General features: G+C 42.1%; 1 protein-coding gene across 1 annotated transcript; it reads left to right on the forward strand.

Moving 5' to 3' along the window:
- The first annotated feature begins 13,703 nt into the window (after window positions 1-13,703).
- On the forward strand, window positions 13,704-55,462 carry Rgs5 (regulator of G protein signaling 5). The gene is made up of 5 exons (XM_006994294.4): window positions 13,704-13,861; window positions 34,748-34,858; window positions 40,829-40,890; window positions 50,139-50,305; window positions 51,887-55,462. Exons 1-5 carry the CDS (start codon window positions 13,818-13,820, stop codon window positions 52,046-52,048), a joined length of 546 nt encoding a protein of 181 aa, XP_006994356.1. The 5' UTR covers window positions 13,704-13,817; the 3' UTR covers window positions 52,049-55,462.
- Window positions 55,463-72,089: the final 16,627 nt, after the last annotated feature.

Here is a 72,089-nt window from a genome sequence, read left to right on the forward strand (position 1 = left end):
TGTAACTTTGAATAGTTAGTTTTAACACAAAATTTTAGGGGTCCATTTAGAGCACAACCTATATGTTTATGAAAGTATTTAAAAGATGATCCCAGGAACTGAGGATGTAGTTCAGTGATAGAGCACTTGCCTAGTACTGGGAAACCTCGTGTTCAACCCCCAGAACTGCAAATTAATAAATAAATAGTGATCAATAAAGCATTACATTAAATTTTTAATATGGATCAGGTGTAATGTAAATGGGAAAAAATGAAAAGATGTATCTTCAAACTTTTTATCTTATTTCCTCAGTCTCTAGACAAATGCTTTCATTTTGTCTGTTGCCTCTTTATTGAACTGAAAAGTCTGGAAGCAAATACCACAACTTGTTGAGAAGGAGAATTATAAATTGAGCGTGTAGATTAATTATAACTTACATGTACCTTAAAATTTGTATTGGTGTGAAAGAAACAGATGAAGCAGCATGTAAGGGGAAGGTATCGCCTCCGTTTGTTCCATGGACTCTTTACTGGCCTCAGGGTAAAACTCGGCAGGAACTAGGAAGGGCAGGGCAATCATCAACCTGTGGCTGGTGACAGGTTCTTGTCACAGTCACAGAACACTGCAGATCAGGTTGTAAAATGTACTAAATAAGGGTATTGTTAATGATAATTAAAGCAGAGGTTTAGTTTGGTTATGAAAATGAATTAAGGCCTGAGAGATACTCAGTGGTGAAGAGCATTGGCTGCTCTTACAGACAGCTCAGGTTCAGTTCCCAGCACCCATCAGACATCTCACAGCCACTTGTGACTCTGGTTCTAGAGTGTCAGACACTCTCCTCTGGCCTCCATGGGCATCTGTATGCATGTGGTAGATATAAACATACACACACACCTACACGCACACAAATGCATACATCTACACCTACACATACACCTATACATACACATACACATATACATACACATACATATGCATATATACATACACCTACACATACACCTATACATACACATACATCCACACATATACATACACCTACACATATACATATACCTACACATGTACATACACCTACACATATACACACACACATACACATACACCTACACATATACATACATACACCTATACATACACATACACATATACATATACCTACACATATACATACACATACACATACACCTACATATACATCTACACATAAATGTGTGCATACGCATACACCTACATATATACATAAACATATATATACACATACACGTATACACACTCAGGCACACAGATACACATGAAAGTAAAAAAATAAATCTTTTTTTCTAAAAGAAAATGAATTAAAAATGGATCAGAACAGTCTGTAGACAGGAGACTCTCATCAAATGAAGACTCGATTCCTCCCACTACTTCCCTCTCCACAGTTGGCACCTGTTCTCTGTGGTATTCATTTACACTGTGGCGTGCACACCCTGTGACCTCCTCTAAGACAGACACCCGTTTGGAGTGTCTTTCAGTCCTCCTTCTGTCTCATTGTCACCTTTCTTAACCACCCCTCCATCCATTGTCTATGAAGAAATTCAGATCTTTCAGAAAGTCAGACTGTCTCTCTCCTTTGCTATTTAAAAATTATGATCTATCTGACTGTCTGATTGATCTGTCTGTCTGTCTTTCTTTCTTTCTTGATGGGGATGTGCCTACAGGAGTTTACATGCATCTCATGCACACAGAAGCCTGTAGAAGCCCGGGGAGGGTGTTCGATTTCCCTGAACTGTAGCTACATGACTGTGAGCCAGCTGGAAACTAAATGTAGAGTCCTCCACAAGAGCAACATGTGCTCTTAGCCACTGCCCCAACTCTCCAAGTCCATCCTTAGTCATCTTAACTCTATACCTTTTCTACACGTTTACTACTTTTACGGGATTCTTAGAAGGCAAAAGTAGACAAAAATAGCTCACTTTAATTTTAAAATACTTCAAATCAATTTAACATGAGTAAGCTCTCATTTGTAAGTGTGATTAAGACACATGGAATTTCTCACTAAATCATTCCGTGTGCTGGACAGTGGAGTTGGCAGCTGTGAGTACAACACTTCCAGCAGATCTCTAGAGAGTTTCCATCTTCCAGAACTAAAACTTTCCACTTACTGAGTAGCAAGTCTTCAGTCCCCCTCTCCAGACCCTCACACCACCTTCCTACTGATACAGTAGTACTTGTCTAGGTCTGGGGATCAAGGGGTGTCCCATTTCTTCTCTAAAATTAATGTACATTGTATTGAATTTCATATTTGGGCTTCCAATCTATCTTCTAGTAAATCTGATTTTTGAACTTTGGAAAAACAGAAACCTAATTTTTAGCCCTAAGAGAGCACCTATCACTCTGTATTACATCCCTCCCTCCCTCCCTTCCTCCCTCCCTCCCTCTTTCACTGGCACACATTCTTACTACCTCAAGGTCCTTTTTTCATCAAAAAGCAAGTCAAACATTTGACAAAGAATCGCCTACACATGCCTCCTATTCAGTGTTAAACTCAGTGGTTGACAGTGGTCTCACATTGCTGCAAAACAAGCGAACACGGGGTAGTTGGTTTGCAATTGTTTATTCAGCTGTGAATGGAAGACCTTGGGAAGTCTGTTTCATTCAAGCAGTATTTATAAACATCTGTGAGCCTGAGAGTGTCCCAGTGTGCCCTGAAATAGAGGGATGAAAGTGACCATAGTAGAACTCCTTTCTGAGATGCATAATTGCATGCATACACTGGGGAGAGAGAGAGAGAGAGAGAGAGAGAGAGAGAGAGAGAGAGAGAGAGAGAGAGAGAGAGAGAGAGTTAATAGTTGTGACTTTTAAAAAGCCATTCTGATTATGACCCACAGAAAGAAAGCAACTGTACCTGTGAACAAACATTCCCAGAAAGAAACTGTACCTTCAAACTGAAGTCCTGTACAGGACTAATTAACTGACAGTGAAGTGGCTGGAATGTTGCAGGGGCAGAGACTAATTATAACTTATCACAGACTATCTTTAGGCTCCTAACTAGCCATTCTTTACCTACCTTTGTGGTAGACTTAATATCCTATGACTAACAGATAAAAATAACTTTTGGAATGTAAAACAAAACCCTGGATTCCACCACTCAAAGGGTTGAGAATGCTGACAAATAGCATTTAAGCCTATAACAGTGTTCTATCCATTTTTCTCTATGACCTGCCTACCCAATGCACCCACTCATGTATTCGAAAAGTGTCTTGATTTATGGCTTTTTGTTGTTGGTATTCTTCTGTTACTATATGAAAACTTCATGAAATTACAATCATATTTCTACATGGTATTTGGGAGAGATAAGTCTATGTTCCCAGGTCACTTATATTTGCCTCCAGAATTCACCGTCTCATCTCCCATTTGAGGTGAGAATTGTGTTTTGTGTCAACAGAACCTAGTGACCCTGTACACACATACAAGATGATAATTTAAACACATTTTTTTCAAGAAAAAAAAATGTTTTGCTTACTGTGATATATGCAATGCACTTGAGTATTTGTTTTCTTCATATAATTTAAAATATTAAATCAGAATACACTGACTTTATAAGCAAATAAAACTCCTGGAGAGTGTCAGGCCCAAAGTAAACTCCAGTTCCCCAAACTCCAAAAGGCAGTCTAAATATCCAGAAATGAGCTCAACCTGGACTATAGGAGGATTTCTGGTGGTTAGATGAAAGCCAGTATTCCTCAGGAACTTGTGAAGCTGGTTCCCCTCTACCAAAAGGAGTCAGTTCCCTTACCTCTGGCAGAAGGGACATAAGGCTACCTACGATGCCAAGCTTCTTCACTATCACAGTACCTGTTACACATTTCAAAATCCATGCTACCATTCTGGTCCTTCTCACCTCCTCCCCTACCATAAACTCCCTCCAGCTCACAGCCTTCCCTTCCCCAGCTACTCATTCTCCATATAACTCTGCTATTCTCACTGTTCTCTCTCTCTCTCTCTCTCTCTCTCTCTCTCTCTCTCTCTCTCTCTCTCTCTCTCTCTCTCTCTCTCCCTCCCTCCCTCCCTCCCTCCCTCCTTCCTTCCATCTCTCCCTCTTGCCTTCTCCCTCTCCTTCTCATTCTCCCTCACTCTCTGCTCTGCCCCTGCTTCTCATATTGTATTTTCTCTATTCTCTGTCTCCTCTCTCTCACAAACAGCCCTGGCCATGTTCACTCTAATTTCTCTCCCTGCTCTGGACTCTTCTGGATGCCTCTAGCTGTTCTCAATTAAAAAAAAAAAAAACTTCTCCGTAGCCATACCATAGAACAGTCATGTCATCAGTTTATACATAGAGGTTTAAATGAGGAAGAAATTATTTAATACAAATAATTTCATGGGAAAATGAGGTCATAAGAATAATGCTTAAAACCAGATTCATAGCTTTTCTTGAGGATTATGAAATGGCGCTCATTCTCAGTTTTTTTCTCAGGCCTTCTTTAGGCATCTGCATCTACATAGAGTTACACATTAATTTTAGACATCAACATTTACATATATTTACATATTACTTCATCTGCATCTTGACCCTCAAGAATGCAGAGCACAGCTAAGGTAAATTTTGATCTAAATACCCTGGAGTAACAAAAGGCAGGAGAAGGTTGGAGGGGGAGGAAAAACAGGCCCAGGGGAGCACAGACAGGAGAGGGACTGCAGAGGGTAAATCCAAGGAATTACCTAACCTACTCATCAAAGTAACAGAGAAGCACAGAATTAGAAGCATTTGGGGGAATACCTGGTGGATAGAATCATCCCTTCTCTTCCCACTTGCATCACACTGAGTCCCTGTTGAGATTTTGACATGTTGTTTTCCACACATTTCAAAATGCTTTTAGGCACATATGAATTCATAAATAGCACCCACATGTGATTTGATTCATGCAGACCGTCATTTTGTCTCCTCTACCTCTGAGCTCCAGAAAAATCTTCCCTGATGTGGTAACTGACCTGTCTGGAAGGCAGGAAGGAATATACTCTAAGGAGACACATGTGTTCCCTTCTTTGGCTACCAGATGGTTGAAATGGACTCCAATAAATTAAAATCTCCCCCAGTATCTCTCTGCTGCTGGCAGCGGAAATGGTTGAAGCCCTGGGGCCGTCCAGAGCAGGATCTTGTCTCCAGTAGACAGCTTATCAGATGGTCTTGCAGTGGACAACTTGACAGGAGAGACTTGGAGCTGAGACCGTCCCAGGCAGGGGAACCACACCTGGCCTGAGGGTCTAGTTAAGTCTATCTCCTGCTTCCTGTTTAAGCCCTACTCACATATCAGGAGCCGCCCCCCCTTGTGAGACGTTTATAAAAATGTGTTACTACTTATCCCCATCCCCATCCTCCTCCTCCTTTTATTCCATTTTTTCCATTCATCAAAATGAGGGATTTAGATACAAACAATTTAAGAAAAAAAAAAAAAAGAATTTGCTGATACTGAATGTTCCCTCTGGTAGACTTATGGTAAATGTTAATTCTAAGCTTTTCTTTCTTTCTTTTCTTTTTTTTTAAGACAGGATTTCTCTGCCTGTAGTCCTAGATGTCCTGAAACTCACTCTGTAGACCAGGCTGGCCTCGAACTCACAGAGATCTGCCTGCCTCTGCCTCCTGAGTGCTGGGATTCAAGGCAAGTGCCACCCCAGCCCGGTTTAAGCTTACTTCTTAATGATTGGGTTCAGAGTTTTTAAATGTTAATTTTGGAAATTGAGGCTGAGTTTTGATTACAGGGTTTAGGAGACAGAGTTAAAGCATAATTTTATTAAATGCTCATAAAATTTCTGCTTTTGCTGGGTAAACTAAACTCTATAATTAAAAGATCAATTTTGGGATTGATCTGTGTGTCAGGATAATTTTGGCTTGGTCCATTCATAATTTGTGTGTGTTTTGTCAGTGCTGACATGGACTAACTAATTGACTTTGAGATAATTGTTGTGAGTCTACACATTATGCTGTAAACAATGTAAAATTATACACTTTAATGTCTAAATATGTTGCTGGGGAATCATCATCCCACTTTTATGGATTCTTAGTCTTGCTGATTCGGGAAATTAGAAAGCAGACTCACAAGGAAGCTTGAGGAGCATATTTTACTTTGAGAGAATGGCAGACTGGGTAGCTTTAGGAATGGAGGTCTGCGGGGGGTGTCTTCAGAGGCTAAATCAAAATGCCCAGCGTCAAGACAGACAGGCTCGGTGTTTGGTGTCTGAAGAAGAGACGGAAAGGGGAGACGGGGGAAGTTTCCTTTCTGAATTGTGATGAGAAGAGCAGGTGAGCTTAACAGTGAAGATCTGCCGAGAGCTGCGCAGAGGGGGGAGACCACAGTGTACAAGGCTGCGACCCTTGGGACAGATTGGCGTGTGAGGACCAGGAACTCAGCGGCTCTTCTTTTCATCAGGAGAAACTGCGTTTACTCAGTGGTCTTTGGGCAAGCGCTGATACTTCTGTCCTCCTCTCTCCCGTGCGGTATTCTGGATCTTTACAAAGGGCAATGGCAGCACTTCACTCTGTGTGCGTGTTACCTGCGGAAATAACCGGAGAAGGGGTCCACAGGTCCCGTGAAGGACTAGGTCCATCCTCACTCACCTCCAAGCCTGCTATTGGCTGTCTCCCTTCCAGCTTAACCTTTGGGCGTAAGTGTACATGGCAAACATTGCAAAATACGTAAAAAAAAAAAAAAAGTTCACAAAGGGACAGTGTTAGAGTTTCTACTTTATTTATACGTGATATTCATATTTATAGATAGAACATCTTAGGATATATATATATATATATATATATATATATATATATATATATATGCTGTACAACTGTGGCTGATAAAACATGATGAAAATGGTATGATAAAATGATATTTTAATGATAAATGGTATGATGAAAATGATATTTTGTTCAGGTATTTTTCTGAAATACAATGACTACAAATGTGCATTTACAGGTACAAACATCTCATGTTGGAATTTTGAGTATCAAAAATTTATTTGGGAGTTTGCTTTCTCTTCCCAGCTTTGGAAAAAAGCCCTGATTCCCTCTTTGTGATTCAGAGTTGGTCCTCCCCTCTCTGTTTTCCCTCTTTGTTCATGGAGTTCTATTGCCTTGTTTGCTGGGAAACATGGCCTTCCGTCTGTTACTGCCTGTTCTGTTTTGAGTTTTTAGTCTTTGTCAAAGTCTTAATGCTTGTGAATTATAGACTGGACATGATCCTGTCACTGTTTTGAAGAACAGGCAGAAAAGGCACACTCCCCCGCTCCTGCCTTCTGCAGCCAAAGTGTTTCTTGAGAGCTGTAGGAACCTTAACTCAGGTCTAACCAAGATCCCTGGTTTTGATGCTGAAACGGATTTCGGTACTAGGTAGTAAGGCAGAGCTGGGAAGATATTTTTAACATAGACTTACTCTTGTTTAAGATTTTTGGGAAATGTCAGAGAAAAGGAATGTGGTCTTGCTCAAGAGCATGTGCATGCAGGCCTTTGGCCTGAGTCATTGTTATCTTAGCATAAAACATCTATATCATACCCAAGGTTATCTTAGCATAAGACATCTATATCATTCCCAAGGTTATCTTAGCATAAAACATCTATATCATTCCCAAGGTTCAGGAATCACGGCCGGAAGGGGGGGCAAAAATGTTGCACAAGCCAGAGGCAGTGGATGACTAGAAGAAATTGTGTTGTGGGACATGACAGGGCAGCTGCACAAATGAAATCACAGCAGTTAGGAAAGTGTACACAAGACTTGCAAAACCCAGACAAAGTCCTAGTAGGGAGTAAGGAGTTGGGCGTAAAGTCCTACCTCTCACTAAGGAACTAGAGGCAATTTATAGCCGCTGGGAAAGGGAGGGCAAGCTTTCTTTAAGGATGTGGCCCAGGCGCATTGACCACACTCCAGTGGAAGGCCATACCACCAAGCTTCCACGGGCAGTGCCAATTGAACTTGGTAGGTTTAAAATAAAAGAGGACACAGAGTTGGGTGGGCAGGGAGTAGGGGTGGGTTTTGGAGGAGTTTGGGGAAGGTGAATCTATAATCTAAATACTTCATACAAAATTCTCAAAGGCCTAATATAAATGAGGAAAAAATATATTTGTGAAAATAACTTTCTGTGGAAAGTCTTTTCAGTAAATGTTAATTGTGCTGGAACTCTCGCTTCCCACTGGCAAGGAGCTCTTGAACTCTGGGATGAAATGATTCTTCCCCTTTCATGTTCTTAATTTCCCTATCTCAAAATTCAAAAATGTAGCTATATTAACTTGTTTTCCAGTCATCCATGGATTGCTTCATTATGGTGGAAGTCATGAGGACGCTGAGAACCATGACTGTCAGTTGTTTGATTCCTAAACTATGTAACGGGGGGATACGAGTGATCGTTTGTAAAACAATCTGTGCTTTGTACAGTTTTTGTCTGTTGGAAGGCTGGAAAAATACAAGGCAGTCCACTTCTGTAAATGACTACCTGTTATCTTCTGACATTTGGAAACTTAAATATAATGTTGTTGAATCTTCCTGTCTTTGTTTGTTTGTTTGATTGGTGTCCTGGCTAGTTTTATGTCGATTTAACACAAGCTAGAGTCCTCGGAAAGGAGGAAGCCTTAGTTGAGAAAATGCCTCCATATGAATGTTTGTTTGTTTGTTTTGTTTTGTTTTTTGAGACAAGGTTTCTCTGTGTAGCTTTGGTGCCTGTCCTAGATCTCGCTCTGTAGACAGACCAGGCTGGCCTCAAACTCACAGAGATCCTCCTGGCTCTGCCTCTCGAGTGCTGGGATTAAAGGCGTGCACCACCACTGCTCAGCTACCTCCATATGATTGGGCTGGGACTGTAGGAAAGCCTGTAGGGAGCTTCCTTTCTTTTTTTTTTTAATTAAGAATTTTTTGTTCATTTTACATACCAACCACAGATCCCCCTCTCATCCCTCCTCCCACCCCCACCCCCAAACCAACCCTAATCCCCTCTTCCGAAAAAGTCTGGTACATTCAGTAGAGGCAGGTCCAAGCCCCTCCCTCCTGCATCAAGGCTGTGCGAGGTGTCCCACCATAGGTAGTGGGCTCCAAAAAGCCAGCTCATGCACCAGGGATGGATCCTGATCCTACTGCAAGGGGCCCTTAAGCAGACCAAGCTATATAACTGTCTCGCTTATGCAGAGGGCCTAGTCCAGTCCCATGCAGTCTCCACAGGTGTTGGTCTAAAGTTCATGAGTTCCCACTAGCTTGGTTTAGTTGTCTCTGTAGATTTCCCCATCATGGTCTACCCCAGAAATAAGATTGGTGAATACCCTGACTGTCACCATAGAGCCTTAATCCAGTAACTGATCGAAGCAGATGCAGAGATACCAACATTATTCTTTGTGTCTAACATTAATAATATTCTGTAATTCACTTGAAAGGCAAGATTTTTTATGTTTTGTTAAAATAATTTTTTTATATTTACATTTCAGACTTTTATCTTCTTGTGGAATTGTCTTAACAAAGTCAAGATTCGTTTAAGTATCGGTGTCGAAGTCTTTTAGATGACCAGTTTGTAAGCAACTATTTCAATACATTTAATTCCCTATGTGACCAGAAGTAGGTAGAGCTGTGTATTTGAACTTTACATGTGGAAAAAAAATGTAACAGTGGTCAAGGCATGTACGTCTATTACATGGAAAATGAGCACAAAGTTGCTTGCCACAGGGCTTCCTCACATCTGTGTTTGCCTCAAGGAAAGACAAGGACACCAGCTGCCGCCAGAGGCAGCCTGAGCAACAGTTGCAGAAGGCCAGAACATGGGCCTAGCTTCTCCTGCACCCTGGGCTAGGCTGAATAACTTGTGCCTGATGACCATGGATAAACCCAAGGCAATGCCATACATGCATGGCAGTACCCTGGATGAGAAAGAAGAAGTCATGGAGTTTGTGTCTCATGGGTAGCTAGCAAGGAACCTCCTCCTACCCACAAAGTTGTACTTAATGGATCATTTAGGAACAACAGATACAAATGAAGAAATCTTTTCATGCTGTACTGGGACTTGTTAAAATTTTTCTTTAGTTCCAGTAACAACTGATTCCAGAAACCAACCAGAACCTGCTTAAAACGGGTAATGCTGGATCTTCAGAGGGCCTGGCCACCCTCCCAAGAAAGGTTTCACTACATGTGTGGTGTAATGCTGACTTCTTAGAGTCTTCAAGACATTTAGAGTTAAAAGATATCAGGGAAAATTGCCATCTAGATGATATGAAAAGCTGGTATAATCCTGCTTGACTAAAGCATTTTGTTAATGTATGAATTTCACTTGTACATAATGGTTTTTATAACTAACATGGGTCCTGAACTGGTAAAAGATTGAACGTTTTGGTCATCGATGCTATAGCCTTATTCTACCAAACCAGAGACTCTAGATTTTCCTTTAGAAGTAGAAGTTAAGTTAATACATAATAGGCTTCTATCTAGTTATTCTGTATAATGAGACTAATTGTTACTGGCTTTTATCTATATAGAGATGCCTCTTGTACTGTGCAAGCCTTGTAAGGTTTGGTAGGCATTGGATCTTTCTAAGTCTATACCCAGTCACTTAATGTTAGAAACATGAGTAAAACTATTTTGTCTAACTTAAAAACCATTTTGTGTGACTTGGAATAATGTAATGTCTGTAAGGTAGGAGCTTGCCACTAGGCAGCTCTGATAAGAGATAGGCCTGAGAGGCAAGATCTAGTGTATTCGTGGATGGCCACAGGGCAGCTCAGATATGAGCCAAGACCAAGACAGGCTTTGATATGCTATAAGGAACTAACCCTGAGGTGGCATTGATAGGTTAGTGAACCAGCCCCAAGCTGTGGGACCCGATAGCACAAAGCTACTGTCCAGTGAGATACACAGAAATTAGAACTTTGGAAATGATCTCTAGGATGGCACTGCTCTTCTCCCAAGACATGGCTTCTCTAGCCTATGTGATGATATCCATTGGCAAAAGGGCTCTGTGTGTTTTAAATGAACTTTCTGTGTGTCTGTGACTTCAGTGACCATTGAACTTCCAACATCATTGCTGCGCTCACACACACCTGCCTGTCAGTGCTAGCTGCTGGCTGGACACTCTCAAGGACCTTCTGAACCTCCACCAATGCCATTCTCCGGGCCTGTCATGGCAGAAGGACTTCATGGCAGACGTGGGTTGAGCCTGAGAGCTTCTGAAACATCCTCACTGAGGCGTTCCCCAATGGAACCTCCAGCAGCATTTTCTCCTCAACCAGATGTTCTCTGCTTGCTTGCTGAGATGTCTGTTTAACTTTTATATTGGCATGATATTAGAAGGAATGCTTGTGTGAATAAACTGAGCATGTTTAAAAGTCAAATCGTGTGTGGACATCCTGATTGCCGAGTTCCTCAAAGCCTACAGGCCATGCTTTCTACACTTCATTTTTGAATTAGTCGTATTCATGTTGGTTATGTTTTTGTAAAACTTTATAGCTGTTAGAATTTTACGGAAGTTCTCTGAAGAGAGAACCCCAAAAACATTTTTGGGGTACTAAGACATTGTACACAGAACAAAGAGAAAGGACCCCAGTTACCCCTAATATAAGAGCGACTCCTTCTATACCTCTTAGAGCTTGCTTAAAATTGTGCCTGAAGGATTTACTGACATGAAGCCCTTGATATCTATCATTCCTCCCATCCAACATAGGCTCGAATCAGACCAACCAAGACAAATCTGACCCTGGTTACTGTCAGGTTCAAAGGAAACTCCATTTTCCCAAAGTCCAAAAAGCAGAAGGGACAAATGGCTATCTGTGGTGCCTATTAGCACAGGCTAGCCTCCAGGTTCTCTTGGTATCACAAATACCTGTTACACATTTCAAAGCCCATGCTAGCATCCTAGCCCTTCACACCTCCTCCCCTAATGTAAACTTCAAACTTCCCCAGTCACAGGTTTCTCTCCCCTCAGCTACCCATTCTCCTCATAATCCTATTATTTCTGGTATACTCTCTCTGTCTTCCCCTCTCAGTCTCTCCCTCTGCCTCTTTCTTCCTCTCTGTCTCTTCTCCCTCCCCTTCTCTCTGCTCTCCTTCTCTGTATGTTCCTCTCTCACTCTCTGCTCTGCTCTACTGCTTCTCTCATGGCCAGGGGAAATCTGCTGGCCATATCCAGGCTACTTTTTTCTCTCTCTGCTCTGGACTCCTCCAGATGCCTCTGGCAGTTCTCTGTCTTTCATATCTACAAAGAAAGCCTCCCCCTTAACCATACCATAGAACAGTCTTTTCGTCAGTTTATGCAGTGACCGGGGACAGTAGAAAACAAGCCATCAGGTGCTTAATCGTGTCTTCAGAGAACTCTGTGTAGAGACCAAGGGGGAAAATCGTCAGGACTGAAATGGAGTCACACTGGGCAGAGTAGTGGCTGCCTGTAATCCCACAGTTTGCGAGGTGGAAGCAGGAGGAATAGAAGTTTGAGGCCAGCTTAGGTCTTGTAGCCAGACCCTTCTCCAAACCAACAGGATGGAGCTGCTTGTTCCAGCCTTCTGAAAGAAACTAAACCCAAGAGTTATGCAGAAGTGGTTCTCAGCACAGGAACCTGACACCACCTGAGTGTATTCTGACCTTGATTCCTGCTTGCCTTCCCTTTGTGATTTTTATTTTCAGTCACAGTCATATTTCACCTCAAGACTGAGGTGTTAAAGCAAAGAATTGGGGAATATAACCAACCTATCCAGCAGGAACAGACATTCCAAAGAGATACTTGCCTTCCCCTGCTTGGCTATCAGACTGTTGAAATAAGTACTCTAAGCAATTAGACCCCCTCTGGCATTCTCCTGCAGGGAGAGGAAATGGTTGAAGCCCTGGGGGAAGGGGGGGAGGCATCCAGAACAGGAATTTGTCTTCTGGACAAAGATTTACAGCTTGTTCGATGACCTTGACCTCACAGCAGACTGACTTGCAAGAGGGACTCGGAGCTGGACATTGGTGGGCAGGGAACCACATTTTGCTCGACTGTTCAGTTTTGTGATCTCTTGCTTTCTGTTCATATCCTACCCTCATGTCAGGTAGATGGACTCTGGAGAGTCGCCGGATCTCTCTGTCAGTCTTTCCAGGGACACATGGAACAAATCTTCGTCTGCTGTTCACTATTAATTTGGCTCCCTTTAATTGACTCATTGAAGAAAGGAGGCTGAGTGTTACCTTGGGAGCGCAGTGCTCACCCCAGAGTCTGGTAACAATGTGCTTAGGCAGCTCACAACAACCTGGGCATGGCTGCCTCATTGCTCAAAACTGCTATACCAACGTCTATGCCATCAGAGCCTGGGCTGGTCCTTTTAGCACCAAATTCCTAACATCTATCTAAATGCCCAGCACATGGGATCCTCAGGTACACATTCTCTCCTCCACGAAAAGAAGCATAGTTTCTTCCACTGTGAAAGAAAGTTGGGTTCGATGTTGAATCGGACCCTTGACAGCCCGGAAGTGGCTCTGAGTACTCTGCTTTTAAAGAAAGCCCACATCTCTGTTCTGGCTGACCTGGGATCACAGACTTCAGGCACTAATGGCCTTATCACAGTTTAGGGTCCCATTTAGCCCTGACTAAACAAACAACAGACTGTGGTGACAGAAGCAGTCAGGAGCCTGCCCCAGCAGCCCCTGCAGCCAGGGAAGCCTCCCAGCCCTCGCCTCAGGCAAATTGCTTCTGTGCTCCAGCCCACAATTTCTCTAGAGCTCGGGATTGGTCCTCCGAGCCACAGAGCTGTGAGAGAGCCTGTATATATTCCTCAGAGGGAAAGGCTGCCCCAGACAGTGTTGAAGTTTCCAGAGACCTGTTCAGCTGTTGAGAAGAAGTTCGAGAAATTCGTCTGAGGACCTAAGCCGCTTGCCAAAATGTGTAAGGGGCTGGCAGCGCTGCCGCACTCATGCCTGGAAAGGTGAGAACGGAACTTCTTCAGTGTAAGAGATAAAGGTGTGGTGAGCCTTGACTCGGGAGGATGCTCGGAGGAACCGTGGGATGCGGTCCCAGGGATGAAACAGCTGTTTGTTGATAGACTTGGAGTTGTCTCATCTGTAGCAGTGCAGAGATTTGGAAAGATCTGAGCTGGAGATCCAACAGGAGAGATAATTCATGTGTCATTTAGTACACAGAGAGTCCTTTTCTCCCAGAAGATGCCTATTCTGTAGGGTGTGTGTGTGTGTGTGTGTGTGTGTGTGTGTGTGTGTGTGTGTGTGTGTGTGTGTGTGTGTGTTTAAAAGGTAGCTTCCAACATCGACGCATAAAATTATCTGGTTTGAATTCTGGATACCCTACTTATTACCTGTGTGACTTTGAGCAATTCTTTAACCTCTCACTTTTCACAGCAGTAAAGTGGAGGTAGGAAGCATGTTTGCCTCATAGGCTGGTTTGGGGGACCGAGTAAGTGTTCATGTGTGTGAAGTGCTCAGAAGAATGTCTGACACAATAGAACCGTGGAAAGAATGACCTTTATTCACATCTGGAGATCGAGGCTGCAGACTCTGCGGACAGTTTGCGGTGAGGTGGAGAGAGCTTCCCATTGTTCCCAGTTCCCTAACTTTGTTAGATAGAAGCAGATGGATTGCTGGGCAAAAGAGAAGCCCCTGGGATACAAGGTTTGTTTATTATGTAGCGTTCTCAGACACATGGTTGTCCCTGGACTGTGCTATAGTCTGCAAAGAATCCTACATCTAAAATAAACATCTCACTAGAAACAACATCTTAACCCAGCAGCCCATGTGATCTGGGTGGGTAGAAGGGTTCTGCTCTCTTAGGGAATGGATATGGTTAGATTTATTTTGACAGTCAAACATTAAAGGAAGTAAAAATGACTCTTGTACAATCTGCTTCTGTCCCTAAGGGCAGTGGCGATGTTTGTCTGAGATGGTCATATTGTTTAGTGGGCCATCAAGGACTTTTGCCTTTTTTAAAACTTCACATGGTCTTTGACGCTTTCCATCACAGTAATAAATTCAAAGTGCCACTCTTTTTTAAGAGAAGACGTTACAGCATATTCCCCGGAGTCAAAAGCACAGATGTTTTCAACTGTTGAGCATAAGCAGAACCAGTAGCAGCGGAGTATGTAGTCGCTGGCTAGTAACTCAGTAGTCCATTATTCATTGGACCAGGGGGAGAAAGGTGGATTCCAGGGCTCTGAACTATTGATTGTTTTGCTCCCTCTCACCTCCTCTATAGAAAGCTCCAGAAATAGGCAGTGTACAGAGAGCTGAGAGGCAGTCCAACTTCTTTGAAGAGCAGATGGTGCATCTTGCTTCTCTTCCGCTGTGAGAATGGCACACTGACTGACCGTGTATTGCATGGATGGATGCCTTTAGCCCACCTGGTATTTGCAGTTGAGTTATCTGATGTCATTACACTGGGGAACAGTTGACACCACTCCTGTGGCAGTCTGCAGGAGTTTGGGCATCTTGACATTGTTAGTCATCACGTCCTATGCTTTTCTGTAAATAACACAGTGTTTACAGAGATACAGTAATGGATTTTTGCAGTTATGCCTGTTACTGTCATGTATTAGATTCATTATCAACATTAGAATTTATTATATTTACATTTATTATTTATTCACTTTATTTATAGTTTGGGGTTGGTTAGTGTTGTTCTTGCTGGAAATGTATATGTTGGAAGCCCACTATGGTGGATAGGCTAGTGACGTAATTGAGCATTTTGCAAAATTCATAATGTTAAGAATACAGTAAGCTAATAATGTTTGGGGGGAGGTCACTGAGAAATTGCAGATTCTTACTGATGAAACAATTTCATGCATTTCAAGCCTGTACACATCTCGTAGACAGCTAGATGACAAGCCATACCCTGCTCACAGGACAGTGTCCCCATGTAGGAAGAGAAATGAGGACACACACTACTGAGTGCTGTAGTCCAGGATAGAAGAATAAATACAGAGTACTTTTCTCTGCTTTCCATGAGGATGGGGAAGAACAAACATTAGTAGTGACATGTTAGGTCGCAATGAGAGAAAGCACCTTGGTTCTAAATACTGAGATAATGAGTGTTTCCTGCAGGGGTGGGGGAGGGGTTGGAAAGAGGAAGGGGAAAAGAAACCCAGCGTTTCTGTAATCTGGGCAGAAAAGGCTTGGTAAGTGGGGAGGGTGATTTGTTTCCAAGGATGGCAAGCCTTTGGCTCTTGCCCTTAAGGAGCTTCACAGCTTGGGATGCTTCTTCCGTGGCCTCTGTCACAGCTCCTTTAGTGGCTGCCTTCCCTAGGTGAACAGAGTCCTTCTTCCCACTCTTTCTCATGTAGTCTGCGTTTGCTGAATCATGGGCTGTCAGATCCCAGAAACTTAGTCGGGAAGGGTCCTTGGAAGGACGTCTAATCTCATTCCCCTTCTCTAGTAAGAACTCAGAGTAGAGTGGATGGATGATTATGAAATGAAGTTTATTTTTGTTTCTCGGGCCAGTGTTAATGGCTTGTCTTGCTGGCTGGAGAGAAAAGGATCAAAACTCTAATTAATTCAGGCAGGATCAATCATTAGCCACAGGAAGCAGGATGTGAGTGGAAGCCAGCCAATAATGGGTTCCTGTCTCTCTTTTCTTTGAAAGTTTCAGTCAGTTCTCAGATAACATGGGCTCTGGACCGTATTTTAAAGACCGACTCCAGTTGCAGGGAGATAAAGACAGTGATGGCCTGACCCTCTGGCTGCTCTGACAGTGACTGGGGGCGGGCCCACTAGCAGCACCAAGGAGAAGGCAGCTGCAGTACAGGAAGGATGGTTTTGCAGTCTATCCCTGCCTCTGCATTAGCCCTGGAATCTAACCGGGACGTGGAAGGTCCAAACACCATAGTCGCCCTCTTGATTCCTTCCCGTGGGAGCTGGGAAAGCCCTGGCTCTCTCTGAGCCTCATTTTCTCATCTGAAAGTGAGTGTCTGTCTTGTTGGAAAGAAGTAGCACAAGGAAGAAACAAAACAAAATTCACAGGTTGACGGGCATCACAGGTAAACCCAGCTGAGTAATCCCCCCACCCCCACCCTCCCTCGCCTTTGTATTAGAGGAGGCAGCCCGGAAACCACTGTGTTTAGTCAGTTCTATGCCCAAGCCTTTGATAAGCATTATTTCATTCATAATTGTTCAACTTCCTGAAGTATTCTTCATTCTCCTTTTTTAAAAAAATACATAGTGTACTCTGTACAAAACATTAGAAAACACATTAAAAACCATGATTCTTATTCCAAAATCACCAGTAGAATTCTTTAGCACAGTAACCATCCAGTAAATGTGCAAAAATTTCATGACCATTTGACAGCTGGGTTGTTTGGACTGGGACCCAAAACTTGACACATTTGAGGTTAGGTCTCTTAGATCTCGTAAACAACCCTCCCATCCCCATTGCTTAACACAATGTTTGCAGGTACAACTTAGGAAGCTCTGTTATAGTCTAAAAAGTTTCTAGATGGGGAGTAGGCAGGGATCCTGAACTACATACTCTTGGCTCAGCGCAGTCCTGAGCCCCCTCTAGGAATCGCTTCCTTACAGGAAGACTTGATCACGCATGCTTCTCTACACTCCTTCTCACCCCACCACTTTGCTATTCTGAATCTAGACTTCACATACTACTATTTTTTCATTTTAATTTAATTATTTTCTGCACCTAAATCCAGTCATATATTTAAAAGCCGTAACAATTATATTTTGCTAAATGTGTACATGTCCATAGAGATATGTGTAACCTGGAATTTGAAAAAATTATGGGCATTTGTTGACAGTTTTATATGTGTGTATTATGTGTTTTGATCATAGTCACCCTGTTACCCTCTCTCATCTTCTTCCCGCTCTCACTGAACTCTGTGTTCTACCCAACAAGTCTTGTTCTACTTTCCTGTGGTTTGTTTGTTTAGTGTGTGTGTGTGTGTGTGTGTGTGTGTGTGTGTGTGTGTGTGTGTATGTGTGTATGCATGTGTGTGACTCATGAAGTTTAATTAATATTGATTGCATGAGCATGGCTGGGTTATTTACTGGAGGTTCACCTGTACCTGCACACACTTTCTTTTCTGGAACATCAGTAGGTTTAATCAGCCTAAAGGTTGAAAGCATGCATCATCAACTCAGATACTCCTCATGCCGCTTTGGGGTCTTTACCAGGCCATAGAGCTCCCAGAACATCCACAGGGTGTCCCTGGCAAGGCATTCTACTGCTGCTGTACCCAGGTAAGACAACTTAACTAGGCACCTTTTCCTTTCAAAAGGAAGCGCTTCAGTGTTTAAAGGATTGTGCCAAACAGCCTTGGAATCCTCCAGACAGTAAGTACTTGAGCAGGGACACTTCATGAGTAGCAAATGATACTGAGACAAGTGTCCTATCGTCCCCAATTGCCTCTCCAGACACTTCTCAAGCAGTACTGAGTTCATCTGGATGGGTTCTCACTTATATCCCTTAAACTCCATATTCTAGGAAGCCATTGTTCCTTTAGAGTTATTGGAGGGGATGAAGCACGAAGTAAACTGCTTGTGACAACATTGAGCACCCGCTCCCCAAGCGATGATGATGATGATGATGATGATGATGATGATGATGATGATTAGCAGTGGAGTGTGGACAGCTATTTTGGTCAAGCTGTGACTTTAGTTGATTTGTGTGTGTGGAGAACATCTGTTTCTTGATAAAGCACTCATCTACAGGAGTCAAGAAGTTTGGGAGAATCAAGATGTTCCATCTAAAAAGTGGCTTCCTGTATTTTGGCAGCTGGTTTTAAGTGGTAGCTTACAATGGACATTTGGGTCTGCGGAAGTCTGAGGCCTAACAACATGCCTTTTGGGGATTGTCTAGTCTGGTGATCTGACCCTTTCTGTGTTACAAATTTCTAGACTCTTACATCTGGTTCTGAACCCCCCACCCCATGCATAACACAAGTACACCAGCTGAGTGGGTAGATTAAGACACTCATCCTTCTATGGTATTTTTTTTTCACTTTCATAAAAGACGGATCTTTTGTTGCAATCAGGGGTTTACTCAGATTTACATTTAGTAGAAGTGAATGACTTTATTTGTGTGTGCATGTCTGTGTGTGGTGTGTGTGGTGTGGGGTCTGTGTGTGTGCAGGTGTGTACCACAGTGCTCATGTGAGGCTAGAGGATGACTTGAGAGAGTCTGTTCTCCCCTTCCATCACATGGGTCCCGAAGATGAAGTTCAGTCTTACAGTCATGCCGTCAAGTGCCTTTACCCACTGAATAATCCAGCCATCCCCAGGAAATAACTTCTTTGCCCAAGATGATTATACATTGGTAAGCTGATCTTGGACAAACAGGTGTTTCTTTATTTCATAATTTTCATTTTACACTTTTCATCACTTCTGGCACCACTTGTGTGGGCCACACCAAAAAATTCATATTCCGTGGGCAGTAATTAGGTGTCTTCGTCCAGAGTTTGTTGCTGTAACAGGATGTCTGAGACTGGGTGGCTTGTAAGAGAAGGACATTTATTTCGACTCATGGTTCTGTAGGCTGAGCTAAGAGCATAGGGCTAGTTTCTCTTACTGAATCACAGCCCAGTGGTAGAGCAAATGTCAAGTAAACGCCTATGGAAGAGATAACAGGAGACAGGGGTGGGGGTAGCCTCACTGTGTGTAACCAGCACTCAGAGTAACTAATCCAGCCCTGGAGAGCCGCATTAATCCCACTAATGACTTAGCCACCCACACAAGGCCTCATCATCTCCCAACACTGTTACTATGGGTGATAAATTGCACTTTACAGTTTGGAAAGGAGAAAACATATTTAATTCATAGCTGTGCCCTACAGTTGAATGCAATTTTGACACTATCTACCTGGAATTAAAATCAACTTCCACAGGATAAGGCCTCTATCCCACAAGAGTATCCCTGTTTCATCTACCCTGTGGACCCCAGAAACTCAAGTCATTAAGCTTGGCAGCAGTCACCTTTACCCAGTAATCTGGTCTTGCAAGCCAGAACTAAAGGGTTATTTTACCCCCACATTTACTGTTGAGCCCAGTTTTACTAACTAGGATAAAGGCAGTCTCTATCAGATCCTTGGAAATCAACCACACCCAACATTTATTGTTGTATAGTACTGCCCTCATGGGGGCAGGGTGGTGGTGGTGGTGGTGGTGAGGTGATCTAACAAAGGAGAAAAAGGATGTTGATGTAGCATTCACCCTGACCCTCTTCTCCACATCCACCATTAGAACAGGGACACACAGCAGGGATACTCAGTCCATTTGATGTTGAATGTGAGCACAGATTGAGAAGGTGCATGAGCTGCCTTACATGCCTTTATCTCATCCTTCCCTGCTTTAGTAAACCAATGTTTCAATTGCTAGTTCCACTTCTCTCATCCCTCTGCCCATTCTGGGTTGAGCATCATGAGTTGTAGAGTGTGGTCCTTGGCCTTCCAATCATGTGCGAAGTCTTCTACTCCATTTCTTCTGTTAACTCTGAGCATCATGTCTAAGTCCTGCTGAGAAAAGTCCAGGTCAGACTTAGTGTCCCCCCTTATCAAGACCTGTCTACAGCCTTCAAATCCACCAGCTTCAGTCTCACTGGCCAGCTCCATTCCAAGGTTCCCACCAGGAAATCTGCCACAGAGCCATAGACAGTCTCTACACTCACACATAGTTTTGACTCAGTAGTGTTCCAGCAGAGACAACCATATCGCTTTCCATAGCTCATGCTCAGTTAGCTTTGCTTAGAGATCAGGTTTAAGTATCTGTTTTACAATCCCAGGAAGGAGAGACATTTCCCTGTCAGATTCAGTCTCCATAAATGGTTAAAAAAAACCACAGTTGCCTCACAAAGAGTTCAATTTTGATTATCTAACCAACCCTTAATTGTCTGTGTTCTTCGTCAAGCTGATATGATCATCACCAGGGAGATTGGGCACCAGGGTGCAAGGGGCTCCCATATGAAGGAGTCCTGGAAACTTATATTCATGATTATTTTTACCCAATGATATTAAAAAACACAGCAAAACTTGGGTCCTCAGCAGGGGCTTGGGCTTAGGGACCTTTATCGGTCCTTATCTTGACTTTTGCTTCAAGTAATTGCAGTGAGGGTTTCACTGAGCTGCTGTCCTATAAATTTCTCTAAACTTGGGTAAACATAAAGGATTTATTTAGGACCCTCTCATGCTGGATGATGTGAAGGGCTTTCATCCACCCAATCCCTTAGGACCATAGTTATTAACTCTCTTAATGTCTCTTTCATCTGTTCAATTTCAATTTCTTTCATTAAAGTTCTTAACTCTCTCTCTCTCTCTCTCTCTCTCTCTCTCTCTCTCTCTCTCTCTCTCTCTCTCTCTCTCTGTGTGTGTGTGTGTGTGTGTATGGGAGTGTATGTGCATGTGCCCTTGAAGGCCCAAGGCATCAGATCTCACTGGATCTGAAAACACTCAGACTGGCTTTTAAACTATCCCTTATGTACAGGTAACCATACCTAAAAAGCAAAGGGAGATCATGGATTCATTTCCTATTGCCATTGTAACAGGTGCCACAAGTTTGGTGGCTTGAAGCAATACACATATATTCTCACACAGTTCTAGAGGTCAGAAGTCTGAAATGGATCCCAGGGGCTGCTTTCTTTCTGGAGGTTGTAAGGGAGATTGATTTCGTTGCCTTTTACAGCATTAGGAGGTAACCTGCATTCCTTGGCTTATGACCCTACCTTCATCATTTTCCAACATCTCCGCTGTCATTGCCACAGCACCTTAAGATCCTGATCCACTTGCCTTCTTTATACAATGACCAATTTACAATGTGTCCATCTAAACTTTATCACGTCTGCCCCATAAGATGTCCACAGGTCCTGCAAGCCAAGATGGGACCTCCTTGAAGAGTCACTCTTTAGTCTACATGCAGAAGATATGGGAATGAAACTTGTCATGACTCAGTTTCCCCTTGTGTCTGTTTCTATTTCTTCCTGGCTGTTGTCCATCATCTTCAGTGGAAATATCTCAGTCCCAGGCCATGTCTTCTCAAGGGTTTACACAGATGTTTTTCCCACCCAGGAGATGTTGCTCACACCTTTTGTTTTCTATGGGATGCTCATAGGCTCCCTCTGGCAATGCTCCTCCAAGGCCCTAGATCCCTTTTCCTGTCTGTACTTTGTATCAATCCTGACTCATATTTGTAATATACGTTAGATTTACATCTTTCTAGTGGTTTCAAGTCCCTAGTCTTGAGGAAAGCTCTCAGCCTGAAGGCTGATGTAATATTTGCCCATGTTGTCAACATCATGGCTTCTGGCTTGTGGCAGCTGAGTGACTGCCTGCCTGGTTCCTGGACCCTGTTGCCACATCAAGCCCAGATCTAAAATTTAGTAACAACTTCAGGGAGTTTTTATTCTCCAGTCTTCAATGTGTGAAAGTCATAGTGCAGATTGATTACTTTGAATTTGTAAGAAGTAGTTTTAGGAAAATGCAAGCTTTCATGTGAAAGTTTGGGAAGAACCTCTGAAGAGTCAGGACAAGGATAAGAAGTGATTGACATCTCTGGAGTCCGAAAAAAAAACAAGGAGAGAGAGAGAGAGAGAGAGAGAGAGAGATCTTTCTGGAGATTCTTGGAATGCTCCCCACCCAGAAAGAAGCCGTTCTCCCTCCCTTGAACTCCCAAACAAAAATTCTTTGCCTTCCATAGCGCATACCACTTCTTAGGGGTGGGAGGTGAGGCACGAGTGGTTCACACCTGTAAGCCATTACCTTGACCTCTCGTGCATGCTGACGTCACAGGTATGAACTGCCATGGCCAGGGATCATCACATCGTACCCTATATCCCCAGATTCACCTTTGGATCAATATTTGGCATCAAATTTTCATAACAATCATATGACACAGACATCAACATGTTACTATTTTACTAATGAGTAGATGCCAGCTCCAAATCAGAAGGTGAACCCCACAAACCTCAGCTCAGCCACAGGTATGCTAACTCCAAATCGAGGGCTTCTAGCACTCGTCAAGGCCGAATTCTAATAAGTCACCCCATCCTTGTCTCCACATAAAGGGGAAGCTACCAGAAGCCAGAAACGCTTATTAATATTATAAAGTATTCCCACGGTATCTATTACAAACCATGACAAACAGCTCTTGTTCCATTAAAGTCAGACAAGCAAATTATTATAGAAATGAATTTAGAAAACAATAGCTAATTCTTGAAAATGGAAATCAGAGAGATTATAAGCTTCTATTTCAACATTTCCCTTTCCAGGAAAAAAGAAAAGATCATTTGAAATCTCATTCCAACAACAGAAACCGTTCTCTGGTCCTCATTGCTGTGTCATTATTTTCTCAACAACCCACTTTTAGTCATTTGGCAAAGAGAAACACTGGGTAAGACCTCTGATTTCTCAGGGCAATAATGCATCATGAGAGAAGACACCGAGTTAGTGAAGTGATGGAACTCATATTGGTGTTCAGTAAGATCTTAATCTTGGTGTAGTCTCCTTTTCTTCTCTTTCCTTTTCCCCTTCTCTAATACCCTTTATTTATCCTTTCATCTTCTCTTTGGGAGATGCTAAAGGAGTTGAAAGTAGGAACCACATGAAGTAGCCAGGGTTCAGTCTGCAGAGCCTCTCTGTAATTGAACAGAAAAGAATGCTTGGCGGCTGTGGGTACCACCACTGTCCACAGAAGCTCTCGTGGGAACTTTGCTGACCCTTCCACCTTTGGAACTCATAATTTCCACAAATATCTGTCTTCTTCAACTGGAGGACCATTTCCCACTATTCATTATCTAGCTTCCAAACTGAATTACCAAAAGTCCAGGGTTCCTGCCAGCGCTATTTTGAATAAGATGGGGAATTGAAGGTCAAAGGGAAATGAGCTGTTTCTGGCCTGTCCGTCTCATCCCTACACTGCCTCTTCCTTACCCCCAATAACCTACCCTGAATGAGAAGTATGTCAGAGATAGGCCATAAAATCTTGGGAAATGTCCCAATTTCCGTGAGAATCCTTAAGTAGAGAGTGGACAGAGCTTGGGAAAAACAATGCTATTGTGAAAATACAAAATAAAGCAACATCACATGGGAAGAGATGTCGCAGCATGGCTGCATTATGCTGGGCAGCTATTGAGGCTATAGAAAATACAGCCTTGATGAGGACAATGCCAACTCATCCTCCATGCTTTCAGGCTTGCTCATGTTACCAGGTAGAGATTATCTGAAAGAAGCTTACCGTAATCAACTAGGTACATACCCATTGAGTGCTTCCCATCTTCTTCTTCAATGCATGTCTATCAACACACATAGACCGTGGTGGACAACCATTGTTCCAATAAAGTCAGACATGTAGATTAGTACAGAATGAATGCATAGATCCTGTGTACACTGTGCTTTGATAGGGGCAGCCGTAGTAATAATAACACACATGCTTATCAAATATTTACTCAGCACCAAAATGCTGCTGTAGACACCTCAGTGGGATGAGATTATCATCCTCACCGTGGATCTCCATCACCACTTTGTTACGCAAAGTGAGTTGTGATATTCAGTGACGTGGGAAGGGACCCTGCTGGATGGTGGAAGGTAGACAACACAGCCATGTGCTATGACTCTGCTTTCATTTTCCCGCTCCATCCCAACAGCTAAAGCAACTGGATAGGCTGAAGTGGTAACAGACTTTGGGGAAAGGAACGAAATCAGAAACTGGTGTGTGGTAGAGGAAAGATGGGGGCAGGGGATGCTTGCCAGCTATCCATGAGGTCCTTGGCATGCAAGAAATTGTGGGGGGTAGTGGGAGACAAGATTGGTAACAAGAGACATGGAAAGCCAGAAAGCGATGATGTTTTCGGTGTGGGATAGACCAAGCAGGGCATGGGCAGGGATGGCATGGGCAGGGGAGGATAAGGCTAGTGAGGCGGATGTCACAGCAGTTCAGTTCTTTAGAACTGGTAAAGTTAAAAGTGGAACGGGAAGGACACATTGAAAGAATTTTCTGGGAAAAAAAAAAAAAGGAGCAACACGTGTGACCAATCAGCTATTGAAATGAGGAAGACAGTCCCTAAGAATCGGGCAGGGGGTACAGGTTATGAGAACGAGGTGGTTGTACTTATAGATGAAATGGGGCATTGGGAAGGTGCAGAAGGTATGGTAAATGATGGTACCACGCACAGCCCGTGAAGATCTCGGGTCCTCGATTTTTTCATTCATGAGCCAAAGACATCAAATGTTACAACTGTAAAATCTTACTATAGTTAGGGGGTTAGCAGGAGTCTTGTCGCCTGTTTTCTTTCGTCCTCCCTGCCCTTCCCTCCTCTCGCTTTTGACTAGAGCAGAGAACTCAAATCTCACTCAGGATCACCCAGCAAAGTGACTAGCTTGGCAGGAGGGTTGAGTCAAAGGCATAACATATGATACATGTGCCAGGCACCGAGAGAAACGCCTCACACACTGTAACTTATTTCACCACTACAAAAGATGCTTAGAAGGTAGGCACCATTGTTCTGGCTGGAGATGAGAGAACAAGCCAACAGGGTTCCGAAAGTACCCAAAGCCACGTGTGTAGCAAAGTGAGCTGAGAAGTCTGAGGCTGCCATGCCTGCACTTAGTTACTATGCTATCCTGTTGTTTCCTTCAAGGAAAAGGAGCTTTTCTGTGGATGTGGGGGGGTGGAGGGGTGGGGAGGAGTTGAGCTTTCTGGACAGGCACTCAATGCTCCGCTTGGCTTCTTTCAAGGAACATCCCCCTCAACATGTAGACGGTTGCTTTCGGTCCTGTAATCTGAGATGGGATTCTCATCCGTTACAGGCAGACATGTCTTGTCTGCCAAGGGCAGGGCAGAGATTAAACAGGGTTTGGTGTATTATTTGTGAGTGTGAATGGACTGGAGGTCTGGAAAGTATCTTATGATGTCACTGGGATGGATCCAGGTGGTCACAGGACACGGTTATCCAAAGCAGCTGGCTGTTACTCTTGCCTTGATGGCTTTTCTTGGTAATGGAAACTTCTCCACATTTATTGTTCACTATTTCCATGGTTTCACCACAGTTATGGTTCATAAATCCCCCTGAACGCCTCCTGTTTGAATGTGAGCAATCCCTCTCCTTTGCAGGAGCATTTTTCTACTTATAAAAAGCTGTCATTTTAAATGGACACCTTTATTTTGAAGTTTCACGTTTGGAGCTCCAGGGTCTCTGGCAGTCAGTCCAGGGTCTGCTGGTTGGGTGTGGCTTTCATCTTAGGTTGAGCTGCAAGCTCTGTTGCTTTGGATTCAGAATCACTATGGACACCGTTCTATCCATCCTCCACCTCGGCAGCCCTCCTTTGCCCTGGTATGTGTGACAACGGGCAGAGATGTGCAGCTGCCGTAGGGTGGCACTGACCTAGTTCTAGAGCCTTAAATGGCAGGATTTTTGCCCCCTGTTAAGGGGAATCTCTCTCTCTCTCTCTCTCTCTCTCTCTCTCTCTCTCTCTCTCTCTCTCTCTCTCCTCTCTCCTCTCTCTAACTCTCTATTCTCTTCTTTATTTTTTCTTTCTTTCTGTGTCTCAAACATTGTCTTCTACACTATCGGGAAGAAGCTATCGTGTCTCCTCAATGATTTATGGAGAAGAGACACTGAAGGAGAATACAACCCTCCATCATCACCCATTTTTGCAGAAGCTCAGGATTACAAGTCCCCAAGTCAAAGGAGTATTAGGAGTTAGAACTAACACTGGGTGGCATGGATGTTAATAAGTAGAAACAGTGACCATGAAGATGGTGATGACCGTGGTAGCAATGGTAATAATAACAGTAGCTGGCATGTACAGCATCCTGTTTATGACCAGGCCAACCTTTTCTGTTATTATCTCTTGTACTCCTCACAGAAACTTCCTAAGCCATCTCCCAATTCATCCTCATTTTACAGATCAAGTGTTTGAGGCCCAGGGATACACAGCTTGTGTAAATTCACTCAGATAGTAAGTAGTTATTGGAAAATAAGATGATCTACTCAAGACCAATTCTAGGTTATTTTTGGTAGGTAATCAACTATATTAATGGTTGGTTATGGGTGGTTGTTTCTTAATAGCTTTGCTATCAGTTTATGAAAGTAAGACCACTGTACCCACAACGAAACCAAACTGAACACGTACTTTTTGAGCAGACACTTAAGCTGATGAAAGTGTTTGTATAATTTATTCCACGATATCAACAAATGTCAAGTGGTCTGTGTTCTGTTTGTGCCTTGTGTGAAAGATTCACTAACCCACAATAGGATCAGAGAGTTGAGATGTTGATGTCCACATGGTTGATATTAGACAATGAAAAACCTCAGAGTCAACAAACGGATCTGGGGCTAAGCAGGGATCAAGCCCCAGGTTCCATCTCTAGGAGTGAAGGCTTAGTTCCATCTTTGCACGCTTGGTTTAACATGGACGGGGAGTCCACAGGAGGCTTACTAGTCCAAATCTGAGCCTCCCTGTGACTGGAGAGAGGCCATTATTTGTGGCAAACACTCTGCTAACAGTGATCTTGATCAGGTCAGCAGGAACAGTTGTAGATGGTCCCATAAGAGCTGAACTTTCTACAAAGTTTGCTGACCACCACTGAGAAGTGAGTATCTGATCTACACCCATCTCACACTGTAGCAACCGAAAGAAGCTAAAAGTGCGACGAGTGAACAGGTCTCATCATTTCTCGCTCTTTTGTTTTTGCCTTTTCTTCCACAGGAGATTTCCAGTCAAGTAGTAGTGTGTGGCATGGGGCACGCGCACAGCAGAGATACTGTTTGTTAGTCTGTTAAGTAAACAAATGAGTAGAAGAAGAAATTGCATACGGCCCTGTTTTTTAATGGGCACTCTGATCTCATGAAGAAGTTAGCTTATTCAAATAAGTGTCCTGTGGACTACCTATGTGTGTGTATGTATGTATGTGTGTACGTGTGTGTTTGTGTGTGTACATTTACCAGAGAACAACTTTGACTGTCGTCCCTCAGAGGTTTAATTTATTTATTTTATTTTATATTATTGAGATGGGGCCTCTCACTGGCCTGTAATTCACAAAGTAGGCTAGGCCGGCTGGCCAATGAGTACCCAAGGACCTACTTGTCTCCCACTGTCTGGAACTGGGATTATAAGTGCATGCCACAGTTCCTGACATTTTTTTAAACCTAGTTTCTGGATTCCTCAGGCTTGCAAACTGAACACTCGATCTCCTGAGCCCCTCCCTAGTGTTTTGTTGCATTTGCCTGTGAGGGCATCTTCATGACAACAGTTTGGGTACAGCCGAGGTAAAAGCTTGCAGACAAAAATGGCTATAGTTGTTATTAAATCTGACAGGAAACGGTGGAACCTAACAAGAGCTTGAAGGATGTAAGAGATAAATGTGTTTTCTATAAATATGCCATATTTGACAGCTGGCATTGTCAATTCCATTTTTTTCAACCATCTTATAGTTCAGAATGTCGTATAATGTAGTTAATCACATGAGCCGTGGGAAACAGCTGTCATTTCTGAAGCCACATCTCAGTTCTTTAACAATAATGGCACTGTGTATTTCTCCCTGTCTTTCTTCACCTTTCTACCACGTACGCAACTGAGGGATATTTTATGAAAAACTCACTCTAGGATCATTTGCCTAAGGTACCAAATATAAATTATGTAAATCAGGTAAGAAGTTAGGTATATATTTTAATGTACCACACTGCATTAGCTGGCTAAAACAAAAGCAGTGGGTGGTTTCTTTTTAGCCAGATGAAAGTACTAGACAACAGAGTGATGAAGTTTTTCTACATCTAAATGGCTCAGCCTTGCCTTCTCCCAAGCCTTGAGAGTCGATCATGATTTTAATCAGTCAAGTTCAGAAGAACTTGGGGATGGGGGCCGAGGCGGGGCATTGAAGATGGTAGATAAACAGCATTGGTGTGTGTGTGTGTGTGTGTGTGTGTGTGTGTGTGTGTGTGTGTGTGTGTGTGTGTTCGCACGCGCCATGGATAATTATTGTTTTTTAGTAATCAAGAAGCACCTTCGTGGAAAGAAGCCTGCAGGGTTTTCTTAGCTGGATCCAGGGGTCTTTCTACGGCCATTGTAGCCCATGCCTCTTCCTGCCAGCAGGGGGCATCTGCAACACAGATTTGGGTTGCATTGAGTTTCACCATCCAATAATAGATTAAGTCTTTTGGAAATGCCGCTTTGAAAATGCTGCTCTACGCATCCCAAGCTTCCTACAGAGTGTCTTTCTTCATAGATGTACTTGGACTGTGTCTAGAGTCTAGGATTAAACCTGCTTGTGATTGCCAGGTGTGTTACAAGCACAGGTCCCTCAAAGGCCCTTCTGTCTCTTTAACATAGTAAGATGTACTCTTGCATTATTTTCAGATTCCTCTTCTCATTAAAATATACCCTATGTAAGTGGTGTGAATAACTGGATGTATGCCCCGCTTAAGCCCTGCTTGCCTGTTTTCTTCCCCCTTTCCATTTCCGTTTCTTTCTTGTTTTCATCCTTAGTGCTGGCGATCTGCTCAGGCCCTTGCCTGTGCTAAGCAAGCACTTACCATGCTTCCTCCTCAGCCTCTTACTTCTCTGCCTCCAGTTACTTTAAAGGTAGAAACTGAACTCAGTCGTCTAGTGGCTTTTCGTCTCTCCAGTCAACCAAATTAGTCCATTGAGATTTTAGAAGATCGTAGGGAGTTGGTGGGTGGGCAGCTGAAGATGGTAGCTAATAAACATTGGAGGATGTGTGTGCATTTCTATGGTCAGTTATTGCTTTTTTTTTTAGGAAACAAGAAAGCACATAGACTCTTTCCACATTGTGTCCCATCAATATTTTTTAAATGATGGGAAAAAAACATCTACAGTCTAGTTTGCATGGTAAACAATTGTGCCTTTAGGGTAGTTCCAAACATCATCAGGGCCAGAAACACCATCCCCATCCTTGAAATAGCTAGAATCCAAGCCTCTCTACAGGCTCTCAATCAAATTTTCTTGAATAGAGTTCTATTTCTGAAGAGGTTGCATGGCTTCTGTTTGTACTGAGTCCTGGTGCTGCCCTGGCACACACATGCATTGGAAGGTTAGAACTTGCGACCCGTGCACCTGCTAGGAGGAAGGACTAGGGTGGTCCATGGCCTGTGGAATCCCAATCCCCTGGCCAGCATGCCCACACGGGGGCAGATTTAGCTTTGCACAAGGTTGCTACTCTTCAGACCCTTGCAGCATGAAGCTACTGGTGTGACTCATCTCCAGAGCTATCTGCCTCCGAGCCTTTAATTAAACTCTCAGCCAGGCATTTCCAATTGATTTGATTTCAAAACTAGTTTTTTTTTTTTCTCTCCCTTGTAACACAAAAGGATAACAGGGGAGGAAGACCAGAAACGATACAAATCATTTCTTCTTAATCAGCATTAATGTAATTAGAGAAAAAGAGAAAAATGCCCAGTGTGCAGCCCAAGAAAGCTAGAGACTGTGGCTGACATGGTAAACAAATTAGAAAGTTTTCCTCTCCAGATAGAGATGCTTTTGAAATCCAATTAATGTCAGATACATTCAAGTCTATCTCTAAAGGGGAAACTAATTCGGCCAATTTGAGCTTATTTGTTTTTCCCGTTGATTCGCGCTATTCCCACACTTGTGTGAGGCTCTGACGGGAAGGTAATCCAGGGTGAGGCCGTCTTCTAGGAACTCTTGAGCAGTATAGCAACTCCGTGTTTCTTTTTCTTGTTGTTGTTGTTATGTTTGTTTTGTTTTGTTTTTAAGATGCCAAGTATTCAGAGTGGCTGGAACTTTATCATTTGCCAACTTTAAATGATCACTGCTTGATGAGCATAAATGCAATAGTATTCATCATTTTCTGCGTGGCTGCAAATGAAAAATTAGGTCAGTTGACTTGCCGCTAACTTTTCAATGTCCTCTCCTTAAGCCTATATACTAAGCCAGGAATAAAGTGCTTCCCAAACATTGCTTTCCAAAGCACTCTGTTCCCTCTCTCTTGCATTCCCGAGGCAAACAAGAGGAAAAGGATGCCTGGTGTTTTGGTATAGTTATCAGTTCTGAGAATGTGTGTGTGTGTGTGTGTGTGTGTGTGTGTGTGTGTGTGTGTGTGTGTCTGTGTGTGTGTGTCTGTGTCTGTGTGTGTGTGTGTGTAGTGAGTATTGTATATCTCAGGGTGACTATGCAGCCAAGGGTAACCCTAAACTTCTCATCCACCTGCCTTTGCCTCCTAAGTGGCGAGATTATAGGCCTTTGCCACCGTGTCCAGTTTATGTGGTTCTGAGGGTCAAACCCTGGGCTTCTCACATGGTAGGTTAACATTCAACCAACTGAGATTCATCCCCAACCTCACAAGGTGATTTTTTTTTTTAAATAGGTGATATTATAAACAGCACTTCGTTTCTAGATCATTTCATTCACGCAAAAAGCCAAACCCACCTAACAAATGATATAGATAAAATATTTCTGGAATTTGGGAAATGTGTTTGAAGAGCCTTTTCTCTAGCTTTAAATCTTTCCTGCATTCATGTCAAATACGCCACAAGCATGACAGTCCCTTGTCATCCTTCCATTGGGAAGAGGGGGACAAGATGGCGGCCTCATTGAATACAGCATTCTGATCTCTATGTCATATTTCAAGAGCAAGCAGTCCTTTCACACGGCCTTCTCTCTGCCCTGCGAGATCGGTCAAATGAACGTTAGCAGATTTATGAGAAACACAAAAGGTCTCACTCCTTTGGGTGACAACTGGCCATTCTCCAACTCTACTTCTGCTTCCTCTGAGAAGTCCCCTGGACTCACCCCAGTGGGAATTGGGTCTTCCTGTGCAGGGTCTGCTCCCTTCTGGAAAGCCCAGTGTAAGACCTTAATAGACTATAGGCACCAGGAAAGCAAAGACCAAGGCTTATGGGTGTTTGTATGTTTATTATGTGCTACCTGGTAGCAAACATAATCAACTTGTAAATTAGTAAGTCATACATGAATGAATGAATGAATGAATGAATGAATATTTTTAAAATGCCCAACTCCTTTGTTCTAACCACCCTCTAATGAATGACTATTATTCATGCATGGGAGATAATAAATCAGTATCTTTCAACCTTTTACAAAAGCAAATGGCTCAGATAATGCAGAAGGGAAAAAAAAAAGAAAAGATCAAAGGAATAGAAGTGGAGGAGGCGGGGAGGAAGAGAGAAAGCCTAAATTCTAAAGGGCCAACAAAACAATGAAAACCCCCAAACATGAGAGCTCATCACTAGGGGTTATGTAAATGTTGGTGGATGTGATGTTATGTCAAGATTGATGCTGGTAGCAGTTCTCCTTATGTGCATGAAGGAAGAGTGGGTGGCAGCCAAGAGGCAGATGATAATGTTCATAGTGTAGTGTGCCTGAGAGAAGATAAACCTGTTGTCTCGGACCACAAATGCGACATATTGACCAGCAGAGGGCAGTCACAAGTGCTGCATACGTTTCCCAATCAACTCCCAACAACGATTTTATTCCAGATAATATAATATAATATGCATAGTCTTACTTCCAGCGTTAGAATATTCAAGGAAGCTTTTGTGATTTAAAAATAACCCTATGCAATTTTTTGACCTTTCTATTTGGTGCTCGTAGGTAGGAAACATGGGTTAACCTGGTGGAAAGCAAAGATTCTGCAGTTAACGCTAACTTTACAGAAGTAGATTTGTATTCCAAATGCTGTGTGTGCTTAGTGACTCATGTTATAGCACATTTGATCATCACCAAAGTCTGAGAACTTACCGTTTCATCAGTCCCAATTTCCAAGCCAGAAAAACTTAACATCAGATAATTTAAGTGACTTGTGGAGCCTGGAATCCAGGGAGGTCTAGCTTACTCAGTGTGTTATATAACAGCCCCCTCCCATCAGAACATTTCCAATTTCTACATCAATGCTTTGTTCCGCTGAGCTCTACTTAATGCTACAGAGTGCTGGAGCTGGGTTTGCTCACAAAGAAGCTTCTAGAGAAAGAATTGAAGCAAAAAGAAATATAAATGAAAAGATACCACAGAGTTATCTATTTCTAAGTCAGCTTCAACATCATACTTTGAGCTAAAAGGAAATTCAATATAGTAATTGGATATTTGTGAGGTTTGTAAGTTACAAGGCCAGGTTTTCTTCACTTTGAGTTTAATATACATAGTTGTTAATCTTGGCCCTGAATTTTACCTCTGTGCCATCTCTATGCATGAATTAAGAAAGTGTGTTTGCACTGTCAAAATCGTGTCTGGTTCCAATGTGACCCCAGCACAGCTCTTCAAGGCTTTGCTTATGATGGGCACTGACTTGGAGACCAATGTTAACAGATTGGTAAGAAACAAAATCAAGATAATTTTAGTTCATGATGACAAATACTATTGAATATTTGCTAGGTTGCCAAGCAACTGTGCCAGGCACAAGGATTAAAAGGCATTTAAGATCCAACTCCTACCTTTAAAGCGTTCTTCTATACAGCTTGGAAAACAGGCACAAATCAATAATCATAATGTAGTATGATAACCCAATAAACCCTGTGTTAAAAGTGTTCATGTTAAAAGTGTGGCACATGGAATACCATAGTGACAAAGGGAGGGTGGTCTGGGGGTGTCCTGGGAATTCATATTTGAGATTAGGATTTTAGGGCTGGCAAGATGGCTCAGCTGGTAAATATACTTTCAACACAAGCCTGATAACCTGAGTTTCATCCCTAGAAAACACAACAAGCCTGATGCTGTGGATCACGTCTGTAATCTTGGCACTCCTATGATGAGATGGGAGGTGGAAACAGGAGAATTACCTGGAATCTCCCAGGACATTTTGATTGGAGTACTCAGAGTAGCAGATATGAATGACCTTGCCTAAACAAAGTGGCAGGCGAGAATTAACTCCCAAAATGTCTTCCAATCTCCACAAATGTGTCTTGGCAATGTGAACACACACACACACACACACACACACACACACACACACACACACACACACACACCATATAGATAATAGATAGATAGATAGATAGATAGATAGATAGATAGATAGATAGATAGATAGATAGATAGATGAGAGAGACAGAGACAGGGACAGAGACAGAGAGATGCATAAAATTTCCATGGTCTATTTAAAGTATAGATTCAGGAAGATGATTTTCTTCAAAGATTGGCTTGGAAACTAGGTGAAAATCATCACATTCTATCCTCTGATGGAAGACTATCCCGATTCTGGCCATTTCTGCCGAAGTTAAAGGACTCTTCTATCTGTAGTCCATCTACTGCAAATCTCTCTCCTCTACGAAGGCTGCTGCAAGGAGGACACCACAGCAGCTATGGTGAGAGAGTGAGAAGGAGCTTTAGAACAATGAAGCAAAAATAGCTTAGTTTTAGGATTGGAAACGGCTTACAAAAACATCTAGCTTTCCTCTATCATTTATAGAAAGGGGACAGAGATCCAGCAGTCAAAATAAAATCAAAATTGTTCAACTGTCATACATCTAGTTGACGGGCTAAGCCAGAACCTTTAGAAGCCCGCTAGACAGTCCAGTCAGTAATTACACTTGAGAATTCTGGACACAGACTACTCGGGCTTCCCTACACACCGACTGGGCTGTATTGAGATATTTAAACTTCCTGTCCTTCAATTTTCTCCTCTGTGAAATGGGAACATGTGGAAATGAGAAAATATGAATAGAACAATTAAGGTTGGGATGAGATACTGTGCATTAATTGGTGTCTTCTAAACACAATTTTTGGAGCTCTGGTGTCCTATTTTCTACCTTGATATTCTTCTTGTTGCAGTAGGAATCAAAAAATCAAATGAGGTTCCTTCCACTTTCCTTTCTCTGATGCAGAGAGAAATCACTGTCTTAGATTTGTGTACCCATGTGTCATTCTTGTTTCCTGACATCTGTCCTTCCAGGGCCAAGGAGATCAAGATCAAATTGGGAATTCTCCTACAGAAGCCAGACTCTGCTGTTGACCTTGTCATTCCATATAATGAGAAGCCGGAGAAGCCAGCCAAGACCCACAAGTGAGTCATGAATATGGATTCCTCACATTTTCCTCCAGACAAGGGTTGTTTTTCAAGTGTATAGAACCGTCATTCATCTGTAGAACTACCCTCTCAGTTATTGAAGACCATTTGAGTCCTCAGAGAGTCAGTTCATAAATAGTATATTTTTTAACACTTCTGTGTATAGATCATAACATTAAATACTTGCAAAATTAAAAGAAATAGAGCCTTGCCTCGTCTTTGGAAAGATGAACTGTACTTTATAAAATGGCACCAGCCACTCAGTTATTGACTGTAAGGTCAGAACATCTGATAATTTATTGGCTTGGGTCAAGTAACCCTGATTCAATTAATTATGAGCCCTGCATACTCACCAGGAAGTAATACCCAAGGCCCTTTCCTTGGGAGAGAAATGTGAGCAAGATCATGCTGATGAAAAGGCTGACAATTTAGGTCTCGATAGTTTCTTCTTGAATGTACAAGGTTCCCTTCAAGGTCCAATAGGGGAGAAGAACCACAACTTCAGGGAGGGATGAAGACTCACCTAGCTGTTCTCACTAAACGCACACCAAGCATTGTTTTCCCAATTCATAAAAAACATATTCCTGATGGGAATTTGACAGTCCTCTGTCTTTCAACTTCAGCTGCGTACATCATCCCCACCCGACTCTTCCATCTGTGTAGGCATGGCAGGAAAGTATGATTCCAAAGAGTCAAGAAGCTACGCCCATAAATCTACCTACTTTTTTGTTTTGTTTTGTTTTTTTGAGACAGGGTTTCATTTTGGTGCCTATCCTGGATCTTGCTCTGTAGATCAGGCCAGCCTTGAACTCACAGAGATCAGTCTGGCTCTGCTTCTGGAGTGATGGAATTAAAAGAGTACACCATCACCACCTGGCTGAATCTACCTAATATCTCAGTAACACCATCCATACCATCACCACTGTCCATCACCTTCCATTAGCTCCCTAGACCCTAACTGTCTAGACAGATGCACTTAATTTTCCCTTCATAGCAGAGGTACCTGTAGAAATGAAGGAGGGGAGCCAGAAAGTCAAGGATGCCAACTCCTTCATTCTGCTACCTAAAAGCTTCAAGATCACAGATGTGTGGGAAAAGTACAGGAGTCCCTTTTAACTTTGAGTTCTCGTTTTTAATTTAATATTTGTATAAATTGGCCAGCCCATCCTTTGTCCAAATGACCTTCAACTTAATATAGTTGATTGGCTGGTAGATACAGAACTGGGTTATTCTGTTTTAAAGTCATTTTCCATCATCCTAAGTGGATATTTCCATTTTCCTCCTTTTATGACTTCAAAGTGTTCACAAACCGGAAGTGAGGCATAATTGAATTTTCTACGGTTAAAAAGGAGAAGCTAATTCAATGTGAAGCAGCAGGCTGCCTGTCCTAGTAGACAGCAAGAGCCACGGTGCATAGCCAGGGGGTCAAAAGGTCTATTTTGAAGCAACAATGTGGTAATTATCGATCTGTTGGGATTAACATTTCAAATGTAGCCCTCTATTTCCTGCTTTGATTCTCTTCTCCGAATGCCATTCAGACACTTGAACTACTCAGCTCTTAGGGATTCAAGAGAGAAATGGTTGGAAAAAACTTGGGGCTGAAATTTCTTGGCTTATTTACTCTTCTTGTCTTCTATTCCCTCCCTCCTTCCAAAAATATTATTTGATATTGAGAAAAAGAACAACCCTTCCCATCCCCAGGGAATGCTGCACGTGACTGCTGTTTTCAACAGGGAAATTGGACAAGTGCTCCCTGCAAACACGCATGCTCCGTTCTACCTCTTCACGTTGGGTGGATTTCTGTGCTTTTAGCCTTCAGGGGATGACCTTGCTCTTCACTAGCTCAGCCAAACTCATTTCTTCACTTACATATTTCTCTGTATTTTTTAAACCCATATTTTTTTAGTAGAAAATAAATCTTTTGATTGAAGATATATATTTTTAGCTTCTCTCATCTTCTTTGGGCAATTGCTTTGAGGAAGTACTTTCTATTTTTTTTAAAATATATTTTAACTTCTCATCTGAGAAAAATAAACAAGGCCCTGGGAAACAAGAAAAATAAGAAAAAGCCCCTAGAAAATAAGCTGTCTGTAGTCTTATACCAAATCCCAGTTTCTCTTATCACTTTGGTATTCAAAAATTGGTCCTGGGTCTTCTTCCATTAGGAGAAACCAATTATTATTATTTCATGCTGGAAACAAAATTCCCTCTCTCATCCTTTTGGTGCTGATGCGTTTCTCTTTGCTTTCATTGGCTGATGCCTGTAGACTTTCATCTCCTGTAAATCTCACATCCTTGATGAAAGTATTGTTCCTAACGCTGGGTGTCTGACTTATCTGCAGAGTTGACCTGCTTTGTCATAGCTTCCTCTTGATCAGAACTCTCCTCCTAACTCATCGTCCTGTGTTCTCCCTCTTCCTTTCCTACTCTGCCCACCCTCTGCATTCCCAAAGGCTGCTGAAGGCCCTCAGAATGAATAATAACCAAAATTTGTAAGCCACATACGTTGAGTTTGTAATAACGTTACAGTTTGTAATATGCTGAGTTACAAAATGTCAGGGTCAGATACTCTTTCAAGTAGGTTTTTATATTCTAAATGTCCCTCCTTGACATCTGTTATCAATTTTTGACTGAATGTATTGATCTTAATGTGTCTACTACTTTAAAATCCCAGAATGGCCTCCACAAATAACTAGTCCTAACCCTGGCTGATGACAAACAGTCACAGCACGTTATCCTGTGTGTTCCTGGACCTGCTTCACTGCAGAGTGAGTCTTGAAAGGAAATATGTACAATTTCATAGATATAAGGAAAAGACATTTCAAAAGTATGTAACCTATTCATGGTGCCAAGAGTCCCATTGGCCACGGGGTAAGGACCAAATAAATGGGCATGGACTTGAGCCTGCCTGTGCTTCGTAGGACAGGAAAGAAGAACAGAGCAGGCTCTCATAAATGATACCAATGAACTCAAGATTTGTTTTCTTTGTCAAAAGCAAGAACATGGAAGACATGATCAAGGATAATCAAGTATACACCAGACACTATATAGATTACCAACTAAACCAAGACCGAAAGGAAACCAAACCTACAAAATCCAGCCATTGGTACTGGCAAGTTAAATTCTTCCCCAAGGCTAATATTGGCCAGTATTGCCAGCAGGTGTAGCAATGGCTTATGGCTCTGTTCATTCAAATCTAAATAGTGAGTCATCTGTGGCTTTCCACAAGGCTGATTCGGGATAAACTGAGCCAGACTTTGGTTACCTATCAATTTGGCACCTAGTTATTAAAAGATGTCCTACACAGTGTATTTTGCTCGTGACCTATCAAGTCCATAAATGGGCAACAGATGTCCATATGCAGGCTCCAAATTGAACATAAGTTTTTGGTCTTTACAGCCAGCCTCACTTATTGCTTCAGACTGATGCTGTGGGCATAGGAAGGAATAGGAAAGTTCTCTAGGAACAATACACCACCTTTGCAGGGGTGGTGTGCACTATTCGCACATGAAAAATATCCAGGAGTGAAACTTAGGGGTGGAAAGAGCTGTTGTTTCCAAACCAATGTGGTCACTTCCTGAATCAGGTAGTATTTGCACTGCGCATTCTAAAACACATAGTTAATCACTCCCATAAATGTTTATTTTGTCTTTCATCTGAGCTAGCTTCCTCCCTGTCACTCCCACCCACACAGGGAGAGGAGACTCTGTGCTCACCCTCTGTGGTCAGCAATGACCTTGCCAACCAGGATGCTCATTGGCCGTTTAGATCTGCATCTATCTTGTTTCCAAAGAAGTCACACTTAATGAGGGCTGGCAAATTCCGAGAATCAGGACAGGATGAACCTGTTACCTCCTAGACTGCTAATCAGAACACTGGGCTACATGCCGTGGGGGGATCTGTCCTGCTCAACTACGCCCTTAAATCAATTTGGACTAATTTCACCCCCAAGCAGGCTCGGCACATGTCCCTTTCAGGAATTTAATCTTGGCCGTGATGTGCTGCTGATATTGACCATTACTTGACATTATAATGAGACCATTTGGGGCAAATTGCATCTGGTAACATGTTTAAGTCCAGGGCACCTGCTCATGCCATTGTTTCTTCCTGTGTGCCTTTATGCTAACCAAAGAACAAGGGCAGGAAAAGCTATTTCATTTTTTTGAGAATATTTTTAAAATCAGGAGGCTCAGGGAGTGAACCAGGCCTACTCTTTGCTCTGAGTTAGTTTCTATTGTTCCATCGTATAATAGGCTCTCAATTCTGAATACATCTAGACTTGATGGTTGTCTGCAATGTGTATTGAACATATTGTGAACATGTATATACAAAATAACATATATATAGTTCCTATATATAATATATATGAAAAATTCCTATATATAATATAGGTTACAACAAAGTGTATATATGAAAAGTGCTTGGTATAAAGCAACATAGAGTAGCCAAAGGGACTTATTGGCCACAGCTGTGGCTACCATTGAAATGAATGAAAAAGATATAGGTGAATACTTGTAATCCATGTTGATACCATTTCTCTTCTTTCTGCTCCTTTATAGTAGCCAAGGGGAAGGGGAAGAGGGGTGGTAATCCACTTGTTAGAAATACATTTGTGAGAAAATTTTATGCTTTTGGTCTGATATTTTTGTGTCCAGCTAGGAAAACAGAACCTATCTAAGTTTATTTACAAGATTTATTATCCTTGGCTTTTCGTTTGTTTGTTTGGCTTTCAAAGAGAGAAGACATACATTTGAAAAAATAAAATAAAATCAGGACTTAATAGACACATGTTCTACAAAAAGAGGTTAGGCAATAGTCACAACAACACTGGAGTTTAAAGACCTAGTCCATGGATTCCTTACAGAGATAAAATGAGAATGCATATGCCTGAAAAAATAAAAGATAGATTGAAAATTGTCTCGGTGACATCACTTGCGAATGACAATGATTTAAATGCCCAAAGATACTATTTCATAAAAACTAGAAACATGAATGTTCCTGGTTTGTCTCGAACAGTTACTAAACAATCTAAGACCTAGGGAAAAAACACTTCATCAACCTCATCTCATAATAAATGTATTGCCAGTCTGCTTTAATTGGATGATAAAGACACAATGTAGTGGTGATTCAAGGGTTCAAGCCCTATGAACACAGGAAGATCAAGTCAGCTATTTTCCCTCAGACAACAGCAGCTCATCTTTGCACATTCTGGGGAGAGAAGAGAATTGGTGGTTATGACAAAGCACAGATGTGGGGATCCTGTGGATGGGAATGTTAAAGTCAAAGTAGTCACGGGATCAATTAGATCTTGGAGGTTAACCTTCTTTTGAGTCAGTGTCTTGAACATTTATGTTCAGCACTCTGACTTAGGAGCTACTAATGCTTTTCTTCTGAAAAAAAAAAAAACTTCCAAAATGTATCACTCTATATTAATTGGAAGGAAAAATAAATAAATGTAGATTTTATTTTTTTAATTATGCTTCCAGTGTGGGGCAAAATCAAACTGTCTTCTATTAGTCTTAATGAGATGACTTTGGCATTGGGGTTTAGAACCAGATACTAGGTGTTGATTAAATTGGTGGCTAATGTGTGGCATTGTGAAACATGGATTAGTTTACCCTCTGTGAAGGGACAATGGATTTTATTAACCTATATTTAAAATAACAATTGTCTTTGGACTCACTCCTATGGAATATATAAGACTATTAGACATGGCCTTGGGGCAAACAGACTCTACTTCCAAAAAAGACCTGTCTGGTCAGATTGTTCGGAAAGCAATAAAAATGCACTGTCGATACCAGATGGCCAATAGCTCCTTTGGCTCAACTGGGAGAAAATAATCCTTCTGTCCCTATCCTGAGTGTTGTATCATTTCCACCTAAGAAAACCAGGCTCGAGTCATTGTCTTGCATGTGGTTAACTTCCTTCTCACTCCATCCCCCTTCTCTGTACTTATCGTTGATCTAGGCCCTCGCTGGACGAGGCCCTGCAGTGGCGCCATTCCCTGGACAAGCTTCTCCACAACAACTGTAAGTTCACCTGGTCTCGCGAGGATTGGGGGCGGGGCACATTTCCTCATGTCCGTCTCCAGTTTATGGTCTGAACAAGGGAAGGGCATCTTGAGACTGGAGTTGTCCAGTTGGCTAGAAGGGAAAGTCACGGTGGGAGCATGTAAGGACAGACGTTTGGGGCTTCCTTCATGCCTGTCCTTGTTTGCTTGTATAAGCCACATCACATGCCTTACTGGTTGAGACTGGGTCCCATGAAGTCCAGGCTGACCCTCAAACTCACTATGTGTCTGAGGGTGACCTAGAACTCCTGATCTTCCTCCCTCTACCTTGAAATTACTGAGATTGCAAACAGGCATTGCCCTCCCTGCTTCTGTATGCTTCTTCATGTTCTCATAAGTGGGCCAAATAAGCCACCTCTCCTGCTTTGCCTCATAGATTGAGAAAGACAAGATTTAGCGTCAAAAAATGTCTTTGAACAAGCCATGGACCCCTGAGCTCAACCTGCTCTCAACTGCTCTTGGGACCTAATAAGATTGCTGTCTCTACCCTTGGTCGAATCTCTACACGCCATGCCTCCTCTTTTGTTAACCTACATTTTAGAGCTTCATTTGAGATGCAACAAAGATGCACACTCTTTTCTGGCTGAAACTAACGTATTATTTATCTTTCCCCACTCCACAGTCCTTACCACTTACCAAGGCTTACACTCTCGAGTTCAAATTTCCAATGTTCCAGATATACCATAATAACCTCCAATGTTCCAGATACACCATAATAACCATGTGACTGGTCATGAGGCACATTGAACTATTCTCTGTTTATGTGAGATTTCTCCGTGTAAACCCATGGACAGAAATACCTTGCTCTCAGATCTTTATCTACTGAAGTTCTATTCCCTGAAGAGCTAACCCCAGTGACAAATGCCTAGTCTTCTTGGCCATTTAGAGTCAGTCACTCTAAAGTTCCAAAGCCATTCATCAGCACATCTTTCATGGTGCTTAGTACCCTTGTTTTGTTTTGTTTTGTTTTCATTTTGGGATAGGTCAAAAGCCCATTAACAGTCAGGATCTAGTCTTTTTCTTCTGGGCATTTTCAAAAGACAAAGTGCATAGTCTGGGGTGAAGGAGATAAAAATCTGTTGGCTGATTCACTCTAAATTTGTGACCAACTTACAATATCCAACTTCTTCATCTGCATTATAAGAATGGACTAGGAAATTCTGTTAGATACTTAGGAAAAAAATCCCCACAAGGATTTAAAGAGTAATAACAAAGGCAGAGTAGATGACAATGACTGCATGGTGGAGTTTATATAAACATCTTGAAAGCAAATTTTTATTTTATGTGTGTGAGTGTTTTGACTACATGTACTTATGTACCTGAAATTTATGCCTGGTGCTGGTGGAGGCCAGAAGAGGGTGTTAGATCACCTGGAACTGGAGTTACAGATGGGTATGAGTTGCCTTGTATGTACAGGGAACCAAACTCGGGTCTTCTGCAAGAGTAGCAAGTGTTCTTAACTACTGAACCATTTTTTCTAGACCTTACATGATAATTTTCAGTTTGTTTATGATGGAGTAACTTCTTACAAGTAAGAAACCTGGCAGTCTTTGGTTTTTGGAGTAGAGACCCAAAGTCTCTAACTTGAAGGATTTGAATCACATTCATTTCTGATTCTCTTTCCTTCCTTCCTTCCTTTCTTCCTTCCTTTCTTCCTTCCTTCCTTCCTTCCTTCCTTCCTTCCTTCCTTCCTTCCTTCCTCCCTCCCTCCCTCCCTCCCTCCCTCCCTCCCTCCCTCCCTCCCTCCCTCCCTCCCTCCCTTCTTTCTTTCTTTCTTTCTTTCTTTCTTTCTTTCTTTCTTTCTTTCTTTCTTTCTTTCTGCCTTATGTTAAAGAGGGTACCATACCCCAACACATACAAGGTGTTCAGTGAATATTTTTTTTTTTTTTTTTTGGTTTTTCGAGACAGGGTTTCTCTATGTAGCTTTGCGCCTTTCCTGGAACTCACTTGGTAGCCCAGGCTGGCCTCGAACTCATAGAGATCCGCCTGGCTCTGCCTCCCAAGTGCTGGGATTAAAGGCGTGCGCCACCACCGCCCGGCCTCAGTGAATATTTTTTTGAATGAATGAGCAAGTTAATTGAGTTTGCTTCTTGGAACTAGAGATTTCATGAATGTAGAACAGCCATGTAGAACAAAAATATTTGTATTGATCTATTGATTTGTCTTACTCCAGTAATTTGGGGGCCAATAGCATTTTGACGTGGTGAGTTGATAAATTATGAAAGCTAAGTAGCCTAGATAGGGGTATTTGCTGCTGTTATAGAGAAATAAGAGTTAACAGAACCATGCTTTCCAAATTCTTAAGAGAGAAGATAAATATCAATGTGTTCATACACATTCTTTTCACTCGCACTAATTCTTAGGTCCACATACTCATACACTTTGATTTTAAGGGTACAGGGGACTATTAGACTAAAAAAGCTAAGGGTGTGAGCTAAGCCAGAAGTAGGTAATGTTAATACCTTGACATTGTTGTGGGAGCCAAAGTCTTTCCAATTGCAAACAGATGATTATCCTAGTGTGAGATTGAGGTCTGGGAATTTCACAGTAATATTTTCTACTTCTCAAAGGGTAAATTGTGCTTGTATCTATGCATTTGCTTACATAGATGTATAATTTTCTCAAAGCAGTAAGTGGAAAAGCATTCAGTAGCTATTTTAGCCAATACGTTCCTTAAACATGACATCTAGCCATTCAAACTAGCTCCATCAATTAATGTGCTTAAGGTATGGGTGTGAAAGATCCAATAGAAACAAACTGTGCCTTTAAGAGGGATGAAGCTATGAGTAAGATAGGCTGTCTATTATTACTGTCTGTCCATCACTTCCCCATTATATTTCTATCATTGCCTCTCCTCTCTGATTCTCTCTGTGACTCTTCTTTCTCTGTGTGGTTCTTACTGTTACGTCTCTGCTCTATTTATCTCCAGTCATTCCTAAGGAGGAAGCATGGAAGGACAGGTATGCCCAGACAGTTCTATGCCAGCATCTAGAAGCTTCAGCATCACCAGCCTAGAGAAGCAATATGTGGCCTGTTACCTGCATATCTGCCATTATGCTTCATGGATAACTATAAATCCAGCTATGGCTGTTCAATATCTCTTATGACATACTCTCATTTGAATCTGTTGAAACTAATAATCTATTGTCAGAAATAACTGATATAAGCTGTGATTGATGCAAAACAAGTAAAAAAAGCAGATTCATTTAAAAATGTACTACTCTAGACATAATGATCCCTTTCTGTGTGCTTAACTTGAGAAATTTAAACCATTTAAAGTTGAGCATGGCGGCTCATATTTGTAGTTCAAACTCTTGGGAGTCTGAGACAGAGGATTGCTGTGAGTTTAAGGATAACTTTGGACACATGGTGAGTTCTGGACCCATCTAAACTACAGAATACAATGTTGTCTAAAAAACAAAACAACAATGACACCCCCCCACACACACATACATTAACACTAAAGGGTAGGAGTATCATTTTTGCTGATTCATAAGGAACATTTTGAATTCTTTGTGTTGATATAGGCCATTGCCTCTCAGAGTTGATAGTTACCAAAGCTTTCATTAAATCAAAGTTTTCTATAGTAGAAATAAACCCTAGACAGTTCAATCTTTTCTCATTAGCAAGGACCTACTTACTCAAATTCATTTTAAAATTATTTTATGTATTAGTAAAATGTGTTGGGGGGGAGATCAGAGGGCACCTTACAGGAGTTGGTTCTCTCTTTTAACTGAAGATTCTGGAATGGAACTCACCAGGATTGCACATCCAATGCTTTCACCATTTGAGCCTTCTCACTGGCCCTAAAAATGATTTTTAATCATTCAGGGTCTTTGACTTTGTCCTTAAAATACATCGCATTCTTATAAGTTTTGTCTTCAGTTCTAAAACAAGAGCCATCTGGTTTCATTTGTTAGGTCCATAGGGCACACAACAAGTATGTTGATCTTTAAAAACAAAAATAGACTGTACATGGGAGCTTATATAATTCTGCTCTAGCACCATCAAGGACAGTGATTCTCCCACACGAGCATTTTTAAGAACAAACAGGGATAAAACCAGTCTGTGGCAGCACAGTTTTTATTTGGGTCCTCTTTTCCCAAGAGTTGTAGAAGGTCAGAGCATTTTCTCAGACAACCCACCCCACTGTGGCCTGGACTGTCCCTCAACACACAAAACAGCTGGTCAAAACAGCTGGCTCCAGGCGCATCCCTTAGTTCCCATCTTCACAGTCTGCCTTGACTTCTTTTTCTTTGCTTTCCAGTTTTCTTCCTTCTATGTCCTGGTCCATCATTCTCATCATCTCACTGATGGACCGCCATGATGTTCACTTAGGACAATGATAATAATGAAAGTGATATGAAAGATATGTTTCGCTCATGTATGCCTTGTTCATAGATGTATCTACATAAGAAATTTGCATATATTGGTCTATTTAGTGATTGCAATAATCTCGAGACTTAAGTGCCACGACCATTTCTCTTTTTCAGAAAAAGAATCTATTAACCAAAGAGCTGGGTAGCTTGCCCCTGACATACAATGCTATAACAGTAACAAAATTGAGGTTTTAGTTTTCTTTAAAGTTCATGTTCCTCGGTCCTGTGGGCTGGAGGGATATGCTGATTTCATAGTTCATTGAGACCCACTATTAAATATTTGGTGCATATATGTATTTGAGGAGGGACATGGAAACGGGGAAGTGAAGATAAGGAAAACTCAAATAATTTACAGCCTCATGGAAAAGATGGCTGAACAAGCAGATTCCCAACTGGGAGGGGAAAAAAAAAGAAGAAAGCTATGTCTTCTCTTCATTGACAGAAATCCTCAAGAGTGAGCAGGTGGCATTGAAAAGAAGATGGTGTCACAGATGAGGCAACATTTGGATTGGGCTTGTAATGGTGACAAATAGCAATTTTTAATTTGGTATAAATTTTAATTTATACCAAATTAAAAATTCATCAAGAAAGCCAGCGTGGACTGAACTTCACGAAAATTATGCTTGGCACCATATAAAAGCCATGTGTGAATTATTTCGTCTTTTACCACAGCCCTGTCATGCAGGTTTCTTTTACATTTCAATTTAATTCGAATTTACCGTATAAAATGATGGAGGCACCGGCAGGCAAAATGACTTGTCCATGTCACTGTATAATAAAGTGTGTCAAGATTCACCACTAAGCAATCTTGGGTCTAAAGCCCGAGCTTTGAACCAATAAATCATGCCATGGTTTTTAATAAGTTCCAGTGCTATTTCACTGTACTCCGCCAATCCCTCTCCACGGAAGTCTTTGTACTAATCTCATTTTCAAAGTTTTTAACAATCTGACTTGGGTTCTCGAGTTTGTTTATGCTCCTTCTTTCCTCAGAGGGGTTTTACAGGTTGGCCCCCCTGCCTCTGTTATATAAGGCTGTTACTTTGCAATTTTCGCCTAATGTCGAAAATTGCTACCACTCATTAGGGCTAGCTCTGAGATTAGAATGCATGGGTACCATATGATATATGGATACCAGACCCACAGAACGCTTATAGCCAGTCATCAGATGGGCTTCATCAGAGTCCTGGATAGTGGGATGGATGCCTGGGGATGCTGAGAGGTAATCTGAGGCTCTGTGCTGGCTCCTACACGCCCCATAGTGCTTTCTTGGGGTTGTGTGCTCTGCTGTGGTGTGGAGAACCCAGGTAAAAGAAGTGGGGTAAGAAAGATATGTGCACCTTGTAGAGCAGGGATATTTGGCCTGGAATCTTTTCAACTCTGACTCAAAAAGGACACACGCAGGGGTGATGGGAATTCAATAGGAAACATCTCTGAGGAAAGAACCAACAGAAAACCAGAGGCCAAGTGTGGAAAGTTGACTAGAAGTGACTGTGGAGGAGTCTACTAAGAGAATACACAGAGTGCTCAAAAGCTAGGCAGGAGAAAGAGTAGCTTTAAACGGCCCCCAGACCAGTAAGGCATAAAGCTGTTTTATATATTTTGGTTTAAGGTGCATACATTGACAAAAAGCCTTGTAATAGTATTGTGGAATTCACCAGAGCAATGAAACCAGTATTCAGGACATAGGTCTCTGCAATGGAAAGCTAGTTCACAAGTTCATTTCCTGCTGTGAACTGAATGCTAAGACCACTGAAGAGCCCTGATAGTAGTCCTCAGGTCTGAAATAACAATGTTTGGAAGGACTGATCTTCATTGCAAATTTTTACAAAGTGGAATGGGTGACTTGGAGTGTTTGATAATGTATGAGGCTGAGGGCCAGTGGGCCTGTAGGCCTGTGGGGCTGTGGACCTGTGGGGCTGTGGACCTGTGGATCTGTGGGGCTGTGGGGCTGAGGACCAGTGGGGCTGTGGGGCTGAGAGTTTTCCACAAGTGGGTCGTATTTCTTTCTTATTCTTAAGTGCAACAACCATTTCTATTCTTCAGAAAAAGAATCCATTATTCAGAGAGCTGGGTAGCTTGCCTATGACATACAATGCTATAACAGCAACAAAATTAGGGCTTGACTTTTCTTTAAAGTTCATGTTCTTTGGTCCTGTGGGCTGGAGGGATATGCTGATTTCATAGCTCATGTTGAACTCCAGTTATCACTAAATTATGATTAGTAACACAATAGAAACTCCAGTGGGGATAGGAAGAAGGAACACGCCCAGAGAAAACTGTTGGAAGACACATGAACTGCTGTTCCTGCCTACTCACGTTCAGTTGTTTCTAGTATTGATTGATATAGTGTCCTAGAAGTGTTTCTAGTATTGATCAGTGAGAGTGTCCTAGAAGTGTAGAGGAAGGATTAAATTGCCAAGTGTCTTCCTTGGGTCCTGAAATCAATACTGAACCTAATCCCAATTCATTTCCAACCTGGCCATTCTCTTCCTTCTGAATTGAGTGTGGCTGCAAAAAGACCATGAACAGCATGAGAGGAATAAAAATGCACTGGGAAGTTAGCTCAGTGGTTAAGTGCTGCCTTGCTGTGTAAGTTAGAGGACCAGAGCTTGGCCCCCCAGAATCCATGTACCAGGTGGGAGTGATGACCCAGCTGTAATTCCAAGCTCAGAAGGCAGAGGCAGGGGATCCCTGGAGCAAGCTGCCCAGTGAGACTATTGTTACTAGCAAGCTCTGGGTTTGATTGAGAGTTCCAGTCTCAAAGAATGAGGTGGAAGGGCAGTGAAGATTCCCAACATCAACCTGGGGCCTCCACATGTGTGCAAGACATGTGCATCAGCATCGAAGCACAACACATGTACCAACACACATATACACATGAACACACACACACACACACACACACACACACACACACACACACACACACACACACACCAAATACACATGAAAAAATGGCCCTGTATCATCACATATATTTTCGTATCATCGCATATATTTTGTCCAATTCATACAACAGATAATGACGAACAAATGAAAATTTACAGTCTATAGACGAGAGAGCAACAGATGTTCAAGAAAAAGAGAAACGGATTGAAATTGGGTAAAAAAAAATTAGTGTATAACGTGTTACCTAAACAGAAATAATGAAATGTAGATATGCCCTGGCCAAGGCAAGTGAGGAGAAGCCTGACCCCTGAAGTTGACGGCAGACATTTCTGACTTCTGGCTTGGAAGGCAGTTGGCATACCAGGCCATGCTGCCAAGACTGGGCCCTTGGCATAGCCTGTGAGAACTAGAATTGTTTCCTCTCCTTCTTCAAAAACCTCCATTTTCCTCCATAATAGTATGATTCACTTCTTAGATATACGGTCATTAGGATGTTGGTTTAAATAGTTTCGTGTATATATGTGTATCTGCACACATTAGTCAGAGAAGGAAACAGCATACATTTAGATTTATTTTTCTTTATGATTCACCTCCAATACCTTGTTAAATCCTCTTCATGAGCTCTCTCCATCTACCATTTGGGAGGTTAGTACTAAAGGGAACAGGAAAGGGTAGGGCCCAGGAATTAGCATATGTACACAGATAGCATCTACAGCTGTTTACAGACTCACCGTTGTTCTATTACATTTGATATCTTCTAAACACTGACTTTTACTGGTGGTCATAATAACTTCCTGCTGTGACAACATCCCCTGATCCTTCATTCAGATACCGATTTGAAAATTGCTAATTCACCTTCTTTCAGTCTGAACTGAACTTAGGCTCCTGGTGTGACCTTGTAGCTACTCTTCAAAGGTTTTCATTGTATAGATGTTCAATGAGTCTCCTCATTTTTTTTTTTTTTTAACTTTCTCCTTTCCTTGGAATCTCTAACCTCGGCTAGGGAACCAAGCTTATTTCATTTAGCAATGTGATGTATTGCACTCACTCAAAATTCATCAGTAAAAAGAGGAAACAAGATAATAGTTCCTGGCAGTCAATCATTATAAACATTACTCATTTTGACAAATCAAGTTTTAAGTATGTTCTTTGGGGCTAGGAATATAGTTGTGTGGTAGAGTGCTTACGTAGTATGCATGGGGCTCTTAATTCAGTTTTCACTACTAAAAATAAGTTTTCTTTGGAATTGATGTGTGTCCTGGCTGTCATCAGTATTGACTGAGAATCCTCAGTGTCAAAACATTTGTCACCTGAATGTACACTGCATTCACTTGTGTAAAAGACGGCGAGGTAAAGCCCTCTGCCCAGTGTCCGAGTGCGTGAGGAACAGAGCTGTTCTCTGTGGCCTCTGCATCCCTGCCCCAGCCTGCCTCCATGTGAATGAAGAGATAAAGGCAGATGAGGATGGACTAAAAGTCCATGCATGGGACAGCATGATCGAGCCTTTCTGTATCATCTCTAGCATCTGTGTTCTAACCTTATGTTTTTCTCTCAAATTAGAGGAGAGAGTAGGAAGCTCCTAATGGAAAGTTCCTGTTCCAAGAAACAGAATCACACAGCTCCTGATAAGTGCCTTAGGATAATAGACAAATGTGTGAGACTACAGAATCAGATAGCTTGGTTTTAAGTCCCAGCCTTGCACTTACTTGCTGGACATTTTAGAGCAGTCACTTGACTTCTGTGACCTCATTTACAAAACAGGACACTTAGGGTTCCTGCTCTCTGGGTGTATAATAAGAATTAAACGAGTTTCCATTTGCAAGATTTTTTTTTACATCAATGGCAGAATTACTGGAAGTAAAATTGTTTCTTTTTTAGCTAGAAATAGAGTTTGTCAAATCAGTTAATGAAATCTTCCTATTGACTTTTTGCTTCCTAGATGGACTTGCCACCTTCAAAAGTTTCCTGAGGTCTGAATTCAGTGAGGAAAACCTTGAGTTCTGGGTTGCCTGTGAGGAGTACAAAAAGATCAAGTCCCCGGTCAAAATGGCGGAGAAGGCAAAGCAAATTTATGAAGAATTCATCCAGACAGAGGCCCCTAAAGAGGTTGGTACTGCTGGGCAGGTGGCTGAGTACATCCTTTTTTTTTAAGATCCAAATCAGTACATTCCCAGGCACACCTTCATGAGCTGCAGGCACAACCTCTGGAGCTAAAGACTACCCGAACTTGTGATTAGACTGCCTAGTAAACACCTACTGAATACAATGGCAGTGTGACTAAGTCAAGTGCATCTGACTTAAATGCTGTACAGACCACTGTGCAGCCAGTGGCTCCTGGAGTCTCTTCAGAACCATGCACCCAACCTTAATTAAGAAGGAAGCCAATGTAAGATTTGAGATGAAATGTGGGGTCTAGTTCCTTTCCTTTGAAATGTAAGAATGTCAACAACTGTTTTGTAAAGCTATGAGAATTAAATTAAACAAACAGTAGATGTGAGAGGAAAAAAAAAACCACATGAATGTGCCAACTAATTGATGCCAGTGAGTCCTCTGTCTCTAGCCTTTGACATTTGTTGAGGCAACAGGACTTCCACTCATGGGAACCAAAACAATACAAAGTAACAGTGCGAAAGGTATTTAAAGCCAATATACCACTAATTGACTGCCCAAGAGCAGGTATGTTCAGGTTTCAAGAAAGCTTTGGGGAAGTCTGTCTGCTCTTATCTTTGCCATCATTGATGACACCCAACTGAAAAGCTTGTTGAAAAATCCAGGATGGCCGCAGTCAGACCTATCTATCTGGTCAGGTCCTATAGTCCCTCATGGTTCTCTTGAATCCAATGCGGACATTGAATGTCATCAAGGTTTGATGTCAAACACATAGGTGATTGAGTGAACCTCTTGAGTAGTCAGGGATCTATTACAGATGATTTGTAAGGGGAAAGATTCTCTCATCTCTCTTCTTTTGCATATGTGATACATCTTATAGAAGCAACATGAGATATTTTATTCCTTTGGCTGTGTAGTGTCCTTAGTTCGTCTTTTCAAGAAACAGATGAGGGTATGAAGATGTAGCTCAGTTGGTAGAGCACTTTGTTAGCATGCAGCAGTTCCTGGTTCAATCCCCTAGCACAGATTAACCACTCAGTAGGTAAAGCACTGGCTCATTGCTGTGTTTCTTATACGGCCAAAACTGCTGCTTCCTGGTTTGTTTTCAGGAAGACTGGTTCTAAAGCTATGCCAAGGGTTCCAGGCCATGAACTGTTCTTCACGATCATCAGAAGGCAGGAAACCTAATGGGCAGAGAAAGTCAATATAATCAAGCCTTAGTTCACTTGCATTCAAATCTGTTTGATAAAAACACTTATCATAGAGATGGTCATGAGCCACTTGCATATACATCTTAGGTGGTTGAAGGAGGAAATAGCGTAGGCATAGATTGGCTACTGGTGGAGGACACCTGGCAGTTGTCTAATGCCGGTTGGCTCTGATCCTGAGTCACGTGTTCACTGTAGGCAGCATCAGTTGCCTCACCCCACTGCTTCTGAAACAGCAGTGGTTTTTCTTACTTCATGGCATTCTTTCTATCCTGCATCTTGATGGTGACAATTCTGCCCCCTTTGGCTGGTACCCTCATCAAATCCTGAAGCCTAAGTTGACTCATTGACCCTGTTTCCTGGCCCACAGGTGAACATTGATCATTTCACTAAGGACATCACCATGAAGAACCTGGTGGAACCTTCCCCGAGCAGTTTTGACCTAGCCCAGAAAAGGATCCATGCCCTGATGGAGAAGGATTCGCTGCCCCGTTTTGTGCGCTCTGAGTTTTATAAAGAGTTGATCAAGTAGTAATCTGATCAACTATCAGATTATCAGGCTTCAGAAATCACCCCGTGAGTTGACTTCCATCCTCTGTAGTAACACAGTATCCCCCAAGCACCTGCACATTTTCCCATAGCAGCTTTGCTCCAAGACACCCAAACAAAGGCAAACCCTACACCGTGTTGCTAACTCTCCTGCTCATGTTGGTTTGAGTGTGGATCTGTTGGCCTTCACTTCTATTTCTTCTTTCTGACTGCTTTGTAATGAAGGTCTATCTACCAAGTTTCTGTCAGCCTGAGTCACAGAAAAAACAAAATCCTGTTTAACATAAAGCTGTCTGTGAAAAGAATAGGTAATAGATTGTTCTTTTAACTGGGCTGAAAAGAAAAACAAGCGCAAGGGTCCCCTTTCAAGGGGATTTGACTGGTCTTGTTGATTCTCATCCTCCAATGATTTCTGAATTCGGTTAGTAAAAGGCACGAAGCTGTTTATAAGGCAGCCACCATTTGGTTTTTAAGCAAGTACACTGTTTAACATACTGATCTCTCCCTCCTAGAGTACCTTTGTGTTAGCTAGACAATCTAAAGAAGAGATACAATAAATATAGTGTGCTCTACAAAATCAGTCTAACAGAATGTGTTTAAATTTAGCCCTTACACCTCCAAATCATGAGGAAAAAAAAGTCAGCCTTTGACTCTCTCAATTAGAAATGCTAAGTACCCAAGAATCTGATTGAGCTATTTCTTGAACAATGAAAAAATTTTTTGACCTCAAATATTTTATTTGCATTAGTTGAAATATCCAAATGTCTGAAAATACCCAAAGAATAAACTCGATATTACACACTCACCCAGATTTCTCCTATTTTGGAGACCTCACTTAGCTACAAACTGTGTGAGTGGCCAGACTTGTCAATGGAGGGTGAGGTGGGTGGGAAGGACGCCTCAAGGGCAGTGCTGTGAGGCTACAAAAAAATGCAAGAAGGCATGCTTCTGCAGTCAATGGCAGCATTATATATCCATATATCTGCCCTATCTCTATATAATTTTAAATTTAAAGCACTATATACACATATATATTCTTCTAACATATAAGGCAATAAATGGGAGATAAGTATTCTGGCTCCAAAGGAGAAGCCAAATGTATTAAAATTGGCCTAGAAACTTCTTGGAGGAAAAAAACTCTCTGTGTTAGTATAGTTTCTATGGTAACAAGAAGAAAATACATTCTTTTAAATCTGAGGATTTAGAAAAAGTGGGATGACCTTTGGAGGCAAAGAATGTGTAGTACGTATTTAGCATTTCTCCCCCCTCCTCCCCCTGCTCTCCCGTTTCCCTTGAGCAAACTGCCTGAGAAAGTACGAAACGTAGTGTGTGAGCCCTGAGTGCTTGTCTCGCTCTTCTGGAGAGCACAGTCACGGCTGGAAGTGGGTCTGGGATGTAGGACAGAGCTGGGACTAAATTGTGGTCAATGGACAGGAGGACTCACTTCTTGTTCTTGAAGAAAGCCTATGATTAGCCTCAGAACTGACGCATAATCTGGGCTTCTGTCTGAGTTTGATTAGTTCTGGGTTGAGGGTCAGATTGATATTTTTAAAAAATCAGCAAAGAGAGACCATCAGTCCGAGAGTAACTGAGGAGGCTGTGTCTCATATGTGCCTGTTAGAGCAGGGTTGTTCATGTAAACACACACACACACACACACACACACACACACACACACACACACACACACACACACTTTCTCCTATATGGAGGATGCCTTTTGAAAGGCAGAATCAAATGTACAGAAATATTTTATTCTCCTTTCTCATACTTGAAGCACCACCCCCCTTTACTGTATAAATTGAACTTGAAGCAAATTTTCATTTCAAATGCAGGAGGTGAACTTAACGAGAAAAGTTTTTCTTTTATCCCATTTATGGGCTTCACCTGACTGATGCATTTCCTCTATAAAATCCATTTCAAAAAGAAGAACTTGATTATTTCCTGAAGAGCAATAGGTATCCATTAACAAATCAGTTAATAAACCAATAAGCACTCCTTTCTAGGGACTTGCCAAACTATGGCGCCATACAAGTGATGGTTTATGAATGATTTAAGTGGCTAGTTAATTTGGTGGAATGACTTTCACTCCTGAGGCTGTACCCTCTAACAGGCATTTCCTTCACTTCCTGGGAACTCAGCAAATCTGGAAGATGGTGGGACACGAGGAGAAGGGGAATAAGGCAGAAAGGAAAGAGCAAAGAAGTGAGCATCCAGTCCCGTGAAATTAGCCTGCTGGCTGGGAAACAAGAGGAACAGCCCCATGTGAAAGATGACCAGATTGTATTTTATCTTCATCCTGTGGGGTTTCAGAGAGGCATTTTGGGGTTCACAATGAGGCAAGACAAGGAAGTTCACCTTAAGATCCTACAGGAAATTGACTAGAGAAAAGGACAACGATGGAGGGCTTCTTTTCCATTAAACTTGTGGGTGCCAGAAAGCAGGGATGAAGGGATCAGTGTGGAGCATCCAAGCATCCAAACCGCAGAGCTAGGGAACTCTAGGCAGGTTTGGGATATGAAGTCTTGGTGTACAGGCTCTCCAGCATTGAGTCTCTCTCTATCCTATATGCATTCTAGCATCAATTGTTCTCTGAGTACAAAGCCCTATGGTGAACAAAAGTTACTTCTGGTGTTAAATACACTTTCCCGAAGTAAGTCCAGTGGCTGAGGAGAGCAAATGAGAACCAAAGAGAAGCTTTCTGTAGCCTCAGTACACCATCGTGGAACTGAGAAGGTTGACTTTCCCCGCTGAGGAGACACCTGGGACTCTAAATGGAAGCTTATTGGAGAGAATGATTGATCCAACACATATTCAGAATCCTTGGAGTTGTATCCTTAATTAACCGTTTAATAATAACCATAGGCATCAAGTAGAGAAGCTATGTAACCATCTTACTCATATCCAGTTTCACATGATTCTTACCTAGTCCCCTGTTTGATGGGACTTTTCCTCCTCACTCACTTCCGCTTCTCTCCACCCTCTCTGAAACACTGTGTCTCACCATACTTAGGTAATAACGAATACATTAAGAGCACTTAAGTTCCTGTCTAGGAAGAGGTGCAGGCACAAACACAGACAAAATAAAGGGAAATGCTGAGAAATGCCACAGAAGGCTGGTAATCTGGATACTGTTTGACCAATATTCTGTCATGAAGCCATCACGATGTGAGGGAACTACAGTTTTGTTTTTCAATTCTACAACTTGGGAAGTCATTGTTTTTAGGGTAGAATGGAATAGAAATGAGAGGTTTATTAAGTCCTGTGCCAGCACCTTTCTAGTAAGTTTAAATTCTGGACCAGTTATGTTTGTTTTCTGACTATTGTATCCAATACTTTGTGTAATATGTAACTCACTCTTACTGATAATAAAATAAATATTAACCTACAACAGAAATCACATGTTATATTAAATATATATCTATGTAATGGTTTCACACATTCTCTTGACTTCCAAATGTTCTTTCAGGAAGATTTTTTTTTCCCCTAGGAAAGGATCATTTCTTTCTCACACTGCTCACAACAGGTGAAGCCGTGATCCATGGAAGGGATTCTCATCAACAAGATTCAGTCCCCAAAGAGGTTGCTAAACAGCACTCAAAAAAGAAAACAAAAAATACAAAGGTAGCAATCACCTGTCGATTCTGCTGCTGTCCCTGTGAGAAGCAGGGTGAGCATGTAGTAGTGTAGTATAGTTTGGATCCTGGATTTTTCAATGCATGTAATAATTCTTTTCTTTCTACATATTGGTGAAAGGGCATAAATCCCTGAGTCACCGCAAACAGTTTGAATCCCATGGTTTTGAATTTAATACTAAGATAGTTTAGATGAGGCGTTAAGGCCACACCTAGTGGAATCGGGACTGGATAGAAGGGCAGAGCTTATATGGAAAATGAAAAAGGAAATGAAGGGATAAATAAGATCAGATTTACCAAGGAGAAGCAAAAATGAGAATTTGGGATAGAAGAAAGGGGGAGAGACCTAGAAAGCAATTGAGGTGAATTGTCATTTCCAGCTCCCATAAGGCCTGACTGTATTTAATGTAGATGTAATGCCCCAGTTCATTTCAATACCGTCTATGCTTTTCATGATTTTATCTTGAATGAGCTCTGAGAGTTTCCAACAAGAAGCATTATTAATAACGACCACAGATGACATTGTCGGTGTCACTGTGGAGGCAGTGGCAGAGAAATTTGGAGATCTGATCAGCTCTCAGATCCCTGACCGGCCACCAGGATCAGAGGAACTAGATGAAATCTCTTGAGATCTGGGATTATTGGCTTTAACTTGAGCCAAACAGGCCAAATGGGTCAATGTCTAATGGAAACCCAACCCTACTGTGTGTCAGGTAAACCCAAATCAGGCAAGGCAGGCTCTCTGAGCTAGAAAATCTCATGGGCATTTTTAATGATCAATGTACATTTTCTGAATTATTGGTGTCTAAGTTACTTTACTGTTACTGTGGTAGACACCATGAGTAGAAGCACCTTAAGGCAGGGAGAGTTTATTTTAGCTTATGGTTTCAGAGAAATGAGACTTCATGATTGCCTAGCAGAGGCATGGTGGCTGCAACAGGAAGCTGAGTGCTCACATCTTGAGCCACAAGCTCAAAGTGGAGGAACAAACTACAAGTAGAGCAATGCTGTGACCTCCCAAATTCCACCTCTGGGACATACTTCCCCCAGCAAAGGACCTCCTGAAACTTCACACCCAGCACCATCAACTGGGGACCACGTGTTCAAATGCCCGAGACTATGGGGCACATTTCTCATTCAAACCACCACCATCAGTGTCTTTCAATTTTCCAAATACAATAGTTTTCCCCATGGCTTCTCTTTTCATGGCCTCTGGGTGCAGTTTGTGTTTGAATGAGTCTCATCAGGCCAGTTCTTGGTCTTTTCAAATAATCCACTTTTTGGTCAAATCCTACCCTCTTAATGATTTGACATGTTAAAATAATAAAAGACATAGAAGATAATGTTATTAAAAGGCAAGCTTATGAGTCCTTGCTCCATGCTTGGCAGACAAATTTCCCAGCAGGCAGCCAGGTTCTCTGTCATTGAGACCACATTTCCAGGTTGTCTTCACCACGGGGTATCAGGCAGACTGGCATGATGACAGCTACACTCGGAGAAATGGTGCCTCGTGCAACTGGAAGAACTGGGACGTGAGAAACGGACATCTGTCTTGAATTATGCTGCCAAATGCCCAAAGCCTACTTGCTTCCAAGCACAATTCTTGGAAAACATAAAAGACACTTAGAAAGGTATTATAGCACAAACAGGGGTTTAATGAATAGGGGTGAGTAGAGACTGATGCGTCTTCATTTCCTTTAACTGAACATTTATTTGGACTTCTTAATTTAGCAACTAAAACCTCAACCCATTCAGATTTCTCTAGGAATCAACTGACAATGAGTAGGTGGAGGTGATAAAGATTTTTAAAACTCCAGGTTCAGAAAAATCCTGTCCCTTTCAGGATGGAGAGCCTCTTCTCGTCTCTCTGCAGAGGTTCTCTTCAGCTGGGAGACCAGCAGCTGGGGGCATAAAGGTCTGGCATGGACTCCTTCTGTTCAGCCAAATCCCCCTAGTGACCAGTTATGCACAGTGGTCACATACAAGGAGACATCCCAACCATCCTGATGATTTCACCCTGTCTCCAGTTCATCAACGAGGAACTTGGGTTCTGTAGATGTTTAGTGATTGTCTACAGTTACATCATGCATAATGTCAGTGATCTTCTAGATAACCCAATTGCAAATTTATGTTATGCCACATTGACATGTATGTATATATATACATATATATTATATATATATAATAATATATGTTCTCAAAGTTGATATCACAGAACAAGATGGTTCAGCAAAATGCTGCTGAAACAGTTTTCCCAGTTCTACAGCCACTAGCATTAGCAAGCCACTCTTCTGAGTATAAAACACCCTGTTTCAAAGTTGTCAACCATTTGTACTTTAATATAAACTCCACTAATTGGATTATGCACATTGCTTATTTCTTAAAATCTTTCCATGCCAGGTAGGCAAACACACTTACAGCACAAGCCTGATGACCTGAGCTCAATCCCCAACCCCCATAATCCTTCCAGAACTACAGCCACCCCTCAAAAAAAGACAGGAAGGGACAAACTGTAACCTCAGCACTCTTATGGAGAGATGGGAGTTGGAGACAGGAGAACGCACTAGAAGCTTGCAGGCTGACCGGCCTGGGATACACAACACAGCAGAAACAAGGAAAGCGACTTTACCTCAGCAAGAAAGAAGGAAAGGACCAACTTCTGAAAGGTTGACCTCTGACCTTGACACACATGCTATGACGAAGGCACCATCCTCCCCCCAACACACAAATTAATAAATACTTTAAAACATCTTCCTCAAGACAGCCATAGAATTAGAGTACTCTGAGGGGAGGGTTGCTTTGATTGAGGGATAAAACGTTCTGACCAATGTTGTATTTTGACCACTGGTAATCCATACATGCTGTACATGGCCTCATTATCTGACAGGACCAGGTGACAAATATAAATCTGAGAGCAGAGAAGCCATCCTTTAGACTGTTACCCTAGCCACTACTGCCTTTTACTTCATTCACTGCCTGGAGATGAAGACCTGGATCCACTCTCACTCTGTTTCCCATGTGTCGATCTCAAGCCGCCCTTTGCAGCTCACTGTCCATCACCCAGAGTTCTCCATTATTCACAAATTCTCATAGGAAGAATAACACAAAATCCGGCAGATTTTTTTTTTGAGACAAAGGAGAAAACAGTTGAGAGTATCAGATCAGATTGTTCTAAACTTTGGATGGTTTCCCACGCCCTTAGATATCAGGCCCCAAAGACAAAAGGCCTTGCAGAGGTGGAGCATGCGGATCCATAGGGGCAGCTTCACTATTCATTAACTGAATAACACCTCATATACCCATTCATTTAAAACTCACTCGGGGGCTGGGGGTGTAGTTCAGTGGGTAGAGTGCATTCCTGGGATGCACAAAGCTCTGGGTTCAATCCTCAGCACAATATATATCGGGCTTGGTGGTACATGCCTGGAACCCCAGAACCCAGGGGTAGAGGCAGGAGGATTAGATGTTCAAGATCATCCTCAGATAAATAGCAAATCTAAGTCCAGCCTGGACTATATGAGACTCTGTCTCAAGAAGAGAAAAGTAAGAACCTCAGGCATTTGTTGTTAAAAGCAAAATACAAATTCACTTCAAAAATTACTAAGTATTGACTGCCTGGCATTTTGGATGATTTAAATCAATATACAGTGGTATTACAGACAGTCTCACATGGATTCCCTCATAAATCATTTGTATATTGAACAGGTTATTCTAACTAAAAATTTGGCTGCTGTCATTCCAGTGAATAGCATCCTGAATCTTCAGCTGTCCCACAGCTGACTCTAAGCTGGCATGTCAACACGCTACTTAAAGCTCCTAAAGCTGGCACCATGCCAGTCTCTCTCCTGGTCAAGGCCTTGTATTATGTTCCACTACTTCATCCAATCAACACACAGACATTTTTGGAGAACTGAGCAAACAAAAGTCACCTTCTCCAGAGATGCGGCCTTAATCCCCTCCAGATCATATCTAGGGACAATGGATGACATCCCTCCAGGACAGTTAGGAAATCCTCTTGGAGGAATGTTAGCAAAACGAAGGTTTTAATTTACAAAAAAAGGCATGGAGAAAAATATGCAGATGCCAACTCCTCCTAAATTCCTAGGAAGATGGACAAATGAAGAAAATTAAAATTAGTATGGCTTCTAGCTCTCCCCTCAGGAAACAGTAGTCCCTACACACACTGACATCCACGGTGACAAATACCAGCTCAGAGAAGAACAGCAAAAGCTGGTACCAAAGCAGATGGGAGCCTGTGGGATCATCAATAACCACAGAATCCTCTGGGTCCAGTCCCTAATCTGTTTCCTTCAAGGTGTCTACATTGCCCTCCCTGGGTTCTGACATGGCACCTTTTCTAAATAAGTAGGTCAGGCATCTATCACGTTCTTTGTTTCCATGCATCTCCAGCCAATTTTCTAAGCAGGAACTGGAAAGGGAGAAAAGTAAATGGATTGTCTAGATTCTTGTTTCTGGCAGGTAACTACTGCGTGACTTTTCATTCTGATACCAGTTCTGCCTCACAGAGGGGGGTAAACATGGAGAGAAGGCTAATCTCACTCATTTGAAGCCCTGCTTGCTTCCTCCAAAAAGGCTTAATGGCACTGGGGATTTGTTTCTTCCCAGAGTACTCTTTCAGAATGACTAAGTAAAGGAAGTAAAACCGTCTACGTTTTTAGCTTGTATGAAGGGGTCTTTTATTTTATTAATCAGCACTCAATAATGCGTCTGCATACGAGGATCAAGGTAGTTGAAATCCAAATGAAAGGATTTATTTAGATCCTACCCTTCAAACCATGCAACAGACTAAAAGGATACCTCAAAGATCCAGCAGGCAGGGACTGATAAGAAACTAAATCTGTGGCTCTTTGAACTGTAAGCGCAGGCATCAGAAGATGACCTTAGGGCTGGGAGAACGGCTTTCTAGTCACAACTGTCATCTCCCTCTGGTTGACTCAGTCTCCTGTCACTTAGACTCACATAATCCAAGAGGTAGCCTGCATTCTTCCTCCCCAGAACCTTAGACAGCACAAATAATTCCTGAGCCGAATCATTTTCCTCTTCTGCCGAAAGGGTATTCTGTAGCACAGAGAAGTGGTCCAAAGTAAATGAAATTAGTTAAGTCTACAAAAGGTTTGTATCCTGTGAAACAGAGCTGCCTTCTGAGCTCCCCAAGGAGGCCAGTTTGCCTCTCTTATTCCCCATGCTCATTTCCTTTCATTCGCTGTGATAAAACGCTGTGACCAAAAGCAACCTAGGGGGAGAAAGGGTCTATTTGGCTTATACTTCTGGGTCATGGTCCATTTTTGAGGGAAATCAGGGCAGGAGCTCAAGCAGTTCTTGAGGCAGGAACCACAGAGCAGCATTGCTTGTCAGCTCGCCCATAGACTCAAGCTTAGCTCCTTTCTTCGGGAGCCAAGGACCACCTCCATCCTCCATAGGACATGGTGCGGCCTGCAATGTGCTGGGTCCTCCTGTGTCAGCTCACAATCAAGACAACTTCCCACAGACGTGCCTGTGAGCCAACCTGACCTGGGCAGTTCCTCAGTTTAGACTCCCTTCTCAGGTGATTCTAGGCTGTGTCAAGATGACAGTTAAAGCTAACTAAGGCACCATCTTTCTGGTATGAATCATTAAGGCACAGTCAAAGAAAGAGGTATATCAGTTATTATCAGGAGAGAGAGCAAATACAACAGGTCATCATTTCCATCTCACTACTAGTTCCTGAGTGCAATCTACAATAAGCCTGGAGCTGTGTTGCCTCCATTATGTCCCATGAACATAAGCTCCAAGCAGGTCTACCAGATGTCTGCTGCAGCTGCCTTGACTCTTCAGCTACAACTATCCTAACAGTTCATCGTAACTACTGCCATGCAGTTTTCCCTGACTTTACTTCACTTGGTCACCATTGTAACTTGGTGAAGTGAGTGGGTAGTATTCAAAATGCTTACTTTACTTATAAGATAGTCTGAAGAATTTGAAGATTTTTGCAAAGCCACATTGTTAATCCCAGCAGAAGTAACAGAGGCCAAACACGGAGGGCACAGGGGAATGGAGGATGGGCCCTGTGGCCAGCAAGCTCTTGCTATGTCTGTCTCAGTCTTTCTTTCTCTATTTTTCCCTACTCCTCTCTTGTTTCCCTTTTTGGGGCAGACTTTTGCTATATACTCAAGCTGTTCTCAAACTGGCAGTGCCTCAATTCTACTTCCTGTGCTGGGATTACATGCTCCTTTCCCAGCTCTGACGCTCATTTTCTTATGTCAGCTTCTATGTGGTGCTGTTCATAAATTCAATATTTACAGTATTGGGCTCCTTATACAGACTGGCAGCTCCTGAATGATGTCTGAATGCTATCTATGTATTGATCCATAGTGGGCGCAGGTATGAGTATACAACAGATATAATTTTTTTTCTTTAAAAGTTTTTCTCATGTAGGAGACCACCAAGATAGCTCCATGGAGAAAGGCATTTGACACTAAACCTGACAACCTGTGTCTTGTCCCTGGAATCCACATGGTGGAAGGAGAGACCAAACTCCTGAAAATTGTCCTCTGACCTTCACAGGTGTACCTTGGCACATCCACCACCATAAAATAAATGTAATTAAAAATTTTAAATAATAAAAACATTTCTTGCCGGGCGGTGGTGGCGCACGCCTTTAATCCCAGCACTCGGGAGGCAGAGGCAGGCGGATCTCTGTGAGTTCGAGGCCAGCCTGGGCTACCAAGTGAGCTCCAGGAAAGGCGCAAAGCTACGCAGAGAAACCCTGTCTCGAAAAACCAAAAAAAAAAAACATTTCTTACTGGAGCTGGAGAGATAGCTCAATGGGTGTGAGATGCCCTGGAGCTGTAGACTCAAACTCAGGTCCTTTGCAAGGGCAGCAAGTGCTCTGAACTGCCAGCCATCTCTCCAGACTCCACAATGTGAACTGTGTAAGGATTTTCACTCCATTTTTCTCAGGAGGAACTAAGAGTCAAAAAAAGTCAGCAGGGCCCCCAGGCCCCCAGCTGGAGAAGAGCAAGAAGCACATGGTGTTCTCTCAGTCTTCCATTTATTTTTATTTCTCCCGCTTTAAAACTTCACAGCAGGCCATTTCACAATGCAGGAGGCTTAGGTTTTCCAAGGTATTCAGTGGCCTAGAGCTCTGTGTTCTGAGTGCCTCTCCTGCTTTCTCCACCAGGACAAGCGCTCTTGGTCAGTACCCCACTCCTCTGTAGAAGACCATCCTCACCCGTCCTTATGGAGAGTCACCCCCGGGACTCCAAGGAGCTCATATATTCTCCCAGCACAAGGAAGTAAGGGCTATGCTGAGGTTTTGTTATGTTACAGAGATTTTCCATGAGAGCTGTGGCCGAGTCAAATACACCCCTGTTCTCCTCCTAAGGGCACTGGTCAGACTCCTGTTTCTCCCAGTTACATTCTGACTTTGCCCAGACACCATGCTTGCATAACTGGATTAACAGTCATCAATCAGCAGCTGTAGGAAAACACATTCCCAAGCTCTGGAAGAGAAACAGCCCAATTTTCTGGATCATGAGCGATCACTGGAACAAGTCACATGGAGCCAAAAAAAAAAAAAAACCTTTTAGGGAATGGCAGTCTAGAAGAATAAACACAATGATCTCAATTTGAGTCTAAGTCTTGGAGGAGCAAAGCCCAGGGCTCTGGGCTTTTCTGCATTTTAAAACTTTGCCCTAAACTCAGCTTTTTGCAGTTAGCCCATATGTGTACATGAACTGGGTTCTGACTGTGTAGCAGGCTCCATGCTAGCTAGGGATACAGCCATGAAGAAATCCCAGTCTCTGCTCTCTGCGGACTTGGGAGTTTGTGGAGAAGATCTGTGTACAGCTGGAGTGGCAAACTGAGGTGATAAATGACGTGCTGACGCTCGCAGTCTGGAGATCCTGGAGAAGGGAGCCGCCGGGTGACCTCTCTTGTGTGGTCAGCCCCGTGAGTGAATTTCAATGCCTTTCCAACATCACACTGTCACTACTGTTTACTTCTCACCTATAGAGTTAGACAGGTGCTGCAGGACAGATGGCCACACCCACTCTCCTCATGGCCAGGGTTAGTCCTTCCCACTGGGTACAGGACCTCTCTCTTTCCTTCCCAATCCATTCTTTAAAGACACAACCATGAGGTCACTTATATATGGAGAAATCCAGACCACAGCTCCTCCAAAGATTTCACTCCATGTAGTTTCTCTAAAGTAACAATATTAATAAGAATAAAATTGTTGTTTATACTATATACTAGGTATCTTACCTAGTTTTGCTGCCTATTGTCACATTAGTTTCAAGGAACAAATATGAAGTAGTATTAACTTTCTTTTTTGAAACTGTAAAAGAGGTTTAATAACTTACCAAAGCCACAGTGTTTCTTTAACTGTCTCTAAACTGTGAACCCCCCTATGTCTTATTTGATAGTATCTTCCACAGAAATGAGTCAGAACTGCAACTAGGGTAAATTAGATGCGTAAAGTGTATTGTTTAGTGAGTCAGTCGGAGGAAGCTTGGCATAAGTGCCACTCGACTGATCTTGTAAGATAGGAAAGGTGGACATGATTTTCCCCATTCAACTTGAAGAAATTCAGAAGCGTGAATAATCTCTCTATGCAAATTCCATAAGCAGCAAGGAGCTGGGATGATTCCTAGTCTAAGGCTTGTCCACTAGCAGGTCCTGCCCCGTCAAAGCAGCAGGTCTCTGCTGCCCGGCCCTTGACCTCTCACACAACCTGATCCAGGAGTGGGTCCTTGTCACCTGTGCCAAGAGTCAAACTGAATTCCACAACCCGACCTCACCACTGCAGTCTCCCACCCACAGCACACTGAACGTTGTATTCATCGGCCCTCAGTGCTCTACAGTCATACCTTGTTCTCAATGCAGACATTCTCGAAACAACTCGGGAAGGATACAAAGGATTTTTCTGGTTCAGGCATCTGATCAAAACACCTTCAGACTTGCTCTGAGCTTCTGACATCAAATCAGTTCCCAAAGATAAGTTAGGTTCTGCTGTGGATATCATTCTATATAAATAAAACACTGATGGCCAGTGACTAGACAGGAAGTATAGGCGGGACAAGGAGAGAGGAGAATTGGGGAAACAGGAAGAAGGGGGAGAGACACTGCAGCCACCACCAGGACAAGCAGCATGTGAAGACGCCGGTAAGCCACCAGCCACGTGGCAAGGTATAGATTTATAAAAATGGGTTAATTTAAGATAAAGGAACAGTTAGCAAGAAGCCTGCCACGGCCATACAGTTTATAAGTAATATAAGTGTCTGAGTGATTATTTTATACGTGGATTGTGGGACTGCGGGGTTTGGTGGAACCTGGAGAGAAGCCCTCCAGCAACAAGGTTCCCTTGAAAAGAAGTCAGCATATCATTTACCAGTTTCTGCTCAATTGTTATTTTTAATTATAATTACATAGGATAAGTAGGGGGAGGGGTGAAAATGTACTAATAATTGCCAATTTGCTACCCTGACAACTGGCATTGTTTACTGTTGCGGAATATTTGTTTAACAATGCAAAAAAAATGTGTTGCATTTGTTCAATTATATAAAGATGTGTTGTTCTTTTACCTTGTCTGCCTAAGGCACCTGATTGGCCTACTAAAAAGCTGAACAGTCAATAGTGAGGGAGGAGGTATAGGCAGAACTTCCAGTCAAGGAGAGAAAGGAGGAGGAGGAAATTAGGCTCAGTAGATGAAAGGGAGATGCCAGGGCCAGACAGACAGACAGAGAGGAAGCAAGAAAGTAGGACATAGTGAATCAAAGGTAAAAGACCCTGAGGCAAATTGTAGATGAATAGAAATAGATTAAATTAAGTTACAAGAGCTAGTGGGACACGCCTAAGCTAAGGCCTAGCATTCGTAATTGATAATAAGTCTCTGTGTCTTTATTTGAGAGCTTGTTGGTGACCCAAAAAATTTCAACTACAGTTTACTAACTTTATCTCATATTTGTTTAAAATTATTCTTGAGATTCAAAGCAATTTTACTAGACAATTTAATTTCATTATTTAAAAAAAAATACCTGGAGAAATCAAAAGTATTTTATTGTTCAGGAGTAAAGCTGTGGCGGTCATTCTCAGAAATTAGCGTATCACCTAGCAGATTCTGTTAAGTTGTTATTTATTTTTAATTATAATGAGATAGGGTATGTGGAGGGAGTGGGGGTTTCTTGCTGTTGTTGGTAGTAAATAGACGTAAAGTGGAGAACAGCAAGAGCAAATGCTCCCTCGGCATGTGCTGAAGACCGTGAGGCAGACTGAAGGCCTTCCTTCTGCGCTTAATGTCGTGAGTGTCCTGCCTCAGACACGGCAAGTCAAAAAGACAGATGACAGACAGAGAGACAGACACACACACGTATATGAAAACAGATTTTCTCACTCTACTTTCAAAACTAAAACCAGAACACTTCTGTGGCCTGGTGTGGTGATTTTTCTGCATATCCCCATTAGTCCTCCAGTAGACACCAGATTGATAGCATATGACACCAAATCCCATAGACTGAAGGTTCAGTCCCACTACCATTCCCACCTCAGTCACTTATATGAGCCATCATCATCCACACCGTCAGTGAGCTTGCTTCAAGTCAGGTTTCTTCCACACCCTTCTTGGGTTTGGTTCATTTGATATCTTAGCTCGGAGAGCTCAGGAGAGCACAATTACTGATTTATGATAGAGGAGACTACAAAGAATCCAATGATCATTCAGATAAGAGGGAGGGATGAGGTAAGATATGGGGTGGGACAGAGAGCTGTGGCATCTTGGTCAAGTTCAGCACTCAGCACCTACATGTGTTCGGTGAGTTCACACTTCTGTAATATTATGAACTTAAATACAAATGGATTAAACTCACTAGTGAAAGACAAAGTGATATTCAACACATTCATGATGAAGAATGTGACCCAAAGATGTGCTATGCATATAATATCTATTTTGCAAAAGGCATTCATTAGAGAATTATAGAGTCAACTCAACTAGAAAAGGTACCACTCAATAAAAACCTCCCCACCCGAATGGGGAGTGGGATGGGGGGAAGACTGGCAGGTGGGAGGAGGGAGGACAGGAGAATCTGTGGTTGGTGTGTAAAATGAATAGAAAAATCTCTTAATAAAAAAAATTATTAAAAAAAAACCTCCCTACCCATGTTCATATAAGTAACCCTAATTAAACATACACAAAAAGACATGGAAGTAAGAGGGGAACTTGCTGGGAAGAAGAAGGGAGGGAAGGGAAGGAGTCAGACAGGGTAATGAATAGAAAGATCAAAACATATTGTATACATGTATGACATTTTCAAGGAATAAATTTAATGTTTTAGAAGCAATTGCAAGAAAAACAAGAATTGCACAATAAGCAATGGAAACTGGCTAAACAGTCTCTGTGAGCCTCTAGCAGACATGTCTGATGCAGGAGCTTGACATCCACAGAGAAGACATTTGGGGAAGAAAGGCAGATGTAAAGTAAGAGAGAAAAAGAACAAGCTGGCCCCCCAGCTGGAGGCCGCGGGCAGGACTGAAACTGGTGTCAGTTCTTATGGTCTCTGTCTGTGATGGGAGAGTTGGGAGAGGAGGAGGAGGGTGGAGCAACCGCAGGTCCAGAGCCACCTCAAGCCAAAGGGATGAAATCAGCAAATGATGCATGGGCTGTAAGAAACGGTTGATGTTCCAGTTCCCGCTCTTACCTCTCACAAGTATCTCTCTTGTGATCCACTCTAACTGGTGACCTACTAGGAGAGGAATTTGGAGAAGTCAAGTTCACCTTGGTCAAGCTGACACATTACAAAGCCACTTTGGTATATAGTCACTCCATAAGAAACTTCTGAGTGGCTTTCAAAAATATTTCTACTATTACGTCATTGGTAAAATATGAAAGAATAAGTTACCCCAAATTTTTACCAAGGATCACTGTGATTTTTTGCTTTTGTTTTTTTGTTTGTTTGTTTGAGACAGGGTTTCTCTGTGTAGTTTAGGTGCCTGTCCTGGATCTCGATCTGTAGACCAGGCTGGCCTCGAACTCATAGAGACCTGCCTGGCTCTGCTTCCCAAGTGCTGGGATTAAAGGCATGTGCCACCACTGCCCAGCCCACTGTGATTTTTGCATTTCAGTCATTTGAATATATGTGTTGTGGTTTTGGTTGTGATTTAGCAGATTGCTGATAATGATGAACTCATTTAGTGTGTGTATGTGTGTGTGTGTGTGTGTACATGTTTATACAAGTGTGCCTTGGTACCTGTGTAGTGGTGATCCGATGACAACTTTTGGGAGTCTGCTCTCTCCTTCCATCTGTGAGTCCCAGGGATTGAGTTCAAGTTGTCCAGCTCAGCAGAAATGCCCTTAACCCCTGAGCCATCCCACCAGCCCAGAGGAGCACTTTTAAAATATATACTTATTAACTATCTGTATATTTTTCTTGGTTCCATGTTTGCTCATATTTGTAGACAATTTTGAATGCTTTGCTTGCCTTTTAATCATTAAAATTAAATAATTCTTTCTATATTCTGTATGTAGGTCATTTGTCAGGTTTATTTCAAATAGTCTCCTGGGATTTAGCTTGCCTTTCTAATTTATTAACACTATTACCTACTAAGAAGAATTTTTAAATTATACAAAATAATTTTCATTATTCTCATTTATGGCCAGTGTATTTTTATTTTTTTGTGTTTAAAGTATCTTGATATAAAACAAGATCCTGAGACAAGGTGCATTTTTATCCCAGGTTCATACTCAGCCTCTTTAGCAACATCTGTTCGTGATGCTTTCCTTTCCTCATTAAATGTCTTTGTGGAAGCTGCCCTTCATAGATGTGCAGAAGAGGTCTCGATTTTCATTTGATAAATTTGCATATGTCACTATGGAAACTCCATTTCTATTACTATGGTTTAAGAAGAATTTTTGAAAGAAGGAAACCTAACTCTTCTAATTTGATCCTTTTAAAGTTTGTTTTGGTTATTACAGGACTTCCATACATTCATGTAAATTTTTAAATCAACATATCTGTGGTGATATTTTATCTGTGTCCCCCAATAAAGTTTATCTGAGGATCAGAGGAAAAAGCCAGCCACTATATTAAACATAGAAGTCAGGCAATGGTAGCACACACCCTTAATCCTATCACTCGGGAGGTAGGGATCTGTCTGGATCTCTGTGAATTCAAGGCCACACTGGGGACAGAGTCAGGTGTGGTGGCACAGGCCTTGAATTCCAACACTAGTTAGCCATAAAGGTCTGGAAGACAGACAGGAAGTGACAGAGCTGGGCAGAAAGTAATGTAGCTGGGCGGAGAGAGGAAATGATATGCAGAACAGATAGGCATACAGGCGTGGATATACAGAAAGTAGGTCTCTTTGGCGGAGGATCTCCCTGTGGTAAGAATGTGGCTCTCCCTACTTTTTTGATCTCTCAGCTTTTCACCCTAATATCTGGCTCCAGGCTTTTTATTAATAAGACCATTTATCATTTCATCCTACATATATCAACTTTTGTTCTTGAAAATTCTGAGAAGGTAGCTAGGATTGTTTTGAATTTATAGACAAATTTGGAGATGAGCAACTGGTTATATTGATTTGCAACCATCTTCCTGGATGTCATATGATCTTCAGCACAAATACTCATCGAGTTCTGATGGGACTATGCTATAATAAATTCATCATAGATCTCAAATATCATTAAGCAAAAATGCATCCACTGAATATCATGGCTTACTTTAGCCTAACTCAAGCATATTCAGAGTGTCTAGGGGTCTTGATCAGGTTCATTTTCTCTGTTAGCTAAAGAATTAAGAGGCAGGAATAATCTGAGCACAAAAGGTAGCAGCAGAGAAATCTCAAGCACTGCAGATGGGGTTAGGGTTGAAGAAGGTGATGCTTGGGGATGAGGAAATACAGACACACCGTAGACATACAGACAGACAAAAAGACCCCCTGTGAAGCAGAAGGGGGTTGAGAAAAGATTAAAAAAAAATCCAGTCTCTTCTTGAAGGTGGGAGGTTTTGAAGCCTCTGCAGAGTCTTCCTCCCCTAATTTAGAACTGGTCAGTTTGAAGAAAGCTAGAGTGGTGGATTGACCCAGAACTGTTTTATAACATGTCCCAAACTTGCCAAGCCAACCCATCAGCATGGGGCCTGCTGGTGGGAGATGAAAAACTACAAAGCCTTTGTTTCAAGCTGCCAGGTTTTTGTTGCAAATCAGGAGGGGGAGGAAGAAACTGGTCATCTTGGAAATTTGCCACCTTTACTATCTAGCCATGGTCGCTCTCACTATCTGTTTGCCTACCAGAGAGCCAGGCTAACTACCTGTCTCCGGGAAACACCTACAGTACTACAGCAGCCAGTCATCTCCCAGGACTGGCTTGTAATGCAATGTTGGATATCTCCTGGAACTTTTCTTTGTTCTGCAGGACGCCATTAGATCTCTTCCTCCAGCCTCCTCAACCTGCACTGTTTAAGGCCTGAGTACCTAAAATCTGTCTCTCTACCTAACACAGAAAGTCCAAATAATTATTTTTTAAGTGAAACACAGAATGGTTGTGTGGATATAATTTCAAACCACCATGAAATAAAAAAAAAAAAATCATAAATTGAACCAAATGGAGAATCAGCTGCAGAAGGAATTACTAGTCATTCATTAAATCTATTCCTAAGGTTTATTTTGTTTTGTTTTTTCAAGATAGGGTTTCTCTGTGTTGTCTTGGCTGTCTTAGAATTTGCTCTGTAGATCAGGCTGGTCTTGAACTCTGAGATCTGCCTGCCTCTGCCTCCCAAGTGCTGGGATTAAAGATGTGTGCCACTACAACCTGGCAAGTATTTCTAATTTCCATTTTAAATATTATTATTAGTCTAAATTTTTTATGTCTAATTTTAATTTTACCTTAGAGATATGGATGGCCAGAGTTGAACAACTAGAACTCATGGTGGAGGGAAAGAATGGGCTCCTGTAGTGGCTGGAATGAGAAATGTTCCCCATAGTCCCAGGTGTCTGAACACTTGGTTCCAAGATGGTGACACTGTTCAGGGAGATTTGGGAGGTGTAGCTTGCTAGGGGAAGTATGTCACAGGGGAGGGCCTTGAGATTAAAAGCTTTGCTCCTGCTACTTCCAGGTGATCCTCTCTGCTGCCTGCTCATGTTTGAGGACATGATCTCTCTGTTTTCTGATCTTGCTATACCATACCACCAGCCACAGTAGACTCCCTGTCTGGAACCATGAGCCCAAATAAACACTTACCTCCGTAAGTTGCTATTGGTGATGGTGTAATGGGTGATGAAGTAATACAACCCCAGAAGTTGTCATCTGACCTTCATAGGTGCACTGTGGCATGCATGCACCATTCCTACACACACACACACACATACACACACACACACACACACACACACACACACACACACACACAAGCACACACGTATGCACGCACGCACACACACGCATGCATAGACACACATGCACACACAAACACATGTACAAACACACATACACACTCACACCTTACACATACACTAATACGTTTAAAATATGTTTTAAAAAAGTCTGTTGAGATCTAGAAAACATTTCAGCTGAGTAATTTTAAAATTTGTGAGATGTAGCCAAGCCTCTGCTTAGAGAATAATTTAGAATTTAGCTGCTTCAATTAGATTGGGTGAACATACCCTATTCTTCCTAAAGTGAATGGTTTAAGCAATTACCCCATAAGGAAAAAAGTAAAGGTACATAAAAAACTGAGTGAAAATAGTGTGCAAAATGGAAATCCGAGTGCAAAGTAAATAGAAAGTTAAGGAAAATGAGAAAAAAAAAGAAAGAATGCTGAAAACCTGTCAATTTTGAAAATGAAGCAAAGGGAACGATGCAGGTTTTGTTATTGTGATTTGCTTTTCTGTCACTCCAATGAAGCTTTGGAAGTCATGCTGATATGTGTTGCATTAGTTTATTAAACTTACTGGCCTATAATGTATTATTATAAAAGTACTGTCATTTGCTTATCTAAGAATACTCCACAGGTATATGAAGGAATACTCAAAGATGTCCAACCTCAATATTTGTAAGGAATTTAAATCTAAAATACAATCAAACACCATGAGATAGACACAGTAGAATTGTTTTTGTAAATGCCCTTATCCTCTTTGTTTTTATGTCCTGTCGGTTGTTTGAGGCAAGATCTCACTAGATAGCCTTGGCTCACCTAACACTCACACTGTAGCCAAGGCTAGCCTCAAACTCACACTACTCCTGCCTTTCCCAAGTGTTAGGATTGTAGACATGCACCACCATGTCATTTGTCATTTATAAAATAAAGAAAAGACTTTAAAATTTTAGCTTGTTCAAAGACTTCATGATGAATGAAGGATGGATGTTTTTCAAATGCATTTCTGATATATTGACCCTCA

Source organism: Peromyscus maniculatus, chromosome 11 (genome assembly GCF_049852395.1).
Source record: "Peromyscus maniculatus bairdii isolate BWxNUB_F1_BW_parent chromosome 11, HU_Pman_BW_mat_3.1, whole genome shotgun sequence".
NCBI classification, from domain to species: domain Eukaryota; kingdom Metazoa; phylum Chordata; class Mammalia; order Rodentia; family Cricetidae; genus Peromyscus; species Peromyscus maniculatus.

What these genes read in the sequence shown, in the direction of transcription:
- Rgs5 (XM_006994294.4), top strand. Translation starts at nt 13,818, where the DNA reads ATGTGTAAGGGGCTGGCAGCGCTGCCGCACTCATGCCTGGAAAG. An exon ending in CCGCACTCATGCCTGGAAAG is followed by an intron (nt 13,862 to 34,747) that starts GTGAGAACGGAA and finishes CTGTCCTTCCAG; the next exon opens with GGCCAAGGAGATCAAGATCA. An exon ending in CAAGCTTCTCCACAACAACT is followed by an intron (nt 40,891 to 50,138) that starts GTAAGTTCACCT and finishes TTTGCTTCCTAG; the next exon opens with ATGGACTTGCCACCTTCAAA.